Raw genomic sequence first — 72,089 nt, forward strand, 5'->3', positions numbered from 1 at the left:
GAAATGCAAATCAAAACCACAGTGAGATAACATCTCACACCAGTCAGAATGACTACTATCAAAAAGTCAAAAAATAACAGATGCTGGTGAGATTGCAGAGAAAAAGGAACACTTATACACTGTTGGTGAGTGTATGAATTCGTTCAGTCATTGTAGAAAGCAGTATAGTGATTCCTCAAAGAGCTAAAAACAGAACCACCATTCTACTCAGCAATCCCATTATGGTGTATATACCCAAAGCAACATAAATTGTTCCATCATAAAGACACATGCACACACATGTTTATTGCAGCACTATTCACAATAACAAAGACATGGAATCAACCTAAATGCCCATCAATGGCAGACTGGATAAAGAAAATGCGGTACATATACACCATGGAATACTATATAGCTATAAAAAGGAATGAAATCATGTCCTTTATAGCAACATGGATCAAGCTGGAGGTCATTATCCTTAGCAAGCTAATGCAGGAGCAGAAAACCAAATACCACATATCCTCACTTATAAGTGGGAGCTAAATGATGAGAACACATGAACACAAAGGGATAAACAAAACACACTTGGGCCTATCATAGGGTGAAGGTTAGGAGGAGGGAGAGGATCAGAAAAAAATAACTATGGGTTACTAGGTGACAAAATTATTTGTACACCAAACCCCCATGACACACAGTTTACCTATATAGCAAACCTGCATATATACCTCTGAATCTAAAGTAAAAGTTGGGGGAAAGAAAGAGCAGTTTTGCTACTGAAGTTTCTGGAATGTAACTGAAAATTCCTCTCTCAGATCCAGGTATTGGATAAGAAATTAAATTCNGAACTGGAAATTGTAGTTGGGTTTGCCTCTGGCTGTCACAATGGTCAAGGTCTGAGTTTTGTAGCATTTTCTCCCCAAATACTGCAAACATTTTATCTACTTTTCTAAAAAACTCATTTATTTAATTTTGATATGAAAATCCCTAGGATATTGTTTTTACCAGTATCATCCTATGTACAAGGCACTTTGATTTCTGTCTGGGGTACAAGCACTACCAAAACCAAAAATTCTGAGGCAAAGTCTTGCTCTTTTCCTTTGTGCCAACAAACTCAGGAGGGTTAAAAATCCTCAGCCTATTTGGAGCCTAATACTTCTTAGAGGCAGCATAGTACCCTGCTGGGAATGAGCCATCTGTAGTGTGTGCAGAGCAGCACTCCCCACAAACTGATTATATCATCTGTAACCACACACATTTATTAGAAACTTACAGGAGAATGCTAACGAACACACCCCTGCATAGTCTCCACACTCAAATAGGTTTCCATTGCCGGTTACTTCTTAGTAACCAGAGAGGGAAAAGGGAAAATAATTAAACTGTTACTACTTGCAAAGACTCTGGAAGAATTTGCAAAGACTTCAACAGGATGGGAAAACACTCACTCTGCCTCTTTTTCTTCTTTTTCTTCTCTCTCATTTACAGACACACACAACACAAAAACTCAACTCTGAATCCACAGTCACATGAAAACTTCCTTTAATAATATGCTTCTAGTAAAATACATACCTCTCCACCCAGTCACAAAATCTAGAGATATGGAACCACAAAAGTGAAGATCTAATCATCAGTAATTCCTTCTTACAGCTTACCTGCTTCAGATGTGCTGCAGTTTGAGTGCAATTTTTTTTTTATTATTATTTTGGCATGAGACAGCGTAGAAGCCACAGTTCTCTGAAACATTTATTTTACACTATGAGTGCAGAGAATTCCCCCTTAGCCAGGCAAGAAGAGGCTACGAATTGTGTTCTGGTTTGCAGATGTAACTCTGCAAAGTGCTGACTTTTGAGAAGCAATTGGTCTCATTGAACGTCTGCATGGAGACTCTCAAGTTCTTAGATGATCGAATAGGTAGGGCTGGCATGGAGGTAAAATGTACGTTCTGCCTTGCACCTCTCATCTACCTATTTATCACTCTACTTTTTCATCTTCTGCCATCCTCCCCATTCCAATTCTAGAGGGATAGTACTTTAAATTGTTCTCCAGATGCATAAAATCCCGTTATATTGCCTTTCACTTTCACAATATTCTCAAATAGTATCTCCTCCCTTCTAATATTGCTACCCCTACTTTCTCCTTACAGAGCAATTTCATGTGGATTTTAAGAGAACAACCTGTTGTCTGAACTAATTCACACTTGTAAGTATGAATAAGCCTGCTTATTCCTCCCAGAATGTCTGCATTATTACCCAAAAAAATCAATAGTTGGAGACATTTCAGAAACCATGAAGTAAATTAAACCAGGCCATGTGTAGAAGATTTCCTGGGGAGGTAAAGGCAGTGAGGAATTGTTTTATTTGGTCCCGAAACAAAGCAAGGTCTGTGTTACTGAACAAGACACCCTCTGAAGGCTGGCACTAGGAAGTCTCCCAGCAGGAGAAGTCCTATATGACAGCAGGAAAGGAGAGTATCCTTTGGGAAGTGAACAACAAAATGGGTTAGATATAAAAAAAGTTAGACATTTTCTAGGCCAATTTTCTTATTGTATTAGTGTGTACAATATCAATTAAGGATCACTACTGCCTTAAGGACACTTACATCATTCCATTGTCCATCAGAGAAGGAGAACTTGAAATCTGTAATTACAATTTACTTCTAATGAAGAAGTGATTTTACTTTTGTGTCAACTGCTCCATTGAATCTTTCAAGGATTTTACAGAGAGAAGAGCAACTAATGATAAAAATGTTTATAATAAAACTCACACAATTCATTTAAAATACTGGTACATCATACTCTTAAAAAGTAACAACTCTTCTCTCTCTCTTTTAAACCAGTTATTATTAAACAGAAAATATGATCCCATATATAATGACAATAAACCTTAAAAAATTAATAAGACTTTTATAGAGAAATATTTTAACATACCATTGGAGAACACACAAAGAGATCTAAATGAATGAAAAGATATACCACATCTCTGAATGAAAAATTAACATTGGAAAGATAATATTTATTCCCATTCTAATCTGTAAATTTAATGCAGTTCAAATAAAAAATTAGAAAAGAGGAGAACAGATGAGAGACTAAGCCTTAAGATACTAGGTTTACGAACACTGCATGTTCTCACTCATAAGTGGGAGCTGAACAACAAGAACTCATGGACATAGGGAAGGGAACATCACACACCAGGGCCTGTCGGGGGGTGGGGGTTGAGGGGAGGGGATAGCATTAGGAGAAATCCTAATATAGATGACAAGGTGATGGATGCAGCCAACCACTATGGCATGTGTATACCTATGTAACAAACCTGCATGTTTTGCACATGTACCCCAGAACTTAAAGCATAATGATAAAAAGAAGATATCAAGGTTTACAGCAAATATGTGACAATTCAATTACTCTAACACTGGCACAAGAAGAGACAAATAGACTACTAGAGTAGAATAGAGGTTCCAAAACCATACCTATGTGCAGATGCAAAATTGATAAGGATAGCTTAGTTTCTTAAATCATTAATAAAACAATGGATTATTTAAAAAGTAATGTTGACATATAAAATAATAATGACAACTAACACTGAACACTCATTGTGTACTAGCACTGTTTCAACTGCTGAAATATATATAGACTTGATCTCATAAGAACCATATGAATCTTTATAGCATCATTTTACAGCTGAAAAAACTAAAGCACAGGTACAGAGAGATTGAATTCCCAAGTGCGGATTCCAACCCAGACAGTTTGGCTTCGGTGTTCATATGTATAACAACTATTCTACACATCTATCTCAGAGCTATATTGGCTTATTGTAAGTGGAAAAATAAATTCTTACTTTAAACAACACACACACACACACACCTCCGGGTAAATCATCGTCTTCCCTTTCCTCTCTTTTTTTGAAGCCCTTACATAAGCCAGTATTTCCAATTCCTGGTACCTGTTGAAATTCACTCACTGTAAAATATGAATCTGGTCGGACGCCATGGCTCACGCCTGTAATCTCAACACTTTGGGAGGCTGAGGTGGGTGGATCACGAGGTCAAGAGATCGAGACCATCCTGGCCAACATGGTAAAACCCTGTCTCTACTAAAAAATACAAAAATTAGCTGGGCGTGGTGGCATGTGCCTGTAGTCCCAGCTACTTGGGGGGCTGAGGCAGAATTGCTTGAACCCAGTAGGCGGCGGAAGTTGCAGTGAGCAGAGATCACGCCACTGCACTCCAGCTTGGTGCCTGGCAACAGAGCAAGACTTTGTCTCCAAATATACATATATATATATATGAATCTAAAAACTCTAATTTCTTGGAATTTGCCATTGATATCTGTGTTCATTTTTAATTTTAGTTTTTCAATTTCCTTTGCTCAACACCTTATAGAAGAAACAAATTTTCGTTACCAAAAATTAACTATTGCATTATAAGGAGAAAGTAAAGAAGTGATGAACCATGCTGGATTTCCATCAGAATAGAACCTAACACTGGGAAGCACTGTATACTTCCAGATAAGTAAGACTTATTTGGCAGATAAGTGAGACTATTTAAAAAGGGAATTTTTGACACTTATTGAGCTGAACACCCATGGAATGTCTTGAGGTCATGTTAGCTAAATGTCAGAATGTTTTCTGAATATCAGTTATGGCAGGAAACAAAATAGTATTTCATCTCTAATTACAGAGTCCAAAAATGAACTTGTGTACCTAGAGATTCAAAAATTCATCTATACCTCTTAACCAGTTGGAATAAAATATCTAAATACTCCCGTGGATTCAAGATGCCAACATAGAGATGGATAAGGTTTCAGTGAATAAAAATATCTAAAAAGTTTACTTTTCTCTACAGTATATTAAATTATAAGTGAAAATATCTCTCTGACACAACTAAACTCTTTGGGGCTTTAGCATTCTCTTATATTTTCCAATTCACCATTCATTGACTTTCATCCAGTATCTTTTATATAACCTTTTCCTCCACCCAAGGACAAGGAGTTAAATAAGCCGAGTTTGGACAGGGAACTTAGCCATTAATTGCATCTCTCAAAAACATTAGTGAGAGTCCAAGAACATAAACTACCATAATTAGTAATCACTAAAAATTGCTTTTCCTCCCTAACATTTGTTATTCCCAAACTCCTGGGAGTGTTGTCCTCATTGGTCACAAACATCTCTTGTCCACACCATTCTGTCCTGAACAATAAGAAGTCATGCACATTTTACTCCTAACACATTATATCTCCTCTCCCATGAAACAACAGAGACAAAGAATGGGACATTTCTTCCATAATGAATGAATTTCTCAATCCATTCATACATCCCCTTTCTTAGATGGTGTTGGAGAAGTGGGGAGAGAAGGAATTAAGTAGGCAAAGCAGGTTTTCAGGGGGTAGGGGCTGTGTATGTTAGTTACCTAGGCACATATATGCTCATGTTTTGTACTCAGCCCACCAGATAATTAACATTTCTGCTACCTTCTTTCATAGATAAAAATTGGCAAAGAAGAAGTAGGGTGTAGAAACACACCTGACATTCCTTAAAAGGAAACTATGTTTTTGACTTGCCATTTGTAAAAGTGTTCATTCATTTTCTTAAAAATTGTGTTACACCAGTAACACAACCCTGCATCACAGTCAATTTTAAGATTATATCGCCTTTCTGATTTCTATGTCCTATTTAAAAACTGTTCTGGGAATAAGAGACTGGAAACTCAACTAGTTAGAAGAAAATGTCTGTCCACAAGCTCTACTCACCTCGTGTTTTTATTTGTGAAGGATTTCCATATTTCTTAAATTTAATGAATTTTAATAGAACTGCAGAAAAATAGTGGATTTTTAAAATTGAAATCAAATTTTATGATAGATATGCTTGATTATAAGAAGTTAGTTTCAAATGCTATTTAATTACCCGATTTCAAATCTTCTGTCTTTACTTTGGGCCTGTAAAAAGGAAGAATGTTTGTGAATTTCAATCTGCCATTACAATTATTTGCTTAAAATTGGTATCACATCTTTGATGAACAGAATTTAAGTTCCACTGTGGTGATATTAGTAACCTAAAAGTGATACAAATAACAGTTATCAAATACCCCAAATCATAGGTGACCAAGAGAGTAAGCAGCCTGTGGTTTTGAGGAGTCAAGGAATAGTGGTGTGATAATCGTACTAGACCACTCAAGCTGAGATTATGAGTCTGAATGTGGTCTTATGATTTAGAGGGACTCTGAACTATTATCTTGCTATAACATACATAGTAAATGCCTTTTGTAAATCCACCAAACTCCATCTACTAAATTCCTCAACAAAACCAAACGTTTATGCCTGTCATCTCTGAAAATCTCAGGGAACCACAGAAACATCACTGGGGTTATTCCACTCATGTTTTCTGTCAATTATATTGAAATATCAGTGCTAACAGCATTTTTCATTTAAGGTTTTGAAAAATAAAGAATACCATAATGAACCATTTTGGGAATTTGAATTCTAGAAACACTATTCTTAAAACTCTGAGTTTTTCTAGATAATTGATCTGATTTTTCACTTAGGTAGGCAATTCACCGGGTAGATTTAGCACTCTGTAATTGATGTGTGTCCACTCTCCTCATCCCTGTACAGCTTGAAGAAAAAGATAATTTCCAGATTTCCAGGGCCTACCGGAACTATGGAGTGAGTCTAGTACAGTACACCATTCAGGATGTGTCCAAGGGACATTTAATTGTATTATAAAAGCAGAGGAAGCGTGATCCAGTCTAATTTCCTCTTCCCTGTCCTAACTGTGGGGAAGGGAGGTGGGGATGAGTGAAACCAGTCTTGGTGAGCTGGCAAAAATTCTTGCCTTTAAGTAGCAGCCAGACATTACCGTTCATAGTCATTGGCAGCACAATGCCACACAACTTGAAACTGAACTAAGATGTCGGGTAGGTCCAGAATTTGTACAAGACGTTGAATATATCTCATCTCATCTATCACACCAATGGGTATGAAAACAATATCCTTTTGTTTTATCTTTACTTTTTCTGTTTTTCATCTCTCTGTTTCCTTTTCACTGCCTTCCTGTGAGTTACTCAAACAACTTTTAGGATTCCATTTTGATGTATCACTAGTGTTTTTAGGTATCTTTGTATTTCTTTTTCTAGTGGTTGTTCTAGGTATTACATTATATTTACCTAAGTTAACACAGTTAGTAGTGTAATTATTAGATCAGTTAGAGTGAAGTATAGAAAGCTTCCTTCCCTTTATGTTCATTTACTCTCCTCCATTTAGAATATTTTAAATATTTCCTCTACATACATTTAGAATCTCTTCATACAATATTATATTTTTTGCTTCAACTGTTGAACATAATTTAGAAAACTCAAGAAGAAAGAAAAAGCCTATTGTATTTATCCATATTTTTTTCTACCATATTCTTTCTTTTTTGATGTTCCAAATTTCCTTTTTTTAAAAAAAAATTCTTTTAGCCATTTGTGTAAGGTAAGTCCCCTGGTGAAAAATTCCTTTGGATTTCTTTCATCTGAGAATGTCTGATTTTTCCTTTATTCCTGAAGGACATTTTGACTGGATATAGGATTCTGGGTTGACAGGTATTTTTCTTTACTTGAAAAATATTGTTCCACTTATTTCTGGTGCTTATGGTTTTTGATGAGAAATCTGCTATTATTTAAATTATTTTCTTACACAGTCGCTTCTTGACTTATGGTGAGGCTACATCCTAATGAACCATTGTTAAGTCAAAAATGCATTTAATGCTGGCAACACAGCAGATGGTCCTGGACTTATGACTTACTTTTTTCAACTTTACAATGGTGTAAAACCAATACACATTCAGTAGAAATTGTAACCCTATTATAAGTCATAATAAGCTCTTCAATTTATGATGGAATTATGTCCCTATAAATCCAATTTAAAGAAAAAAATCATAAGTTGAAACATAAGTTATCATAAAGTATGGTTTCTCTAAACTGCTTTAAAAAAATTCTTGAAAAAGTTAGTTTACAGAAGTTTGATTATGTGTTCTGGTATAGGTTCTATGGATTTATCATATTTGAGATTCACTTAGCTTCTTGAATCTGTAGGTTTATGTACTCTGCCAAACTGGGAGTGTTTCTCAGCCATTATTTTTTTTGATCTCCCTTCCCTTCTTCCCTTTCCTTTCCTTCCTTTCCCTTCCCTTCCCTTCCCTTCCCTTCCCTTCCCTTCCCTTCCCTTCCCTTCCCTTCCCTTCCCTTCTTTTCTTCCCTTCTTCTTCCCTTCTTCTTCCCTTCTTCCCTTCCCTTCTCTTTTTTGAGACAAGGTCTCATCCTGTGGCCCAGGCTGGAGTGCAGTAGCATAATGATGATTCACTGCAGTTTTTGGGCTTCCTGGGCTTCAGTGATCCTCCTATCTCAGCCTCCCAGGTACCTGGGACTACAGGAACATACCACCACACTCAGCTAGTTTTTGTTTATTTTTTTTGTATAAAAGAGGTCTCCCTATATTTCCCAGGCTGTTCTCAAACTCCTGGCCTCAAGCAATCCTCCTGTCTTGGCCTCCCAAAGAGCTGGGATGACAGGCATGAGTCACCATGCCCAGCCTTTTGAGTGATTTTCTATTTTTGTCTTCTTTCTACTCTGATCTGCAGACTCCATGACATGAATGTTAGATATTTTTTGTTATAGTTTTGCATGTCCTTGAATATTTTTGTTTTCTGGTCTTTTTTTTTTTCTTTTTGTTGTTCAGATTTAGTAATTTTTATTGTCCTATCCTTCCAATTCACTGATTCTTTCCTCTGTCACTTCCATCCTACTACTGACAATATTCATTGATTTTTAAAAAAAAATTTAATTATTATGTTTTCAGTTCTAAAATTTCCTATTTGGCTGTTCTTTGTATCTCCATTTCTTTGCTCAGATTCTCCCTTTTTTAGTTATTTCCTAACACTGCAATTTATTTTTTAAAATTTGTTTTAAGCATGTTTGTAATTGCCTGTTGAAACATTGTTTTGATGGTTACTTTAATTTTTTTTTTCAGATAATTCTGACCTCTCTGTTATCTTAATGTTGGCATTACTTCATTGCCTTTTTCTTTCAGTATGAAATCTTTCTGGTTCTTGAATTTGAACCTGGACATTTTGAGTACTGTGTACTGAAAACCTAGATCTTATTTACACCTCATTTAGCTGGTTTCCTGTTGGCCTGTATTGTCACCTAAAGTGGACACTTCTTTTTACTTTCTTTTTAAACTTCTTTAAGACTTGCTCCCAATGAGGCATCCATTGATACCATGGCAGGGGCTTTACCTCATTATTGTTGGGCGGTGATGAAAATCTGGACTCACAGCTTTTCTCTGACACCACTCCATTAGGGAGACAGCAACGTACTTCATTAATGCTGGGTGGAGGTAGCAGTCCAGGGTCCCTGTGTGATTTTCACTGATACTGTGAGGAATGCAGAGCCTTGTTACCACCTAGTGGGGATAAAAGTCCAGCCCTCTACTCAGTTTTCCCTGCCACCACCCTGCTGGCCGGGTTAAGACTCCTCATTGCAACCACTGACGGGGGAAGTCTAGACTCTCCACTGGGCCTTTGCTCTCAGGAACGGGGTATAGGAGTGGGTTTCATAGTTTTTGTTTTGTGTTGTTTTGTTTCCTGTGGTGTTAACCTAGAGTAGCATAGCTATTTTTCAAAAGTTTTCTATCTTACTAAACTGCCATTTTCTTGTTCTCTGGCTAGAGACAGGAGACTGTTTTGTTTCATTGGTTTTTGTCCATGACCATTTTCTTTTGAGGTTGCCAGCATCTTCAGCTCAAAGTCTGGGATAAATGAGGCAAAATGAAAACCCAAGATAGTCACTACCATATTGCTGCTTGGGTCTTAATGCCCCTAGCTGACTTACCATCTTCTTTCCATCTTTCAGAGTCTTGTATGTTTGTTCTATATAATGTCAGAGGTTTTTCTTTGTATTTAGCAGGAAAAGTAAGGAAAAATCTGTTCCTTCTTGAAAATCCCACACTACTTAATCATTAAAGAACAATTCTGTTAGGAACTTCAGTAGTCCCTATAATGTTGAAGAAAATATTTTACCTCAATAAAATACTGTGGAAGGTCTCTTCACTAATATTGAGAGCATCAAGTCAGTTACTTTTTTTCCTTATCTTATTTCTATTTAAATTTTCTTATAAATATTGCATTGTTCTTTTCAGAGGCACATTGGTTTGAACTTCCGGAATCCTTCACTTCACTGTGGTGTTAACAAAACCACTGGACTTAAGATATTTCTAGACTTCATTGTAACTGGTGTAACCTGTGTATTGAGTGGGGTTTAAGCATGAAAATCTTTTATTTTTCCAATACATCTCCATCAGGGATTCCAATAAATTCTTACAATGTGAATTTGTGAGAAAAGGCCAAGTTCTTTTGTTTTGGAGAAATATATTATAGCACTCTATATAGTGGGGAAAAAGTTGAATTTCTGCTTTACATCCTATATAATCAATCCATAGGCTTATTTCTGGACTATTTATTTTGCCCCATTTGTTTTTCTTTTTGTCTGTTTCAAACCAGTTCCACTCTTTTATTGCTCTTTCTAATTTGTCTCGATACCTGATATTGAGTTAGAATTATTTGGATGTTTGATTCCTCCATATAAACTTTAAAATGTTTGCTTCCCTAAACATTTCTGCAGACTTTTAAAAACTTGATATTGCATTAAGTTTAAATGTGGTATGTTTATTCAGGTCTTCTTTTTGATAGATAAAAGTGCTTGAACAATTCCATATCACCAATACCTTGTCCACTTTTTATTCAATTACCCTCATTTTATAGTTATTTGAGTTCTGTAATGTGGTAGTATATTTATAGATTTGATTAACTCCTATGAGTTTCAATGGCTTGTTGTTTCAGTTTTTTTTTCGGTGCATTACTGTACAACTGGACATGTCTTACACCTTCCCTTGCAATCATCATAAGCTGTACTTCTCTTTCTTCCTGCATTAAGATGTGCATTATGAGAGATAATGGAAACTTTTATTTTGTTCTAGCAAGGATAATGTAGTTAACCTTGAGTTTTTAGTAGATAGCATTATCAAGTCAAGGAAATTCCTTTCATTCAGTTTTCTGAGAATGTATTCACGAATATGTATTGACTTTTATCAAATATTATTTTTCTTTGTCTATTGAGATGACTTTATGATGTTTCCTTTAAGTTTATTAATACTATGAATTTCATTAATACGTTTTCTAATATTGAATGATCTCAGATTGTTTGAATATACCATACTGAATCATGATATATTAACTTTTTTACAACTAGATACAGTCATCTGATAACTTATTTACAGATGTAAATTACAGATGTTTAAAATATTCATAATTTTCTGTTCTATTGTTCATCTATTTTTGAATTTCAGATTACACTAGCTTTATAAAATAAATTGAGCTGCTTACCCTTTACTTCTATTATTCTGGAACAACTTATATGTGAAAAGGGATTATCTGTTCTTTAAAGTTTGGTAGCACTCAACTAAAACACTATGTGGGACCAAGGTTTGGTCATTTTTTGGAGGAGGTGTCCTTGATTCACATATCCAGTTCTTTAATGGTGATTCATCTAGTCAAGTATTATATTTCTTCTTGGATTTATTTTGGTATATTATGTATTCTCCAGAAATATATCCATTTAAGCTAGGTTTTCAAATGTCTTGGAATATAGTTTTAATAACATTTTATTATTTGAAAATCTCTATTACATCTATAGCTTATTGCTAGTGATTTTTTCCACATTTTTAAAAACAGTATTACCAGGGCCTTTGGTTTTATTAATCTATTCAAGGAATTACCAGTTAGTTTTGTCAACTATCTTTACTTAAAACAAGCTTTATGTAGTTGTTTTCTGGCTCTTTGACTCAGTTACTTTATAGCTTTCTTATTTTTAAATAGATTTAAAACTCTAAAAATTATTTTAACATAAGCTCTTATGCAACTTTTGGTCCTTAGTGTTTTCATTGTCATTTGATTTGAGGTATATTATAATTTCTACATTATTTCTTCTTGGTCCCAAGATTACTGAGTTGTATATTCATATTTCATATATATTTGATTTTTAAAGCTATTTGATTATAATAAAATTTTAATTTTATAACATTATTGTTAGAGAAGATACTTGCATGCTATGAATAACTTGGCATTTGTTGTGGCTTCTTTTGTGTCATAATTGTCCTGGTACTGTTGGTTTTTATGAATGTATCATATGTGCTAAATACACATTCTCTCTTTTTTTTTGTTGTTTGGTGTAATGTCTACGATTAGTTCAAAATAATCGATTATGTTATTCAAATTTTTTATGTTTTGTTTATTTTTGGTTGCTTTAAACAATTAGTTTCTGAGACAACTGGATTGAAATCTCCAGCTACAAATGTCTCCATATTTGGAGACTCAAATAACTAGTTTCAAAATTATTATTTTGTATATTTTGAGACTATATTGTTAGGTGCATATATATTCATGATCTTTACATTTTCTTAATCTCTGATTCTTTTTCCTAGGACATAATATTCTGCTCTGCATGTGTCTGAGGGTTGGAAGGCATTTTTGTTATGATGAAAGATATAGAAATTTACAGATTCAGTTACACAAAGTAGGAAACCATACATCATATCATTTCATAGAATGAAAATTTTGCTGAGCATATCAACTTTGGCATTTTTCTTCTTTTATAATTTTTTAAAATCTACTTACCTGACCACTAGTGCATTATTCTGCCAACATATCTCTTCACAACAGGTTCCAAGTAACTAGTACAAACAGCGTTAACACTTCTCTTTTGAGCATTTATTCTGAGACTGGGCAAATTAAAGATTAATTTCCTGGATACAGACATTTCCCACCAGAACATCTTCGGGGTTCTTGAAGTTTAATCCATCTGCTGACTTAAGATTATATATTTCTGCAGTAATTAAGTAATAGACTTAACTTACAAAAATACTTATTTAAACTTATTAGGGCAGTGGAGAAATATACTATATCTAAACTGTTAAAAAAAGAAAACCTAAACTGTGAGAAATCATATACCAATTACCAATTGATATTGTTAGTAATGAATTTATTTTTTAGAGCACATTTTTTTTCAACATTTTTAATGAATTTTCTTTTGTAGAGCTAATTGGTTTCACTTGTATGCTCATTTCTGAGTCTTCAGGTTACTTAATCTATCAAAAGCATTTGTCAAATGTGCTTCATTCTTCTTGGAACACTTTCTCCAGTTGTCTTCTAAGAGAAAATTTTCTAATTTTTCTCCTACATTACTTCTTCTTAGTTCCCTTTTTCTCCTTCCTTTTCATCTTCCTGATTGGTAAAGGTTGAAGTGTCCCAGGGCTCAGTTTTTGTATCTCTTCCCCATTTAGTCCCAGATGGTACACAATCTGATTAAGTGCTATGCTTTTAAATAACATCTGTATGCTTATTACTCTTTAATTTAGTTTTATTTGGTTTAACCATATAAAACTTATGGCAACCATTTTTTATATACAAACAGGGTAATTTTATATGAGTAAATGTAAAAAACTGTATATATGTGTGTGTGTGTGTGTAGATATATGCACTCTATATACATATTGATTTGAATGTCTAAAACTTAGGATGTACAATTAGCTGACTCCTAATTCTTGTCCTCTAGTCTCCTCATAGAAATCTGCTCATCTGATAGTACTTCCTGCATTCTATAAATTTTTAATCTATCATCAAATTCTGTCAATTCTATCTGCAAAATATATCCCAAATCCAATAAATCCTAACCAGCCTTACTACTCCAATTTAGCTTTAACCTGTCGTGATACATGAATATAGAGTGTGGAATTATGGACAGTGGACACTCAGAAGGGTGAAGAGGTGGAACAGATGATAAAACAATTACTTAATAGGTACAGTTTATGTTATTTGGGTGATGTGTACTCTAAAAGCTCTTATTTGCTGGTATACAATCTGCACATGTAACAAAATCACACTTGTACTCCATAAATTTATAAGTAAAGTGTTGTGATAGCCTGTATTAGTCACGGTTCCTCCAGAGTAACAGATCCAATAGGATGTGTGTGTGTGTGTGTGTGTGTGTGTGTGTGTGTGTATGATATATATATATCATATATATGATGTAGATATATGTATCGTATATATCCCATAATACAAATACATTTTTATTATGGGAATTGGCTCATGCAATCATAGAAACCCAAAAGTCTAATGATATGATGTCTGCAAGCTGGGGAACCGGGAAAGCTCGTGGTATAATTTATTCTGAACCCAAAGTCCTGAGAGCTCAGTGTTGAGGAGTGGTATAAGTCCTGAAATCTGAAGACTTGAGAATCAGTATCTCCAGTGTCTAAGGAAGGGGGATGAATACTCCAGCTTAAGAAGAAAGAGAGAATTCACCTTTTCTCCACCTTTTTGTTCTACCTAGGCTGTTAAAGAATTGGATGATGCCTGCTCACATTATTGAAGGCAGATCTTCTTTACTTAGTCTAGTGATTCATGCTAATCTCTTCCAGAAACCTCTTTCAACACACGCAGAAGTAACGTTTCACCAGCTATCTAAAAAATCAATACAGGAGCTTCCCTTCATTGGTCTTTTATCTGTATAACATGTTACTTGAAGAATGAGTAGACTCACTTGAGAAATGTTAGAAACCATGCCTCGCTATTGGTGGTGATGGTGGGGTGAGTGGAAGCAGTAAGGCAAAAATTACTCATTTTTTCCCTCAGAATATAACTTATTTGCTAGAGTCACAGTGTGTTCTGAGTGGACCATGGCACTTCCAGTAATGTGCTTTTCCATTTAATAAATGTTGTAATTGCTGTATCCTCTCCTCCTTCCCTGGTCCACATTCTTTGTGCAGCTTGGACTTACAATTTTAATGATACCACATTATACCATATTCAAACCATTTACCTTTATAAATAAATACTTAGCTAATGGACCAAGATAATGTCTTTTGTTTTTAGAGTCTAACTCTGTTGCCCAGGTTGGAGTGCAGTGGTGCAATCTCAGCTCACTGTAACCTCCACCTCAAGGGTTCAAGCAATTCTCCCTCAGCCTCTTGAGTAGCTGAGACAGGAATGCGTCACTATGCCCAGCTTATTTAATTATTTATTTTTTGTATTTTTAGTAGAGATGAGGTTTTACCATGTTGGCCAGGCTGGTCTTGAACTCCTGACATCAAGTGATCCACCCACCTTGGCCTCCCAAAATACTGGGATTACAGGCATGAGCCACCATGCCCGGCCCAAGATATTGTGTTGACTCTTCTTCCCTTCAAATAAGTTTATTTTCAAACAGCATAATGCCTGAAAAGCTAAGCAGAAGTCATTATTCCCAGATTTATGGGGCCACTCCTTAGTCCCAAGAGGCCCAGTCATGTTTATTTTATCTTCAGTCCCCTAAAGTTCTCATGAAAATAAAACAGTAGGTCTACCTTCCTCCCCTGCCTGATAAGACATGCCTGGAATACTCTTCACATATTACTAGAAATCACTTAAAAAATTGAGATGATACACAAATTTTTACTTTAGAAAAAATGAATAAAGATAAGTTGCTGTTACATGTGGAAGAAAAAATGGGCAACATTATTGTGTAAGTTTATTGAAGGCTGTGTATCGTTTCCAAATCCAGGAAGTCATAGTTTTCTATTGACTAAAAAGCAGTAGCTGAATGGATTGGTAGAGCTAATTAGGTCATTTAAAATTATTGGTTCCACTTCTTTCCATAAAGGGTATATTTATTTTCTTTGTAATATTTAAACACAACAGTTATAGTTTAAATAAACAAGTAGAAGAATGTACAGATTCATTCAAAAAACAAGCTCATTGTTTTATATTTTAAAAATTTGTAGCTGCATTCAGTGAATTCCAGTGGGATTTGATGAGTTTATCTTCTTTTTGGTTTTAATTAGAAAATGCTACTGCAATTGTAGGTAGCTATGCTAGAGAAATAGTTATATTTTTACTTGATTATATTTAATGTTAGTGATTTTTTATTTAATGAAATTTTAGTGATGCTATGTTGTCAGCTGGATTTTGTTTTTAAAGAGCTGAGCAGGCTGCTGCCACCAGCGCAGGGGTGCTGGAGCCTGGAGGAGCCCCCGGCCACTGCCCTGCCTCCCCTGTGTCTCCCTGCCAGTCACCTCTGTCCTTGGACCTGTTCCAACAATCTGTTAAAACATGGCGGGTTACTACGAAGTTCTAGGCATGTAGAAACATGCCTCAACTGCGGATATTAAAAAGGCATATCAAAAACTGGCACTGAAGTCATACCCAGATAAAAATCCTGAGAATAAAGAAGAAGCAGAGAGAAAATTCAAACAAGTAGCCTAGGCCTATGAGGTGCTGTCAGACGCTTAAAAGCAGAGTATCTATGACAAATATGGCAAAAAAGGATTAATTGTTGGAGAAGAGGTGGAAATCATTTTGACAGTCCCTGTGAGTTTGGCTTCACATCCTGTAACCCAGATGATGTCTTCAGGGAAAGTTTTTGGTAGAAGGGACACATTTCCATTTGATTTCTTTGGAGTTATTTCATTCAGGTCACTAAGTCACGGGGTCTCACTTCATTCTCTTCCATCTCATTTGGTGGTACTGGGATGAGCAACTTCAAATTGCTATCAGTTTCTACTAAAATGGTTGGCAGAAAACTTACTACAAAGAGGATTATTGAGAATGGTCAAGAAGGAATTGATGTTGAAAAAGACAGCCAGTTAAAGTCCTAAACAATAAATGGTAAGAAACAGCTGCTAGCTTGGGTAATACATATTCAATGCATGCATTTAACAGAAATGTTAAACAATAACAAGTGCCATTTGAGGATTAACAGGAACTTTTTTTTTAAGATTTCAAATAAACTCAACTTTCCGTATAACTGTACTTAATCCAAAGTATTTATAAACAGCTCACCAGAGCCCCTATTTGTCATAAACTTTTGAGTTTATTGTTGGAACCTATTTTTTGTCTTTAAATTGTTGAAATCTCTGTGTGTACTTTGCCTTTTTATTAAACATATTCCAAGGTGAGACTTTATCCTTTTGTAGTAGGATGAAATTGCACAATAACACCAGCATGGATCTGCTTTATCGTTGTGTCTGAAATGTGAGTCTTGTAGTATCGTCCTGCTGTGAGGCTAATATTGACAGGATTAATCTTCTACAGCTACAGTCTTCAACCATTTTGGCACCAGGGGCCAGTTTCATGGAAGACAATTTCTCCACAATGGGGTGGGGGTGGGGTGATTCTGGGATGATTCAGGAACATTACATTTATTACATTTATTGGTTCTGGGATGATTCAGGAACATTACATTTATTGTGCGCTTTAGTATTACACTGTAATATGTAATGAAATAATTATACAACTCATCTTAATGTGGAATCAGGGAGAGCCCTGAGCTTGTGTTCCTCAAGTCCCATCTGGGAGTAATGGGTGACAGTGACAGATCATCAGGCATTAGATTCTTGTAAGGAGCATGCAGCCTATATCCATCACATGTGCAGTTCACAGTAGGGTCCACGTTGCTATGAGAATCTAATGCTGTGCTGATCTTACAGGATATGGAACTCAGGAGATATTGCCAGCAATGGGGAATGGCTGTAAATACAGATGAAGCTTTCCTGGCTTACCCACTGCTCACCTCCTGCTATGAGATGCAGTTCCTAACAGGCCACAGACTGCTACAGGTCAGTGGCCCAAGGGTTGGGCACCCCTGTTCTACAGAAATAACTTTAATTTTTTTTCAGTATTTAGTAGGAAAATATATTAATGCAATAATGTTAATATATTTCTGGTTTAATATAAATTAAGATTGTTTTCTAATTATGAATGAAAGCTGGCAGCTTGTTAAGTTTGGACAGTTGTTTAAATTGTAAAATTAAGCTTAGGTTTAAAAAAGTATAGCTGTGGGCAGGCGTGGTGGCTCACGCCTATAATCCCAGCACTTTGGGAGGCTGAGGCAGGTGGATCACCTGAGTTCAGGAATTCGAGATCAGCTGGCGAACGTGGTGAAACCCCGTCTTTACTAAAAATTAAAAAAAAAATCAGCCAGGTATCGTGGTGTGTGCCAGTAATCCCAGTTACTCAGGAGGCTGAGGCAGGGGAATCGCTTGAACCCAGGAGGTGAAGGTTGCAGTGAGTCGAGACCACACCACTGCCCTCTGAGCGACAGAGCAGGACTCTGTCTCAAAAAAAGAAAAAAAAAAAAAAAAAAAAAAAAGACAGGGTATTTTTTATTTGTTTTAAAAAAAAAAAAAAAAGAAACAGAAAATTAACATGAATGTGTTTGGTGCATTCTTTCCTGAGTGGAAGAAAAAAAAGAATGGAGCAAATGAAACCAAATATTTACTTAAAGTCATTTTGAATATTGTGCAAGTATGTGCTTATTGAGAAAGTTGAATTTTCTCTAAGAAAAATCCCCTCTAATGTCTACATTTTAACTGCATATTAGTTTCAGATTTGGGCCTTGTGAAACAAAATAAGGATTCAGAAAAACACCCTTTTATTTGTGGTGGTGAGCACAGGCAAGACAGAGGGGAAAGGCCTTGCAGTAGCTGAACCATCCTCTGAGATTTTCTAGAAAGGGCCACTAAGAATTTTCTTTCGAGTTTTCAAATGTAAGATGTATCCGGGTGACTTCATCAGCTCATTATTATTGTAGATATAATGTTAAGAACTCAAGCTATATCTTTTTTTTTTTTTTTGAGACTGAGTCTTACTCTGTCACCCAGTATCACCCAGGCTGGAGTACAGTGACACCGGGTCAGCTCACTGCAACCTCTAACTTCTGGGTTCAAGCAGTTCTCCTTCCTCAGCCTCCTCAGTAGATTGGATTACAGGCACTCACCACCACACCTGGCTAATTTTTTGAATATTTTTAGTAGATATGGGGTTTCACCATGTGGACCAGGATAGTCTTGAACTCCTGACCTCAGGTGATCCACCCACCTCAGCCTCCCAAAGTGCTGGGATTATAGGCATGAGCCACAGCACCTGGTCCCAAGCTATATCTTTAAAGAGATTTTAGTTCAAACCCCCTGGCTCTATTACTTACTAGTTTTGTGATCTTAGAAAGGGTGATTAATTAATGGCTGTGAAATTTGGTTTCTGCTCCTATAAGATGATAATACTAATTTATGCTTTTAGGATATTAGTGAGAATTTTTAAAAAGAAGTAAATCTTTGGTCTAGAGTTTCTAGGAGAAATTCACATCCAAGGGCAGTCATTCAGCTTCCTGGCAGAATTCAGTCCTTGTGGTTGTAGGACCGAGATCCTTGTTTCCTTACTGGCTGTCAGCAAGGGGTTTTTCTCAACACCTGAGAGGCTTCCCACATTTCTTTATACATGGCCCCATCCATCTTCAAGCCAGATTTATTTATATGTGTGTGTGCATATATATATATATATATATATATATATATATATATATATATCATATATTATATCATATTTATTATATGTATATGTGTGTATGTGTCATTAAGTGACAATGTCACACACACACATATATATATAAAATATATATATGATGCACACACACGTTATATGTTACTTAACAATGAGGATACATGCAAACAAATGTGTTGTTAGGTGATTTCATCACCATGCAAACACCATGGAGTGTACTCACACAAACATAGATGGTATAGCTTACTACATATCTAGGCTATATGATATAGCCTGCTGCCTCTAGGCTACATGTACTGCCTCTATTCTGTATAGCTTGTTACTGTACTGAATACTGTAGGCAATTATAACACAGTGGTAAGTATTTGTGTATCTAAACATAGAACTGGTAAGGTAAAAATATTACATAAAAAATAAAAAATGATATGCCTATGTGAAACACTTACTGTGAGTGGAGTTTGCAGGACTAGAAGTTGCTCTGGCTGAGTCAGCGAGTGAGTTGGGGGTCTACACAGTTGTTGACTTTATAAACGCTGCAGATTTAGGCTATATTAAATTTATAAAAACATTTCTTTTTTTTTTCAATAATAAATTAGCTTACCATAACTTTTTTACTATAAACTTTTGCATTTTTTAACTTTTTGACTTGTGATAGCTTAAAACACAAACATGTTGCAGTTATAGTTATAAAGAATATTTTCTTTCTTTATATCTGTAGCCTATAAACTTTTTCCTATTTTGAAAATTTTTTATTTTCATTTTTACTTTTTAAACTTTTTTATTAAAAGCTAAGACACAAACACACATGTTAGCCTAGACCCACATAGGGTCAGGATCATCAATATCACTGTCTCCCATTTCCATGTCTTGCACCACTGGAATGTCTTTAGGGACAATAACATACATGGAGCTGTTGTTTTCTGTGATAACAGTACCTTCTTCTCCAATACCTCTGAGGACCTGCCTGAAGTTGTTTTATAGTTAACTCTTTTTTTTTAATAAGTAGAAGGAGCACACTCTAAAATAGCAATAAAAAGAATATTATACTAAATACACAAACCAGTAATATAATGGTTTATATCATTATCAAGTATTATGTATTATACATAATTGTATGTGCTAGACTTTTATATGACTGGCAGCACAGTACATTTGTTTATACCAGTAAACCACAGATACCTGAGTAATATGTTGTGCTCTGATGTTACAATTGCTATGACATCACTAGGTGATAAGAATTTTTCAGCTCCGTTATAATCTTATCAGGCTACCATATATATAAAGCCCATCATTGACTGAAAGGCCATTATGTGGCATATGACTGTACATAGATAGATACGCACACACATGTAGATGTATATATACACATATATAACAATATATGTACACATACACATGTATATAAAGAGATTTATTATATGAAATTGACTCACACAATTATGGAGGTGAGCAAGTCCCAGAATCTGCAGAGTAAGTTGGCAAGCAAGAGATTCATGACAGTGGATAGTTTAGTTCAGTCCAAGGCTAGAGCCTGAGAACCAGGAGAGCAAATGGTGTAGTTCCTGGCTAAAGGCTGGCAGGCTTGACACCAGAAAAGTCAATGTTTCCATTTGAAGGCTGTTAGACAGGAAGAATTCTCTCTTACTCAGGAAAGGATGATTCTATTTGTTCTGCTCAAGGCCTTAATTGATGGGATGAGACTCACCCATATCAGGGAGCACAATCTGCTTTATTCAGTCTACTGATTTAAATGATAATCTCATCCAAAACATCCTCACAAAAATATCCAGAATAATGTTTGACCAAACTTTTTGGCCCTTGTGGCATGAACAAATCACATTTCATGTACTGAACATTTAGTCTATGTCAGCTTACTACTCTAATTTGTTTAATCTTTACAAGTGACCTTATGGGCGGGTCCTACTCCCAGCGTGGTTTTCTATGTGAAGATGTGAAGAAGAGAGAGAGAGACATTAAGAAAAATTCCCAATGACTTACAAACAGTAAATAGCAGATCCAGGCCTTTAATCTAACTAGTCTGGCTGTAGATGCCATACTCTCAATGTCTGCTCCTATTGCTCAGTCATCTGCCCAAAGAAGATGGGCATCCAGCCACATGGAAATCCAGCAGGTTTGATCCAAAGGAAACAAGTCTTTGGTAGACCAATCCACTTGTGTTTCACTGATATATCTGTAAATGAGCAGATGGCTCCCTGGAGGAATGGAGGAGGAATTTTCTAGCAATGTAAAATAATTAATCATGTTCATATCTTTAGCAGACTTATATGGATTAGAAAGATGAATTAACATCATATTACTTATTGAAACAGTAATAAATAATCTATTATTCTACCCACTGTATTGGCCCCCCAGATACCTCTACCTGTGGGGCCAATACAGTGGGTAGAATATAGAGGTATCTGTGCGGCCAATACAGTGAGTAGGAATAAATCCCCAAGAACAGCAAATATAGATTCAATTACATCACATTTTTACCTGTCTTTTGCTAACATGATTAAGTAAGTGCTTCCAGAATAGTTGACAGTTTGGTCATGACGAGTCCCACTAATTATAGGGTACTAGAGAAATTTAGATGCCAGAAAAAAAGAGAGAAAAAGAGAGAATTGTATGATCTAATGAAGTTTTCCCATCTCCAATATCTGTGAAACATATTATTTGGTAATATTTCAGAGATGTGTATGTAATTTGAAGTAAATTAATATTGTAACCAGAAGTATCTATTTTGGGACCCACATAACAATTGCAGTTGGTATGACGTGTTTGTCCTTGTGTGCCTGCCTGGTTACCAGGAGAAATCTGTCCTGGACTCAGCATTAGGCAGGAGACACCACTTTGCCTGAGCCTGCTGAAGGCTTGCGTTACTGAGGGGCTGAGAGACCTTCAGTGGGTTGTAACGCCTCTCAGATACATGTCTTTGAAAAGATCGCGAACTAGGGTACTAAGCTTTTATAAAAATCATCAATATTTTACAATGATAGGGAAATCAACATAGAATGGAGATCTCACTAAAAGGGAAGAGCTTTGTTTATTGCCCATGATACAGCTGCCTGTTACAGGGTTCAGATTTGCAAGTCTTAGAAGACTGGCAAAGGCTAGGTTGTGGAACTTTACACTGATTCATGAGAATAAAAATCTTTCTTAGGATAAGGCAACTTTTTGCCTTCAACACTATAGGAATATTGCCTAGGGACCATGAGCTTCTCAGGGTCCCGTAAAAATACTGAGGCTTAAAAAAATTATTGGCTCCAAATATGAAAAGCTAACAGCTAAGTTGAAGTTAATAAATGTTTAATGTGTGCAAGGTATAACATCATGTTACTCCATTACCTGTTAAATTTCTTGTTAATTAAATATTGATTATTTTTGAAAGCAATTTGTAGATTGGATATTTTTAACTTGCCAAAGTTCTCAAGAATAAATTATGACTACAGAGAATTTGAGGCTAATTTTAAATTAAATGAATTATGTGTTTAATTTCTACAATAAATTATGAAGATATTCAAAAAATTTTAAATCAAAATAGTATATTAATTATCTTTAACAAGTGACATAGAGCTTTTAAAAGTATATGAAATACAAGCTGCATGGTGCTTCTAGCAGTAAGGTTGTCCAAATCTAGACTAGGTTTCAAGTGAGTCAGAGTATGATAAGCAACAGAAAGATGTATATGCAAACAGCATCAGATAAGTCAAGAAAAAGCATCTGAAAAGATAGGCAGAGTCTAGAGGTAGAGACTATGAAATATGGGCCATTAGGGAAGGCTGTCAGCAGGTAGCCATATAATACTTACCTTCACCAAGAGAGGACTGGCAATAACAGCAAGTCATGGTCTCAGCTCTAGACCACCAAACTGGGGTTCAGAGTTAGGGATTTTTCTTCTGAGGAATAAGTCAGATGTTGCACTACTACAAGCTGGCACAAGTAAAGTTGACATTGGTAGCAAATTTGACTTGCTTATGATTTCCATGAGTTTTAAGCTAGAATTCAGTGTTCCCCTGACCACGAACAGGTTCCAGAGCCTGGGTAAAGATTAATATGTGAGAATCAAGAAAGTCAGAAAATAATTATTAAGCATTTACTCTGTGCCAAGGCTGTGCTAAGTTTTAGGAATATGGTAGAGAACAAGCCAGATGTTAACTACTACACCATACTGTTTAATGTCTAATGAGAAAGAGACATTAGACCAATAACAATTGGGATAAGTGCTACTGAAGAGAAGCATGAGATGCTAAGAAAGTAGGGCAAAGACTATGGGAGCAAGAAACCCAGACAGATCATTACAGAAAAATGAAAACTAGACCAAGCATGCCTAGAACTGGAAACTTTATTGACAGGAGAATCTCCTTCAGGTAGAGGACATCACAGTAGAAGTTGCTGGAGGGCCGGAGAGGAGCTTGGCATGAAAGCATTTCTAGGGATCTTGTGGGACAGTTATATCGATCAGGGCTGAAGAGCTCTTGGTTAGCCCTGAGCACACAGGATTTTCCCTAGGGCAACATGTGACATTGAGAAATGCTCTCTTGAAATATATTTAAGGGGCTCTGGATTACCGTGCTTTTTCTCATAAATGAGCGATCATTTAAAGATTGTACTAACACTGTCTCTCAGACACTTTGGCTATTACACTTGCCAATGACCAGTTAGTGTTACCTTATTGAATTAGCCAGTTGAGAAATCTATCCGTTTTATTTACTTATTTATTTTTTTTGAGATGGAGTTTCACTTTTGTTGCCCAGGCTGTAGTGCAGTGGCACAATCTCGGCTCACTGCGGCCTCTGCCTCCTGGGTTCAAGCAATTCTTCAGCCTCAGCCTACCAAGTAGCTGGGATTACAGGCACCCACCACCATGCTCAGCTAATTTTTGTACTTTTAGTAAAGATAGGGTTTCACCATGTTGGCCAGGCTAGTCTCGAACTCCCGACTTCAAGTTATCTGCCTGTCTCGGCCTCCCAAAGTGCTGGGATTACAGGCGTGAGCCACTGCGCCCAGCCCCTTTTAATCTTTAACATGCAACTTAGGCCCTTGAAACCTCAGACATCCCTAACACATGTATAATTCTTTAGAATAATAAATAAGTTGTATTCAACACCAATTAACATCAACATCAAAAATATTGTGCATGGCACACATCTCATGCAAGCAGCAAGCACTGACTGTATAAAGCACTCTCGACTGGAACTCTCCCAGCCCAAATGACTTCATGCAGAGAAAATAAATAACAGTGAGCAAGCAGCATGATTTGGATAGAGTAGACTTATTTTGTGTTTTGTTTTGTTTTCTTTTTCAATCTCCAGCAGCCCTTAGCACATGTCTCACTCATTAAATATTTGTTAAAATGAGAAGTGTATAGAACTTAGTGTGTTTTTCCAGTGCCACATCTGATTCTGAAAGTAGACGAATCCAAGTCGAATCACCTAGCATTTTTATTTTAGAGATAGCACTCCTCTCCCTTTGCCTTCCCCTGAAGCAGAGAGACGAAACATGATAATGCAATCATTTGCACTGAGCATGTTCTGCCTGAAAGGACTTTTGTAGGTTCTTTTAGTCTCAGAGAAAGGTATTCATTGTTAGTTTTTAGTATTTGAAGATGACCTCACTGATAGGATTTTATCCCTAAGTTGCTGAAAGAGCTGTCGTCTAGAAGGTGTGTAGGAAGGCTTTTCTTTGGTTTGTGGTCAGAGCCTGTTTCCGGGGCCTGGTATTTGTAGTGCCACCTTTCTTCAGGCTGCTTGTCAACATAAGTTGGCTCATGTCTGTAAGTTGTTCACCAGGTTCCTCTGTTGGCAGGTGTTCTATTCCAGAATTCCATAGTTATCAAGAAATGGACTATGTCAACACAAGCTTTTATTGCGTTTTGAGACACTTTTGGAGCCTCAGACAGCTGCTCTCATTTTGCAGAGCAGACTGCAGCTGAAGGTTTGGTAAAGGTTAATTTTTAAATGGATTCCATGATGCTATATGTGGCATCTCCCTTGGTATATGAATCATTCAGCACATAACCCTGTCGTTAGATCATTTTTTGTGTGAAATTTTTGTTGGTCACCTTGAAAACTGCATCAATCACTTGGTAATGGAAAAAAAAGTCAATGTAATGATCTGCTTTGAAAATAAACAGTCTAACTTGACTTTGGCATTCAGAGCCTATTATCATGTGGTAACATCATTCTATTCCAATGACATTATCTGCTAAGGATATTATCATGGTGGAAAATATTTCAATTTGGTTATCGGAACAATGAAGCTGTGATATTTAATTATGAAGAAGTATGTTTAATTTGGGGAATCTGCCATGTTGACCGTCACAGTTTGCTTGTCAGAAGCCTGGGCAAGGTAATGAAATTTGAACAGAATATTATTTAGTGACCCACCAAAATTGTGGATTCAACAGTTTTTCTTGCTTTCTCAAGTTTTCTTTGTAATACTAGTTCATCCATTAAGTCTGTTAATTAACAAATTAACAAATTAATGAATCCAGTTAATACACTAGCTAGTAGAAAAGGGCTAGGGTATGAAGAATAGCATCTCTGGCCAGTTTTTACTTTTGGAAGTTGAGATTTGTTTAAATGACACAGCAAGAAAAGCACTTCCAAGTTGAAATGCCAACAGTGTAAGGAGAGTTTCTTCTCCCTTCCCCCACACAGGTTGAAATTTGAAAATAAAACAAAGCAATTAGCCATGTGGATTACACTGATAAGCATATAATGTGATGAATTAAGGCTGATCACAAAGTGGTAGAGTCAGTGCCACTGAAATCAGGTTTGAAATGCAGTACAGGGTACGTCCTGTTCTATAGTAACTCCTCTGCTGAAAATCAGCTATGCCATCCTCCCTTGTTAAATGGCCTTCAGTTACAGCTGTTGGCTAGCCAATAAATAGCTGGTCCCCCTTTCCTGAGTACTTATTATGTGTCAGACATTATACTTGATCTCAGGGCATAGATATGTGGACAGTGCAGATGTTGTCCTCAAAGTGTTTTCCATCTCGTAGGAGACAGGCAGAATAAATGACGGGGTTTGCTGTTTACAGTGTACAATAATGTAATATATGAGCAAGAACCAGTTAATCAGAAACTCAGAGAACCCTGCAATACCTGAGCTGGAGGAAACAGAAAGCATAGAGTCCATTCTTGTTTGACAGTGAAACTTCTGAACATCTGAGAATGGCAGTGGCTTTCCCAAGGTCATGGAGCAGGTTGGTGGCAGAACTAGGACCAGCACCTGGTTTGCTGGTCTGTGTTCTTTCTGCTGCATTACACTCCTTCCAGAGCTGTATTCCCAGACTAGTGTCAAGGGGATTGGAATTCTGCTGCAGAAGGAGTTGCAGAGGGAGACTTTGCTTCACAATTTCCCTTGGTCACAAGCTCTAATATGAAACCTTTATATTTCCTTTCGTTTATCTGGGGGTGAAGGATAGATTCCAGGAGAACCTAGCTAATGGCAGACTGTTTCTGCAGCTGGGCCAAAGATGCTCAGTGCCCTGGTTTTGGATGCTGAAATATTCTGAGTCATTCACTTGGAGTGTCCCCAGATTCACAAAAGTGCCACAAGGACCACAAAGCAGAAGCTCTGTATATGTGGAAGGCTGGGAAGAATGAAGGGGATTGTACTCAGGGCAACCACCACATTCACATGGGAGGTTGTTCTCAAACACAGTATAAGAACACAAAAATGCTGTTTTTTTCCAGACAGGGGGCCACAATCAGAAGGTCAGTGACATCAAACTGTGAAGAAAAGTAGCCCAGCCTGCTTGTGAACGAATGTTGAATGATTTAGGTAATTGACAGAAATATATTCTTTCTGGCTTGCTTTTGTTTGTTGTAAATCATTTACTGTTTCTAAAAACTGTATGTATTTATGGTATAAAACATGATTTTTTTTTAAAATGGGGATTTATATATTTATCATGAATCCCACAAGGTAGATGCTATTGCCATCCCCTTTTTGTATAGAAAGTGAAGCACAGAAAGGTGAAGGTGCCCAAGGTTAGGTAACTGGTGGGAATCCAAGCTGCCATTCAAACTCGGCAGCCTCCTTCCACAGTCCATCCTCTTCCTCATATGGCCTCTGGCATTTTCTCTGGAGCAATTTCACACTTTCTCCTTTCCAAGGGATCTTGAAACATCATGATGTTTTGATATACATATACACTGTGGAATGGCTAAATCAAGCTAACTAGCATATGCATTATCCACAAGCATCACTTTTTTGCTGGTGAAAACATTTAAAAGTTACTCAAATGGATTCTCTTAGCAATTCCTTTTCTGGCTTGTACTTCTTTGCTTCAGCTTAGTGCTCTTTGTTGGTTCTCTTAGTATATACAAGCCAAAATCTTCTTAGTCTGTAGACTCTATAGGTAGAATGTATATCAGAAAGAAATCATAGAAGAACTGGTTTTAAATAACCCAAAACTTTGAAGGCTAATTCAGAAGTGAGTGCTGTGTAAATTTGGCATTGTTACATTTTACAGAGAAGTCTTACTTTGTTCTGCCGAACTATTAAAAAACAAAAACAATATATCCACAGACAGAATTTTCTCTGCCACTTAAGGAGCCTCGCATACCAAACCGAAACTACTGAAGCTGATCACAAAGGAATACACATCACTGGTAACTCTGTAAGAAACAAAAGGAAAAATGAATATGTCCAGTTACCACGAGCCCATGTAATAATGCATGGTTGTGTGACACAGAAAATAGTATATAGGTCAAAAATGCCTTGGAAAAATAAAATTTTTTAAAATATGGTGTATGTAGATCTTAATCCACTCAGCCATACTTTTATATTAATGCATGTATTATATTTGTATTTAGATAGGAGACAGCATGTTAGAGAGGGAAGTGAGTGAGTGAGTCAGACTGTGAAAGTTAGGATCCCTATTCAGGCCCTGGGAAAGTTACTTAATCCTTTTAAGTCTCAGTATTTCATTGGAAAAATGAGAAATTTATTCATGTAAAAGTCTTGGCACAGCATTTGCTGCATTATGGGCATTCAGTAAATGTTAGTCAAAGTTTCCTTCCTAATTCCTGTAAAAAAAACAAAAAACAAAAAACACCAGTGAGAACGACTTGGGAAACTCTTGTGAAAAATCCTTTCTTTTCATGCTTAACAATAGCACTCTTATAATTGGATATCTTGGTGGGTATATCTGGTTTATTATACAATTCTAATAGAGAAAAGCTCTAAGAAGACCAACTTGGAAGGAATGCCCCAAGAGAGGCTGTAGGTCCTGTTTGATATGTAAAGGAAAATCAATCAAGAGCAAAGTTTCAGAGAGAGAGAGAGAGAAAGGAGGAAACCAAAACACACGTCTTTCTCCTTTGTGGTACCAGTCAGTGTTCCAAAGACACGGCCATCCCATTATTTATTGTCCAAACTTGGACGCTTTTGAAAATGAAGGAAGACAGGGAAAATTTTCAAATATGGCAGGATGCAAGGAGAACAGAGATACATCTTGGACTGTCCAGAGCAAACCAGGACATACAGTTACAACATCTACAGGAGTTAATTGGACCTCATGCAATGTGTGGCCACAGAGACTTTGACCAAAATCCCCAATGGGCTCCTAATGGTTAGACACACTATAGTCAGTTATGCAGCCTTCCTGAGACTCACTTGTGCAAGGGGGTTAATGAGAGCTGTGCTTCAGGGCCGTTCTCAGGTTCAAAACATCTATAGCACTTCAGACAAGATGGTATATAACAAATGGAGAATATTTTAGGTGCATAAGGCATACAGAAAGCCTGCATGAGAGGTGTTTGAGAATAAGGAGACAAGTGAATCTCTCAAAAGGCAAGAATCTCCCCATACCTGTCTTCAGCTTCACAAAACTTAGAACATCAGGGCAATGGGGGAGAGAAATGAAATGTACAACCATCGTGGGCTAGTTGCTGTTAATTTTGAATTTGGTTAGCTAGTTTTTGCAAGTATTTTTGCCAGATATAATATCTATCTATTTCTATCTATCTATATATATAGATAGATATATAGATATTTTATCTAGTCAATTACATGATAATCTAAAAAACTGAGTGGATCAGAAATCAAGAAGGAGGACATGTATTTGGGGAAATGACTATTGCTGAATGTGTGCATGCTGGCAGTGAATTCAGATTAGGAGAGTTCAGCTGTAAAAATGTGGGACTAATTGCTTCCTCTTCCCTAAAATGTGTAAATGGCCATGGAGATGATGAAGCCTCCTACCAAGAGGGGAGCAGTAATCCCCTCTTTTGCCCATCTCTCCTACTCATAGAAAGATAGATTTCCAGCTACAAATAAATTCATGCCTGTTGTGTGTGCTTATATCACACTGTAGGTATGAACTCACCACTAGTTAGGTGACATTTTGAATTCTCATATTTTCCTCAATCCACCTGTTATTCTTTATATACATGAATATCTACTTCCATTTATTCCAAACCACCCAGGCAAGGCAACACTTTAAAAAACATACCACTGCTAAGCCTTGGATAGGTATCCAAATACCTGATCAGTATAAATGCCATATCTACAGACATCATCATCCTCAAATCGATTAGCTGTTAAAATAACAGGGGATATCTGAATATTCTGTCATGCATGATTATTTATTTATTAGCCTGTTTACTTTTTTTGTATCTGTATCAGCAAAACAGAGGAGGAAGTTGAGATCTGGAATGTAATAGTAGACAAAAACTGGACTATTAATGATTATTGAAATTAGATTAAAATACATTTATGAGAAAGAACCACATTGGTGGGATGAGGTGGTTCACTCATTGAACTACTCCTGATGCCACTGCATTTTCATTGACGTTTCTTCTTAAAGCCAAGCCAATTAAAAAAGCCCTGCTTTTGTGAGGGTGGATGTTTTCCACCTGCCTCTTAAGAAAGAGTCCTGGGGAGGACAATATGGCCAAATAGGAACAGCTCCAGTCTACAGCTCTGAGAAAGACCATTGTAGAAGGTACAGGATTTCTGCATTTCCAACTGAGGTATCCAGTTCATCTTACTGGGACTGGTTAGGCAGTAGGTGCAGTCCACAGAGGGTGAACAGAAGCAGGGTGGGTGTCGCCTCTCCTAGGAAGTGCAAGAAGCCAGAGATCTCCCTCCCTCAGCCAAGGGAAGCCATGAGAGACGGTGCTATCCAGCCCAGATACTATGCTTTATCCATGGTTTTTGCAATCTGCAGACCAGGAGATTCCCTTGCATGCCTACACCACCAGAGCCCTGAGTTTCAAGCACAAAACTGGATAGCTGTTTGGGCTACACTGAGCTAGCTGCAGGAGTTTTTGGCTTTGTTTTTTTTTTTTTTTGTACCCCTGTGGCACCTGGAACCCAAGTGAGACAGAACCATTCATTCCCCGAAAAGGGGGCTGAAGCCAGGGAGCCAAGTGGTCTAGCTCAGTGGATCCCACTCCCACAGAGCCCAGTAAGCTAAGAACCACTGACTTGAAATTCTTGCTGCCAGAACAGCAGTCTAAAGTCAACCTGGGATGATCAAGCTTTGTAGGGGGAGGGGCATCCACCATTACTGAGGCTTGGGTAGGCATTTTTCCCTGACAGTGCTAAGGAGGCCAGGAAGTTCAAACTGAGCAGAATTCACCACAGCCTGTCAAAGTGGCTGTGGTCTGACTGCCTCTCTAGATTCTTCCTCACTGGGCAGAGAATTTCTGAAAGAAAGGCAGCAGCCCCAGTCAGGGCTTATAGATAAAACTACTATCCCCCTGGGACAGAGGACCTGGGAGAAGAGGCAGCTGTGGGTGCAGCATCAGTGGACTTAAACATTCCTGTCTGCCTGCTTTGAAGAGAACAGTGGATTTTGACAAAGAGGATTCTTCCAGCACAGTACTTGAGCTCTGCTAAGATACAGATTGCCTCCTCAGGTGGGTCCCTACCACTGTGCCTCCTGACTGGGAGAGACCTACAAGCAGGGCTCTACAGACACCTCATACAGAATGCTTCAGCTGGCATCAGGCCAGTGCCCTCTGGACGAAGCTTCCAGAGGAAGAAGGAGGCAGCAATCTTTCCTGCTCTGCAGCCTCTGCTGGTGATAACCCAGGTAAACAGGGTCTGAAGTGTACCTCCAGCAAACTTCAGCAGACCTGCAGAAGAGAGGCCTGACTGTTAGAAGAAAAACTAACAAACAGAAAGCAATAACATCAACATCAACTAAAAGGAGCCCCACACAAAAACCCCATCCAAAGGTCATCAGCCTCAAAGATCAAAGGCAGATAAATCCATGAGGATGAGGAAAAATCGAGTAAAAGGGCTGAAAATTCCAAAAACCACAACACCTCTTCTCTTCCAAATGATCACAACTCTTCTCTAGCAGGGGCACAAAACTGGATGGAGAATGAATTTGATGAATTGACAGAAGAAGGCTTCAGAAGGTGGTAATAACAAACTCCTCTGAGCTAGAGGAGCATATTCTAACCCAATGCAAGGAAGCTAAGAACCTTGATAAAACATTCCAGAAACTGCTAACTAGAATAAAGAGTTTAGAGAAGAACATTAATTACCTGATGGAGCTAAAAAATACAACATAAGAACTTCATGAAGCATACACAGGTATCAATAGCCAAATCAATCAAGTGGAAGAAAGGATATTAGAAATTGAAGATCAACTTACCGAAATAATGTGTGAAGACAAGATTAGAGAAAAAAGAATGAAAAGGAATGAACAAAGCCTCCAAAAAATGGGACTATGTGGAAAGATCAAACCTATGATTGATTCATGTGAACCTGAAAGTGTTAGGGAGAACAGAACCAAGTTAGAAAACACACTTCAGGATATTATTTGGGAGAACTTCCCCAACCTAGCAAGAGAGGCCAACATTCAAATTCAGGAAATACAGAGAACATCATTAAGATACTCCTTGAGAAGAACAATCTCAAGACACATAATCGTCAGATTCTCCAAGGTTGAAATGAAGGAAAAATGTTAAGAGCAGCCAGAAAGAAAGCCCAGGTTACCTACAAAGGGAAACCCATCAGACTAACAGTGGATCTCTCTGCAGAAACCCTACAAGCCAGAAGAGAGTGGGGGCCAGTATTCAACATTCTTAAAGAAACAAATTTTCAACCCAGAATTTCATATCTAGCCAAATTGAGCTTCATAAGCAAAGGAGAAATAAAATCCTTTCCAGACAAGAAAATGCTGAGGGATTTTGTTCCACCAGCCCTCTCTTACAAGAGCTCCTGAAGGAAGTGCTAAACATAGAAAGGAAAAACTGGTACCAGCTACCACAAAAACATACCAAAATATGAAAACCAACAACACTGTGAAGAAACTGCATCAACAAATGTGCAAAATAACTAGTGAGCATCATGATGACAGGATCAAATTCACACATAACAATATTAACCTAAAATGTAAATGGACTAAATGCCGCAATTAAAAGACACAGACTGGCAAATTGGATAAAGAGTCAAGACCTTTTGGTGTGCTGCATTCAGGAGACCCATCTCATGTGCAAAGACACACGTAGGCTCAAAATAAAGGGATGGAGGAATATTTACCAAGCAAATAGAAAGCAAAAAAAAGCAGAGGTTGCAATCCTAGTCTCTGAGGAAACAGACTTTAAACCAACACAGTTAAAAAAAGACAAGGGCATTACATAAAGGTAAAGTGATCAATGCAACATGAAGAGCTAACTATTTAAAATATATATATACACCCAATACAGGAGCAACCAGATTCATAAAACAAGTTTTTAGAGACCTACAAAGAGACTTAGATGCCCACACAATATTAGTAGAACAATTTAACACCCACTGTCAATATTAAACAAATCAATGAGAAAGAAAATTAACAAGGATATTCAGGACTTGAACTCAGCTCTGGACCAAGTGGACCTAATAGACATCTACAGAACTCTCCACCCCAAATCAACAGAATATACATTCTTCTTAGCACCACCTAGCACTTATTCTAAAATTGACCACATAATTGGAAGTAAAACACTCCTCAGCAAATTCAAAAGAATGGCAATTATAACAAACAGCCTCTCACACTACAGCGCAATCAAATTAGAACTCAGGATTAGAAACTCACTCAAAACCACACAACTACATGGAAACTGAAAGTCCTGCTCCTGAATGACTACTAGCTAAATAATGAAATTAAGGCAGAAATGAAGAGGTTCTTTGAAACCAATGAGAACAAAGAGACAATGTACCAGGATCTCTGGGACACAGCTAAAGCAGTGCTAAGAGAGAAATTTATAGTACTAAATGCCCATATCAGAAAGAGTGAAAGATCAAAAATTGACACCCTAACATCAAAATGAAAGGAACTAGAGAAGCAAGAGCAAACAAATTCAAAAACTAGCAGCATACAAGAAGTAACTAAGAGCAGAGCAGAACTGAAGGAGATAGAGACATGAAAAACCCTTCAAAAAAATCAATGAATGCAGGAGCTGGTTTTTTGAAAAGATTAACAAAATAGATAGACTGCTAGCCAGACTAACAAAGAGAAAAGAGAGAATAATCAAAGAGACACAATAAGAAATGAAAAAGAGGATATTACCACTGACCACAGAAATTCAAACTACCATCAGGGAATACTTTAAACATCTCTATGCAAATAAACTGGAAAATGCGGAAGAAATGGATAAATTCCTGGGTACATACACCCTCCCAAAATTAAACCAGGAAGAAATCGAATCCCTGAACAGACCAATAACAAGTACTGAAATTGAGGCAGTAATTAACAGCCTACCAACCAAAAAAAACCCAGGTCGAGACGATTAACAGCCACATTCTAACAGAGGTACAAAGAGGAGCTGGTATCATTCCTTCTGAAACTATTCCAAACAATAGAAAAAGAGGGTCTCCTCCCTAACTCATTTTATGAGACCGTCATCATCCTGATACTGAAGCCTGGCAGAGACACAACAACAACAAAAAAAATTCAGGCCTACATCCCTGGTGAACATCAATGCAAAAATCCTCAATAAAATACTGGCAAACTGAATCCAGCAGTACATCAAAAAGTTTATCCACCACAATCAAGTCTGCTTTATCCCTAGGATGCAGGTCTGGTTCAACATATGAAAACAAATAAACGTAATCCATCACATAAACAGAACCAAGGACAAAAACCACATGATCATCTCAACAGATGCAGAAAAGGTCTTTGACAAAATTCAGCACACTTTCATGCTAAAAAACTCTCAATAAGCTGGCCATGGTAGCTCATGCCTATAATCCCAGCACTTTGAGAGGCTGAGGCAGGTGGATCACGAGGTCAGGATATCAAGACCATCCTGGCCAACATGGTGAAACCTTGTCTCTACTAAAAATACAAAAAATTAACTGGATGTGGTGGCATGTGCCTGTAGTCCCAGCTACTTGGAGGCTGAGATAGGAGAATCACTTGAACCTGGGAGGTGGAGGTTGCAGTGAGCCAAGATCGGGCCATTGCACTCCAGCCTGGGCAACAGAGCAAGACTCCATCTCACACAACCAACCAACCAAACAACAACAAAAAAACCCCTCAATAAACTAGGCATTGATGGAACATATCTCAAAATAATAAGAGCTATTTAGACAAACCCATAGCCAATATCATACTGAATGGGCACAAGCTGAAAGCATTCCCTTTGAAAACCAGGAAAAAACAAGGATGCCATCTCTCACCACTCTTATTCAACATAGTATTGGCACTTCTGGTCAAGGCAATCAGGCAAGAGAAATAAAGAAAGGGTATTCAAATAGGAAGAGAGGAAGTCAAATTGTCTCTGTTTGCAGATGACAGGATACAAAATCAATGTACAAAAATCACAAGCATTCCCATACACCAATAATAGACAAGCAGAGAGTCAAATCATAAATGAACTCCCATTCACAATTACTACAAAGAGAAAAAATACCTAGTAATACAACTTACAAGGGATGTGAAGGACCTCTTCAAGGAGAACTACAAACTACTGCTCAAGGAAATAAGAGAGGACACAAACAAATGAAAAAACATTTCATGCTTATGAATAGGAAGATGAATAGGAAGAATCAATATTGTGAAAGTGGCCATACTGCCCAAAGTAATTTACAGATTCAATGCTGTTCCCATCAAGCTACCATTGACTTTCTTCACAGAACTAGAAAACACTACTTTTAATTTTATATGGAACCAAAAAAGAGCCTGTATAACCAAGACACACCTCAGCAAAAAGTACAAAGCTGGAGGTATCATGCTATCTGACTTCAAACTATGCTACAAGACTACAGTAACCAAGAAAGTATGACACTGGTACCAAAACAGGGATATAGACCAACGGAGCAGAACAGAGGCCTCAAAAATAACACTGCACATATACAACCATCTACTCTTCAACAAACCTGACAAAAACAAGCAATGGGGAAAAGAAGATTTCCTATTTAATAAATGGTACTGGGAAAACTGGCTAGCCATACGCAGAAAACAGAAACTGGACCCCTTCCTTGACTGCCTTATGCAAAAGTTAACTCAAGATAGATTAAAGACTTAAACATAAGACCTAAAACCATAAAATCTCTAGATGAAAACTTAGGTAATACCATTTAGGACATAGGCATGGGCAAAGACTTCATGAATAAAACACCAAAAGCAATTGCAGCAAAAGCCAAAATGACAAATGGGATCTAATTTAACTGAGGCACTTCTGCTCATCAAAAGAAACTATCATCAGAGTGAACAGGCAGCCTACAGAATGGGAGAACATTTTTGCAATCTACCCATCTGGCAAAGATCTAATACCCAGAATCTACAAGGAACTTACACAAATCTACAAGAAATAAACAACTCTATCAAAAAGTGGGCAAAGGATATGAACAGACACTTTTCAAAAGAAGACATTTATGCAGTCAACAAACATATTAAAAAAAAAGCTTATCATCACTGGTCATTAGAGAAATGCAACTCAAAACCACAGTGAGATATCATTTCACACCAGTTAGAATGGCAATCATTAAAAAGGCAGGAAACAACAGATACTGGAGAGGATGTGGAGAAATTGGAATGCTTTTATACTGTTGGTGGGAGTGTAAATTAGTTCAACCATTGTGGAAGACAGTGTGGCAATTCCTCAAGGATCTAGAACCAGAAAGACCATTTGACCCAGCAATGCCATTACTGGGTATATACCCAAAGGATTACAAATTATTCTACTAAAAAGACACATGCACATGTATGTTTATTGCAGCACTATTTACAATAGCAAGGACTTGGAACTAATTCAAATGCCCGTCAATGATCGACTGGATAAAGAAAATGTGGCACATATACACCATGGAGTACTATGCAGCCATAAAAAGAATAAGTTCATGTCCTTATCAGGGACATGGATGAAGCTGAAAACCATCATTCTCAGCAAGCTAACAGAGGAACAGAAAACCAAACACTGCATGTTCCCATTCATAAGTGGGAGTTGAACAGTGAGAACACATGGACACAGGGAGGGGAACATCACACACCAGGGCCTGTCAGGGGGTGAGAGGCAAGAGGAGGAAGAGCATTAGGACAAATATCTAACGCATCTGGGGCTGAAAGCCTAGATGATGGGTTTATAGGTGCAGCAAATCACCATGGCACATGTATACTTAAGTAACAAATCTGCATGTTCTGCACATGTATCCCAGAACTTAAAGTAAAATTACAAAAAAAAAACAAACCCAAAAAACAAATATTCCTGATTTTTTTAATATTTATTTTTTCTGAGAAACAACATACATTTTTTTAGATTTATTGAGTGTTCTTATTTTAAAAACAAATTAATATATACATATGTATTTATAGTTTCATTGAGACCTTGTTTATTATTCCCATAAATAAATTATATACAAGTATATTTTTACCAACCCCTATGTATGATCAATGAATGGGTTTCTCTGAGTTTTTTATTGTATTACCAATTCTGCCATTCATGTGATCAACATGTACTTAAAAAGATGCTCAGTTTTACAGTCTAAAATTTTAAGGTTAACTTTGAAATCAGAATTGAACAAGTGAAAATTGAGATCTTTATTTTCCAATAGAAATAACATTCAGTTTGATGCATTTAAATCAGCAGTAGGTAAGTGCCCATTCCCTTAGTATGAAAGGATACATCCAAATGCCATATAAATGTTATCTTATAATTGACGGGGTTTGGTTTGGCAATGAAGCTTCCCAAGAATAACAGAGTCTGGCTTCCCTAAGCCTTTCTTTTTTCTTTCTTTCTTTTTCTTTTTTTTTTTTTTTTTTTGTAGTTTTTTTTTTTTTTTTTTTTTTTTTTTTTTTTTTGTAATTCTTGGAGAACACCTTCAGTAATGTGCTTGTGTGATTAAGAGACACATCTCGCCTAGACAATTTAATGCACGTCTGGTATGACAATTCAGCCTGACTAGAAGTTCTTGGCAAGCTATTGTCTATTACCAGAAAATCAAAGGAGTGAACAAGAAATTTCCCAACAACTTTCCCTTTCCCCTTTATATTATTTTTTGAACTAGAGTAAATTGAGTAAATATGTGTACACGCATACGCAAAAATGGACCTTTCTGTGTATATGTGTACCGTCGTATGCCTTTTATTTCATCCTACCTTATTGCGCCAGCTTGGACTTAACAGTGTGATGTTGAACAGGGGTGATGAGAGTGAATATCCTTGACTTGTTACCAATCTCATGGGGAAATATTCTCTATCCTGAGTGTTAGGGGACCCCCTTCCTGCTGCTGGAGCCAGAACTGTAGGGCTGCTCCTCTAGCTCTTGCTTTGCATGCATATGCTACTTCCGGATTTTTGACTGCTTTGTGTTCCAACTGGATGATAGCAGAGGAAAAGAAAGTTGCAAAATCACCACTAGTTAGATGACACTGGTGTCTTTCCCCGATCGACTTGCTGCTCTGTACTTTTCAGTTCTCAAACAGCTACTCCCTATGTCCTGTCCCAGTTGTTTAGCTGCTTTCAATGGGAAAGTCAGGATAGAATATATATTTGCTTTTGTTGCTACTGCTTCTGGCATCTTCGTCCTGAAATATTTGCCTGTTTCTATGTCCAGAATGGTATTGCCTAGGTTGTCTTCAAGGGTTTTTACAGTTTGGGGCTTTACATTTAAGCCTTTAATCCATCTTGAGTTGATTTCTGTATATGGTATAAGGAAGGTATCTAATTTAATTTCAAGCTTCCGCATGTGGCTAGCCAACTGGGGAAAGGAGTCCTTTCCCCTACAATGTGATTTTTGATATATGTATGTAATGTCGAAAGATTAACTCAAGTTTAGTCAAAATGGAAAGAAGAAGAATCTCTTTTAAATCCCTATTTATAATTTACATTTATAAATTGTTCTTTTGATTTTTATATAACTGACCACTATGTGTCAGCTGGAAGAAGATAAATCATTTATCAAACATAGCTGGTGACTTAGCAGAGAAACAGATGAGTTATAGATGTATAACAAGATACTTGTTAAATTCTTTACCCTGTGTTTTCATTCTGATGGTCTCAGTATTCAGGGCTTTCTATATGCATTGTCCTCAGAATATTGATCACTTCTGCAGAAATGAGCAGAGAAGGAAAGAAATCATTGTTCTTTCTTTCAAAAGCCTAGAGGTGTCAGGCTTTTATATAATTTACCAAAAAGTGAATGAATGCCTGTTGATTTAAAAATGATTTTACCACCATACAGAGAGGCTGAGGACAGATACTTCATAAGAAAGGGAGATGAAAATAGAAAGTTGAGCAGAGGGTTAGGGATCTTCATGTTTCCCTTGATCCAAGTATACATTGGCATAGAAACTCTAGATATGTGTCTGGGGCCTATGGAACAAAGATTTGTGTCTTACTTTGTAGGATCACCACAGGAAATGCTGCCCAAATTTTAGAGATACCATATCCAGGATAGACAGAGGTTGGAATAGCAAAGCAAAAAGTCAGGGAATAATGGAGAGATGACGTGAGACAAGCCCCCAAACTCTCATCACTTGGGAGAACATTCGACATTTTCCCAAAACCATGAGAAAAAAAAAAGGAGAGAGAAAAATGTCCCAGAAGAGGTCTTGTGGAACACAAACTGTGTGGCCCTGACTACTGAATGTCATACAGCACCCCAAATCTCATCAGCTTTCAGAAACAGTGAGTTCAGTGGCCAATGGCCAAGAACAGGCAAGACACATTAAACCTCAGCAGTGCTCAGGAAGGCCAGGTGATTACTATGGATTGGAAATGTGCCCACTCCTCCCACCTCCAGCTTCCTGAATACCATAGTCTGTGAGCCTCCTCCAACACCAGAAACCACCCAAGCAGAAGGGAAGGACAAGTGGGGAGTGAAACCCCTGAATTAATTGACATGTGAACAACAAAAAAACTAAGTTTTCAAACTGGAGGTGTCTGAAACAGGCTAGATCCACTGCTAACCTGGAAATGCCAGTTTTGCATAAGTGAGTCTATGACTGTGAAATTAATATCAATTGTTTATTTGGTATACTTGCCCTCTAAATTGTGAGCAAATTGAGGGCAGAGTCCAATTTTCATGGATTATTTTAACCTTATGACCAAATAAAATGCCTGAAATAAGGTAAAAAAAAGAGGCAATAGATATTATATGAAATTAATATGAAATAAATAAAACTTGCAATTTGTTAATTAGTTAGTTGTCTCCTGTCCTGGTAAATAAGACTGCTACCACTTAAATGAAATCTATAGCCTCAGTTTTCATGATAGCAAGTGAACTTCTGCGATAATTTCTCTGATACTTATTTTTCCCCTCTATCTTTGCCAGTCTGTTGTTTGCAGATGAGAGTCACCTATGTGATTCATTCTTCACTCTCACAGTATAAAAACCTAGTGTAAACATGTAAAGCTGGAGAAAGGAGTTAAAAAAGAAAACCAAACATGAGTAAAAGAGCTCTGACGAAAGACAAACGCAGTAATTCTTTACTGTAAAGGCACTCATAAAAATGTGTTGGTATTGTAACATGATCCTTTCACTACCATTAGGAAGCAGCTTTCACATCGAGAGAAATGGACCTATTCTAAATGTCTCTGAACAGTCAGCAAAACTCTTCTCTGCATGTCACAAAATCATTTTCAGTGCCATTTCTCAGTGATTCCTCTTCCATCTCAGCTGTTATCTCTTTTATGATAGAATGAATGGAAACAACTGGGCAGGTGACAGAATTCCCCACCAACCTTGATAAGATACCTTGTTAAGTATTAATTTCCTACTTAAAGTGTTTCAATTCTAAGTGTAATTTTTAGAAAACACCAAGACTTCACTGACAGCAAGAGTTAATAACAGTTGTGACATTGATAATGTCATATGACAATGACAGTCAATGACAGTTAATTCAAGGACAGTTTTTTTACCTAAATGTGAGAAGGACCTTCAAAGTCCCAAAGCACCGAATATTTTCAAAGTGTCGCATGGGCTTACTGAAAACTTTCTCGCAGAATTCATTTTTAAAGTCTAGCTTGTATATTTTTTAACATAAAATTTGATTAAACATTAATCACCTGTAGTATCTGCACTCAGAAACAATTTGACAGAGCTATGAAAGAATGCTTTGGTATGCAGGATTTTGCCTATGAGAAAAAAGAGTAAACACGTTGGTCCCCAATTAGAAAGTTATGATTCTTTATTAAAAAAAAAAAAAAAAAGGAGGAGGAGGAGAAAAAGGAGGAGGAGGAGGAGAAAAAGGAGGAGGAGGAGGATAAAAAGGAGGAGGAGAAGGAGAAAAGGGAGAAGGAGGAGAAGAGGAGGAGGAGAAGGAGGAGGAAGGAGAAAGTGGCCAATCACAAGGATAGACTTTAGGTTTTAGAAAACAGAAGGATAGACTACAAAAAAGGCAGAAATAATTGCAGTCTTTAGTGACGAGTTTTTTTTTGTTTTGTTTTGTTTTGTTTTTTACTTTCTATGCATTTCAAATTGTATGTTAGTGATATGATTTGGCTTAAATGAGATAGCAAGATGTTTCCTTGTAAAGAGACTGGAAAGAGAATTCTTCTGTGTACTGGCAAGTATAAAATGATAATGAAAATGTAAACTGTAGGATCAGACTGCCGTGTTTATAATCTCATTTTCTCTGCTTTCTAGTTATGTAATCTTAAGCAAATGAAATAATGTGCCAGTATCTGAGTTTCCTTAAGTGAGAATCCTAATGTATTTACCTCAAAGAGTTGTAAAGATTGAATGAGTTAATATGTGCAAAGCGATTAGAAAAGAGCATGTCACGTTGTATACATTCAACTATGCCAATTATTTTGAGTAATTACTGAGGATTGGATTTTATTATCACACTCTAGAAATAATTCCCATACTTAACTAGTCTTGCTATATGTGATGGCCAGAAAGGAGAGTTTAAGATCAACACACTGATATTTAACTCATTTATCTTGCAAGATGTCAAATGATATTTACTTGGTTTCTATCCAATAGTTTAGTACAAAACAAGACATTTACCCCAGGATACTCAAATCAGAAAGCACATGCATACACTATGCGTTTTAGACATCATCCTTATAATGAATTATTTTAGTTGGCTTTATATTATTCTGAGAGATTACTGGCAATTCACAGCTGAAATTCTTATGGCATGCCATATAGGATCTTGAAATTTGAAGCTTTGATTGGCCATTTATCCATCTGTGGCTTAAAACCAGGCCTGTTGCAAAAGGAAAATATTGGCACTGCATGTAACTTCTTGGCCATTCAAGTGAGGTGGCCCTTTATTCAGATATGTGTCTTGATTAGATTCTTCATGAGAAAATTGTTAACCTTATTTTCTGCATAGCTGGTTTTTAAATATGTAACACAGAATATTTGTACTGAATTCATTCCCTGGGGAATGTTCTTTGAACTCTTTAATGACTAATTGCTATTCTCAAAAGAAAAATTATTTGTGATAATATTTATGGAAAAATATCTAAAGGACTTTTTTTTTTTTTTTTGAGACAGAGTTTCGCTCTTGTTGCCCAGGCTGGAGTGCAGTGGGGCAATCTCGGCTCACTGCAACCTCTGCCTCCCAAATTCAAGCAATTCTCCTGCCTCAGCCTCCTGGGTAACTGGCATTACAGGCATGCACCACCACACCTGGTTAATTTTGTATTTTTAGTAGAGATGAGGTTTCTCCATATTGGTCAGGCTGATCTTGAACTCCCGACCTCAGGTGATCCACCTGCCTCTGCCTTCCGAAGTGCTAGGATTACAGGTGTGAGCCACCACACCCAGCCTAAAGGACTTTTAAAATATTTCAATATTTCTTTTTAAAGAACACTACCAAAGGTGAGGCAGTAATGCTATATTGTTGTAAGTCATTATAAAATGAATTTTAGTAAACAGCATTTCAGCATTGTGCCTCAACCTATATTGAAAGACCCCATAGAAATATTTATTCAAAATTAAGCATTGTTCTACTGTTGGTGCATTGTTAGGACATTATTTGCTACAGAAAAGTGAGCCATGGAGAAGTAATTTTAGTTTCCTCAGAGGAAAGTTTGACCCCTTTATGGTAACAACTCTTTTTTTACAAAAGAAATCTTATGTGGCTCCTTTCTTGCTTTGGCTACTGAGAATATTGTTGTTTCTAGCAACTTTTTAGATTCTTCCTTCTTCCCCTCCCTCCCTCCTTCCCACCTTTTTCTTTTCTCTTTTCTTTTCTTTCTTTCTCTTTCTTTCTCCTTCCTTCCTTCTCTTTTACTATAGAGTATCCTTTTTCCTTTTTTTCCAGCCAGATTTATTGAGGTATAATTAACATGAGAAAATTATATATATATTTAAGGTATACAAAGTGATTATTTGATATACATATACATTGTGTAATGATTACTACAATCAAATTCATCAGCACACCATCACCATACAGTTACCCTTTGTGAATACGTTTGTGTGGGGGATAGAAGGGAGGGCAGAGTGAAGACATTTATAATCTACTTTCTTAGCCAATTTCAAGTAAAAAATACAGTTTTATTGACTATAGTCACCATGCTGTACATTAGATCTCAAGAACTAATATATCTTAAAACAGAAAGTTTATTAAGGTACTACCTTTCTAAACTTTTATTAAGTCGGAAACAAAAGAAAATGCTTGTACTTGCATAGTAGGCTTAGTTCCTTTGTGCTGCTACAACAAAATGTACCTGAGCCTAGGTAATTTGTAAAGAACAGAAATTTATTTTCTCATTGTTATGGAGGTGGGGACATTCAAAATCAAGGTGCTGGCAGGAGCATATTTGGTGTCTGGTGAGGGCTTCTCTCTGCTTCCAAGTTGGTGCATTGTCACTGAATCCTCCAGGGGGAAGAATATTGTGTCCTCACATGGTAGAGAGCAGAAGGGCAACAGTAGCTTAATTCTACCTGAAGCCTCTTTTCTAAGGGCCTTAATTTCATTTGTGAAGGAGGAGCCCTAGTGACTCAATCATCTCTTAAAAGTCCCACCTCTTAATACTACCACATTGACCATTAAGTGTCAACGCATGAATTTTGGAGGAGATACATTGAAACCATAGCATACGCTGAGGAAAACAGAACAGACAACTTATGACTGGAGGGAGCCAGCCCAGAGTTGGGTCACCCAACTACTTCTTTGAAAACCAAGAGGTCAGTATGTTTGTGTACCAGAAAACCATTCATGGTATACCATTGAAAGCTCTGCTCTATGGCATATATTTATGATAGCCTTTCAAATTGGACACATGATTGAAACCATCTTTAAAATCTTTGTGGAAGGAGGCAGGAAACAATCAATCAAACAAACAACAATAAAAACAAAAAACCCCAAATAATCAAATAATTGGTCAAAAGCAGAGAAAAACAAAAAAACTTAGAGTACTAAGATTATAGAAACACAGAACAGAGTTTTAGTAGCAATCAGGTCATCATCATTTTGCAGAGGTCTCTAAAGGAAAAGAAAACTCTTCAGCAAAACTGTGACTTGCTATGTAAGAATAAATTTGCGTTCAATGCCCAGACAGAAACTCGGAAATCTCTGAATTGTAAGGGGCCTGATAAGTCTAGGGCAATTCCCAGTGCATATTAGTAGGGAAAAGAAGATTGGAGATACAAAGAAGTAGATTACCAGAAACTCAAAAACATACAAAGAAATATGGTTATTGCCTGCTTTTTAAGGCAAACTGGATAAAAGTTTGTACAAGCTTTGTAAGGAGGAACTAGAAACAGACATAAGAAATACACTGTAATTTGAAATCAATTTTGAAATATATGCCTGAATCAACATTTTAGTAAAATGTGTATAGAATTCAGTATATAATGTGCTTTTAGCCATTTAAATTTATTTACTTTTTGTTGTTATCTTCAAGTCTAAAAATGAAGGATCTTTGCAGTTATTACAGTTGGATAACTGATAGAGTATCCTTCATTCTTTCAAGCAAGATTTTTTATTTCAGAATGGAACAAAATCAGGTGATTTTACCCCTTAAAAATGTTATTTTTAACAAGATTTATCTATCCCTCTGGATGTGCTACCCAATGCAGTTGCAGCAACCAAGTAAACTGTACTATCTTTATGCTAACAATTCCCATATTAAGGTCTTCAGCCAGTCAAAACCCTAGACTAGAATATTCAGTTTCCCACTCAACATCTCTGCTAGGCTATCTTGTAGATATTCTAATTTTAATGCCTATAAATGATCTCCAGTCATTATTCCCATACCTCTTCCACCCAGAAAGTTTCTCATCTCAGTTTATGATAATTGCATCTTTCTAGTTGCTCAGGTCCCTAATTTTGGCATCCCTTTGACCCCTCTCTTTACTCCCCGTGTTATAATTCATCAGAAAATGTTGCTGACTTTACAGTAAAAATACATCCAGAATTTAACTACTTTCCCTCACTTCCTCCATTTTCACTCTAGTCTAGCCCACATTCACCTGCTCCTGGATAATTGCAATAGCCTCTAACTTGTTTTCCTCTTTTAACCCTTTAAAATCAATTTTCAACACAGCAGCCAGAGTAATCGTTTAACAGAAAGTCAGATCATATTATTTTGTTTTATTATTGTTTGTTATGTATATGTAAGCTCTGTAAGAGCATTGATTACAGTTTTATTCACTTATGTATCATAAGTTTCTAGAACAATGTCTGGCCTGTGACTGAACAAATGAATATCAATTTTTCAAAGAGAACACTGATACTTAGAGAAAGAAAGAAACTTACTTCCTTCATATTTCATATCTCATAGAGATTAGAAGAATTGAACCCAGGTCTTTGGACTCCACTCTTGTGTTCTTTTTCACTATCTTATGCTTCTTCCTAGACATGTTGACAGAATCCTCAAGGTGAATATTAAGATTTTCTTGAGGAATTGTGTTAAACTTACTTGCAGAAGTATGTGTTTAAGTCATGATTCTGTCCCTCAACAGGCACAATCTAAGTAACACAATTTTTCACTTGCAAAAGTCAGTTGAACTAAGATGATGTCTAAGGTTCATTGTGCAGCCAAATATTAGTAAGTCCAGTGACACTACCCAGACGTTTCCCAATTCTTCAATAGTAGCATAAATAACTGTCATTTGGAGGCATCAGCAGGACAAGAAAGCCTACCAAATATGTTGATTGTTTCTTAGATTCCCATGTGTAGCCAGATCTAGGAACATTTTAAAGTGGGGCAAGGTTTCCCAAGGCTGACTGCTAACTGGTGACATTGGAACAGCTGGTGCCCTCACTGAAGATAAATGCAAATGTGGTTGTTTGGGTAAAACAGTGTGACATCTAATTACTTATTTATTTTATGTCTTTGCTTTGTGGACTCAAACTCACATCCAAATTAGGGGTGTGATGCCTTAGGGTTTATAACAAGTCTTTGTGTGGTTTTTCTTGCCTCTTAGACTAGAGCTCACTGTGTATATATATTTGTGTAAATATTTGTGTTTATTCTTCTGCCTCAAATACAATGGGTCTTTGTCTAAAATACACGATTCCAATCCCAATTGGCTCTTTATTCCAGCCAAGCCAGTTTTATGATGGTTCCTCTTAATCTCACTTTTGTTTTTCTTGATCCTTTTTTCTTTCTGTATTTTATTTTTGCCTTCTTTTTTTTTCCTTTTTTTTATCTTTCACTCATACTATTTTCCTCAAGAAACGTCTACCCTCTTTCTGACAATCCTAACTCACCATTATTTAAAGATGCAATTTACCTATAGGAAACCTTATCTGGCAGTTGTACTCAAGTCAGAGCACTGATTTTCTCTTTCATTCCCAAAGTTTCTGGGGGTTCTGTTTATTACCATTACTATTTTATGGCTTGTTGTTCTTATTTGTTTCTTTGTTGATCGTCTCCCTGTAGTTTTATACACTGTGTCACTCACTAGATTGCAAACTTTAGTATGCTGACTTCTGTATCTCTTAAGTTTTCCTTTTCACATATGAATACAGGTTTGAATAGAGTGCAGAAAGCTCCCTAGAAGTCTGTGTTTTGGTCATATATTGCTTCATACCAAACCACCCCAAAACGTGATGCTTAAAACATCCATTTTATTTTATTCATGGTTTTAGAGGTGAGGAACTTCAGAAATAGCTTGACTGGGTGTTTTGTCTTTCATCCCGATGGTGTCAGCTGAGGCAGTGGGACTGGAGGAAATACTCCTAGATGACTTTTTCATTCACTGTCAGGTGCCTTGGTGTTTCTTGGCCTGCTTCTACCTGCATGGCAGCCCATCAGCCAGAGCCTTTCCACTTGGCTTGGGCTTCTCACAATGCAGACATGGGGTAATCACACTTCTTGCATGTGATCACACTTCAACACTATTGCTTTATTGGTCAAAACAATCACAGGGCCTCCAAGGCTTAAGGAAGTGAAGAAATAGACTCCAGCTCTTGATGTTCGAAAAGGGACAAGGTCACATGACAGGAGAGCCTGCAGAATGGGTATCATTGTTGAGGTCACCTTTGAAAAATATAACCTGACTAATCTGCAGAGAAAATTCAACAATTTTATTTAAAAGTGCATTGGAGTAAAATGCACAATATATACATTGTAGAATCAAACATTAGAATGTCTAAAATGAATAAACCAATCATTTTAGACCAACCAGCCCCAAAACAAACATATAGACCAACGATTTATTAAGAGAATTTGCACAATTAGATTCTGGTCTCTGGTTCACCTGATAACTATAAAATGATGGCCTGTTGGTGTTACGGTAAACTATTCTTTGATTAAATTGAATGTGATAATCATTAATTATATTGTAGAAGCTTTTGCTGTGTCCCATATAGTGATGACACCACCCACCATGGTATTCTGTCTGTAAATGGCCTAGAATTTAGTTTGAAGTCTTCTTAAGACACTTAGGACTTTTTCAGTTTGGCTTTTCACTTTCAAGTGGCATAAATCCCAGTATTACAGTATTCTTTTGAGTTCTGCAAATTAATCTATAAAACAAGCAAGAAAATAAATTGCATTATATTACTTTATTAACCTAACACATATTATGTTTAAAATGTTTTGTATGGTATATATGATGAAAAGATAGATTTTGGTTAAATTGAATAAAATAAGGTCCTAGTTCTGTGATCTAAGATTACAATCCTGTCTGTATCTGCATGTGTGTACATGTGTCTATGCATGTATTTTTGTGTATTAGGATTTGAGTGAGGTTGCTGATGCAGGCTATGTAGAGAACCAGACAGTCTGTCTTACAGGTTTAAGGTAGAACATTGGTATTGTCTCATTGTATTAGTAGTATTCCCACCTACTAAATTTGAAGTTCTTTGAGATCAGTATTCAGATCAGTATGAGAGAGTATTCATCTCTCATTTCCCCATGGACTATGGCAATAATACCTGGCACATTTTTACATATGCAATAAATATTGAATACTCAAACCTTTGGAGTAGAGTTTCTATGCAAATAGAATTACTCCTGCTGGTAAACTAATACTGGTTTAACCACAATGGAAATTTGAGGTCAAAATAGGCTACTTCAACTTCCCAGAACCTTAAGGAAACTTGCCCCTTATGGCTGTTTGGCTCATTGCGTGCCTTGTGTGTCAATCTTGCCGTGCCTGATCTCCCACCTTGAGCAAGCCTATTATTTACACTCACTTACCTGTCATCTTAGAAACTGCAGATTAAAAAAAGTCTTTTCCAGAGGTCTTGGAATCAAACATCCCTCACTGACACATTACTGGATATGGAATGAATCAGAAACATGTGGATTAAATTTCCCTAAAAATTTCTTTGGTTATAAAAATTAAGGAAGAAAGTGTTTAGCCAGATGCCTCATGGGTAATGCCAAACTCAAATTGTTTGAAAAATATGTGTGCTGGTTAGGTAAACAAACAAATAAAAAAATAAATTTTACTTCCCTCTTACCTTGTAAAACCTCACATTCACTGTAAAAACCTCAAGTCAGTTTGAAGCTAGGTTTTATAAGAGGTTTTGAAAAGTCTATGGTTCTCCTCTTTGATCATTGGAGACAAGAGTTATATGGATAAATACTTCTGAGAATGCACATAATCAAGGCTGATGTTTTTCAATAGATTTCAAAGCATTGAATGAGGTAAGATGTATTGGTAAGATTTATTTGATTTCTGAATATTAACTGGAAATTTCATCTAAAATAGGTTATTTCAGGAGAAAAGCAGGTGAACCTGGGTCCCATAGTTTAACTTGTTTAACATGTTAAACTATTCTTAAAATATTGGGGCTGGGTGTGGTGGCTCACACCTGTAATCCCAGCACTTTGGAGGCCCAGACAGGTGGATCACTTGAGGTCAGGAGTTGAAGACCAGCCTGGGCAACATGGTGAAGGCCTGTCTCTACTAAAAATACAAAAATTAGCTGAGTGTGGTGGTGGGTACCTGTAATCTCAGCTGCTGGGGAGGCTGAGGCAGCAAATTGCTTGAACACAGGGGTGGAAGTTGGAGCGAACCAAGATTATGCCACTGCACTCCAGTTTGGGTGACAGAGCAAGACATACACACACACAAAAAACATTCAGAAGTTTGGACATGATAGATGTTTATGAAAAGTAGGAGAAAATGCCTTTATCATTGAAACAACAGACTTGAAAGTAATTTAGTTCCCAAACTTTAGTAAAAACGAAGAATGCAAGGGTCAAAATAAACCTCACTGCAATGATTATTATCATTCCGCTTATCCCTTCCATCAAAACCCCTCAAACAATTGCTTAAGCATGTATGTCCTTGTACCCAGCATAATTTAAGGAGAACTGTGTGGATATGGTTCCTAATACATAGACTGACATTGGCTGTATATACCCGAACACAGAACTCAGAACAGGAGAAGAAACACAGTAAGAAAATTAATGGGCCAAAAAATATTTCTGTCAGTGGCTATTGCACTTTAGCGTGTGTATCACCTGAAAAGATCATTAAAAATATAAGTTGCAAATGTCCCCTACCCTGCCCAGAGATTTTGACCTGAATTAGGACCTAGGAATCTCCATTTTCAACAAAGACTCAAGTTGATTCTGATGAACATTATTCAAGGAGCACATTATGTGGATTTAGAAGGTAAAAGAGAAAACTTATTGAAGCTGATATTGAGAAGGTCTGAGATAATCCTTCCCTGAGTTGTGGAGAGACAAGGACATGGACTCTACCTATTTAGTGCCAGTTTGTGTAAATGCTCTTTTTTAAAAATTATAATTATGGACCTCCAGAAATGCATCTGTTCATTCAATAAATATTTATTAAATGCTAAGTATGTTGTGAACAAAATACAAACATGAATCTGTGCCCTTATGAATTTTACATTCTAGTTGGAGGGTACAGTCAATAGTAAAATAATAAATAAAATAGCTTATATAATATATCAAGTAGTGATTAAGTATCAAAAAGATAATGTGGGAAAATGGGTAAAATGCTAGAAAAAGTGGAGAGAAGAGGCCTAGTTGAGAATGTGACATTTGGGTAGAACTTAAAGGAGTCCAGCCAACAGAACAGCCAAAGGAATGCCTTAGAAAGCAAGGGGCCAGGCTGGGGAACCAGCAGTTGGAAAGGACATGGAGTGGAAGTGTATCTGGGATAGCTGCAGTGGAGTAGCCATGAAAAGAGCAGAGGACAGCAGGTAGGGGAATAAGGCTAAACAGAAGGGGGTGTAGAGGATCACAGGCTTTGGCTTCTCCTCTAAGTAAGTGACATGAGAGGCCACTAGAGGGTTTTGAGCAAAGACAAAACTCACACGAATGTTTCCACCATATATGAAGTGGAAATTAAAATACCAATTTAGTTATTCACTCTGCCTCATTTACAGAGCTCAAGGTATGCAATATTTTTGTTGGGGAAATTTTGGATGAATAGTGCTCAGAGAGTGGAAAGGACTGGATAAAATATGAAAAACCTGACCCTGTCCTCAAAATATATGACAATCTATGTGGGGATTATATGAATCATTTAGTCTCTGAACAATTGTTATCCAGAGAAGCCAATATTTGCCTCAATTTCTGGATTTTTAAAGCATGTAAATATGGAGTATTTTCATTTAAGCATGAAGAAAATGAGAATTCAGTCATGTTAGAAACATATCCGAGATCCATGGGTTAAAGTATAAGGTGTACATCTGCAGTAGGTGAAATTTCCCATTTCCATTTCCAAAGATTTAGGAGTTTAAATAAACTTGGATAAAGACTTTGTAGGTGACATTAAGAGCAATAAACTTGAATCACTAACTTTCCTAAGCTAGGGTACAAGAAGATACAAACAAATCATGTAAAATATCTTAAAGTGTTTCTGACTTCTCCAACATACTAATTATTTGTCACAAGTAAATTATGGTTGATATTTCATATTATAGAGCCATGGGATGTTTTTCAGTTTTCTAGAATACAGTTGTGCTCATAGAAAACATGATGGTGTTTCAAATTAATAGATAGTGCTCTTACTGGAACGAGATTCAATACACAAATAAGAGCTGGTGACAGAGTTTGGCTAAGAGAAGACTTTTATATGTTTTGTTGCCTGATTTTTAATTCTTCCTCAGCAACATCATTGGTTTAGTTTCCTTTCTAATTACTTAACAATGCCAGGTAAACAGTGTGAATAAATTTTTCTGTCAATTAACTGATACGTCATCTATCTCCAGAAGGTATATCTTTAAATACTTGTTCATGACTTATATGTATGTTTTAAGGCACTGTATTAGTCTGTTCTCACACTGCTATGAATAAATACTGGGTAATTTATAAAGAAAAGATGTTGAATTGACTCACAGTTCTGCATGGCTGGGAAGGCCTCAGGAAACTTACAATCACAGCTGAAGGGGAAGCAAACACATCCTTCTTCATGTGGCAATAGGAGAGAAAATTGCCGAGCAAAAGGAGGAGAGCCCCTTATAAAACCATCAGATCTCGTGAGAACTCAATCAATAACATGAGAACAGCATGGAGGTAACCACCCCCATGATTCAATTGCCTCCTACCAGGTCCCTTCCATGACATTTGGGGATTGCTACTAGAAAACTGACTTAGAAAGTAATCTGAAGACTGAACTTTTTATTATTTATTATTTATAATCCCACCAGGTCCCTTCCATGACATTTGGGAACTACAATTCAAGATGAGATTTGGATGAGGACATAGCCAAACCATATCAGGTACTGATTCTTGGATTCTTTAATCCTACATTATTTCTATGTTAAAGAAAATGATATTAAGGATGCTGCCTATATTTCATAGGTTCCTTGATGTTAAAGACATTAAAACCTACTTAATATTATTCTACCTCAAGAAATATTAAAATAATTAAAATAATATTTAACATAATTTTATAAAGAGTCATAAGAATAATAAATGATTATTTGAGAACCAGATATTAGAAGTAAAAGGATTAGTCTTATTTTCCAGATGAAGAAATAAAACTAATTGCATGCCAATTGCATGTAGTTAACCAATGTTAGATCTGGGTCAAGTCTAGTTTATCTCACTTTCAGCATTGGGCTCTGGAATGTTCTACAAGATCAGAGCTTTAACGAGAGTCATCTAAGGAATGGGGGACTCTATGATGCATTACCAAAAGCCTTTAGACTAAAGTTAAGTGACTTATCCAGCTCCACACATGCATTTAGTATACAATAGGGTCATGGAATATTAGAATGGGAAGGAGCTGTGGAGAAGGTGGTTCAGCTCTCTCGTTTTTAAGATAAGAAATGTTTTGTGTTTTGTGAGGTTTTTATGCTCCAGCTGCATCCTGGCTCGAGTTTCTTCTTCAGGTTGAAGAACTATTCTCTAACTCAGTGTTCTGTAAGTCATTAAAGCCTAAATTTGGTTGGCATGATTATTTGAATTATGCCTCATTGGCATTAAAATAATAAAAAGTTCAGTCTTCAGACTACTTTCTAAGTCAGGTTTTCTAGTAGCAATCTCAAAATCTTGCCACTTCTGCCACTTTTCTACCCAGCCATTGAAAACAAACTTCTGAATTATAAAAATAAAGAATTTAAAGGAAAAAAAAGCAATATTTGATTGAGTTGGCTGGGCTTTCTTTACTTTTTTTTGTATTCAAGTGGACAATTTGTACAATTTCCCTTCCTTTGATCCTAGCTGCCCACACTACCAAGTTGCAGGCATGAATTACTTGCCCATTTCTTCATCCATTGACTTTGAAGGACTGGGAAAAAAATTCACCCATTGTGAAATTTCCAGACCGAAAGTGCCTACTTTCAGTTGGTGCTGCTGAATTGGACCATATGAGAGGAGGCAGCTCCAGCCAGGGCTGCCCCCAAGCCACTCACCCTGCCAAACCTCTGGGTCCCGCCGACATCATTTCCTCAACGATGAAGTTCCCTATGTGTGCCCACTGGCATGTGCTTAGAAGACCAGGAATACCCAATCAGGAATGAATTAGTGGGGGAGAAGTATACAACACAGAGCTTTCTATTTAACTTGGAACTATGATAACTGTGAAATGGCTCTGGGTATTTTGTGAATCAGATTGCTGTCAAATCCATGTATTTTTTTTATTTGGATACACTTCAGTGATTGTACTGTTCTTTGGTAAAAACTGCTTGATGTTCAAAAACCTTGAAGCCATTTAGACCACGTTCTTTCCCTCTTTTCAAATAGAAGTTTGCATTTTGTCCACCACAAAGAGAATGCAAATGCCAAGAGGTCTGAATTCACTTTCGAAGTCCAAACCCAGAAACTCTGATTTTCTTTTCATCTTGGCTAGACACATTCCCCAGGGCTCTAGACCTTACATCAAATGGGACAGTATCATGTCCTAATGAGGAGTGAAACTGCAAGGTAGATTACCTGAATTCAAATCCTTTGACTGAAACTTTGAGCAAATTGCTCCATTTTTTTTAGTCTTGGTTTACTTCATCTTCTATTGGGATAACAGTAAAAATTTCCTTGTGGTGTTGTATGTGGAGCATTTAGGAACCTGACACACAATATTTAATTTCTGAGAATATTGGGAGAAGTACCATTTTGGTAAGGCTTCTTTGCATGGGGTATTTTTTTAAAAATATAAATGAATTGAAATAATATTTAATAAAGCAGTTTTTAATAAAAAAGACCAAAGCAGTTATTCAATGTTCCACAATGTCAGTTTAAAAGTTATTTAAAATATTGTGAATATTATTTATGCAACAATTTCTGTCCAACATATTGCAGTAGTAATACCCTTTCTTTACCTTTTCTTCTTTTTTATGCTTTAGCCCAAACTAAAGTCATTCCCATTTTTATTAATCTTAAATCAATGTCTTCTCCTAATTTCCCTTGGTTTCCATACCCCTGAGTGCCTATTAAGGGCATTTAGATATTTTTTAGCTTAATTTTAAGAATAATTTTCTCAAGGAAATGTTCTAATAGAGGCGAGAGGCTAAAAGAGTGTAGAAACAAGACTCACAAAGATAAGAAAGCAAGAGGAAAGAGGGAGGAATAGACTTACAGATACCAGAAAGATGAGCTAGAAAATTCCTGTAAGTAAGAGGGAGGAGAAATCAAACTTATGTAACATGTGAGTGCTAGTAAACCATCTGCAATGTTTTAGTAGAATTCGTATAGATCCTGATAATAGATGAGTTATGTAACTATGGAGAGTTTTGTGAGAAACTCAAAGTTAGGACAAAAAATTTAAATTGATTTTAGCAGGAGCACTGCATTGGGATGAGGGGCCAGCAGGACATTGGGTGTTACATTTACTTCACAGGAATATTAAAGTATGTGATTCATAGAAGATCTTGAATAAATATATGTCAAGCAAAATGAATAAATGAATGATTAAATCAAAAGCAAACAAAATGCAATAACCAAATATGCGTTAGCAGTATAATTAAATTTATATTTGTATTTCAAGTATAGACTTGTATGAATTGAATGTTCTGAGATCTGCACCATTCTAATAAAAACTGCATATTAAAATAATATGAAACCAAAGCATACTATATTGAAAGGTCAAAATTCTGGACTTTCTTGAATGAGAGGGGAAATAAACTAAATGTGCCTTTCTTTTCGCTTCTCAGTTTGCAAGGGGAGATAAGTAGAAAAGTAAACTGGCCCAATAAATCATCAAAACCTATCCTACCTATCCCAGGAGATGGTGAACAGCCCAGAGGGACTGAAGCTACAGAAAGGGCAAAGACCAATTCCAAGGATGGCTTGGAGGGTCAGCCATGAGCTCAAAGGCCTAGAGGCCACATATCTCATGGTAGCAAAGCCTTCATCTAAGGAATGGTTAGCACTCAGATTGTTATTAAACAAGATACATTTGTATACTAGAAAGTGGCCTCCGAAGAAATTTCCCTCATAGAAATTCACTCACCTCAACCTTCCAGCCACACAAGCCAAAAAGCCCTTGGATGGGAAGAAGCAGCTGAGGTTCCCTTTAATGGGCCCTTAATTTTCAGCCACTTCTCTATTGACAACTTCTCCACTGTAATTGTTGAAAGCTTTTACTTCCAGGCTATTGTAGGTGGCATTCCCCAGAAGGAAATTTTGAGGTGGAGATTAATGTGCAATACATTTATTAGGAAGCACCCTAGAGATCAATACCATTGGAAGGAAGAATTAAAAAACAGAATTGTGCAGAGAGAGGTTGAGATGTGATTTTCATACCAACATAGGAAGATATATCATGCTAAAGACCTCAGCATGTCCCTTGGGGAGCTCTGGAGCTGAGATGACACTTTAGAGTTGGGGCAATGTGGCTGGGCTTTTATATCCCTTCAATGATTGGGATTGGATAGGACCTTATTTTTAAAGTAGACATGATTTTAGGCAAAGCATGTTTCTTTAGTTGAGACAATCTTCCAAGAGTGCTCATGGCAAAGGGCCATGCTCTGGCAATAACTGCCAGCAGCTGGGGAAATAAATCCCTCATTCCTGAAGAGGAATCTGGGCAGCACAGTATAGCATTTCACAGGTACTTCCTATGTATTTGTTGTAGTTTCCTTTTGGTGTCAAAGTAAACAAAAAAAACAGTAAAATAACTTTATTCCATAAGATGACATTAAATCGAGTGGAATATGATGTTTAGCTGAAATCTGCATTGCAGAATTCCTATTGAACATTTAACTGACATCATGTACTCATTTTATTTTATTAGATGATTTTTGTCCAAAGTTTTTATAAGTATTTAATGAAAAGGTTGGGAAAAAATTTTTAAATAGGCAATTCTGATATATAAAATAGGGCAAGAATTATTTTATTATTTGATCTGGCATTATGGCAGATAGATGTTCTTGGAAAACACTTCCATTTCTGTTTTCACTTAACAAGATCTTTATAGTACAATGTTTTTCATACCAACATAGGGAGACACATCAACATATACCACCTTAGAAGTGAACTAGCTTCCAAGTTTGTTGCTAAGCTGATGCTTGGAACTTTAAGTTGTTATGTAGATTTGTGCTTAAATTGATTTAAGTTTCACACAGTTGTTGCTCTATGATGTAGCACTATTGTTGCCAACAACAGATGGTATTGTTCTTGGAAAATGCTGAGTGAATGCTCCCCGTTAGATGATGATTATAAATAAAGATACCTGGAGTTGGTTAATGTCATCTGACTATACATATTTATATATAGTGGTAGAGCAGAGAAATTTAGAGGGGGAAGAGGAGATGATCTATTCTGGGCACCTTGGAACTCTTCCATGATGTCACATGTCACCTGAGCACTGAAAGATGAGTGGGGGTTAACGAGGCGAAAGTAGGAACTGAGGAGTATCCTTGGGAAAAGAATTTCATGCAAATGCAAGCAGGTGCAAAGGCCCCAAAGTAGGAAGCGAAATACTGTAACTTGGCTGTAATAAATACGTTTTAAACAATCATGCTAACTCCATTTTGCCCACCCTGAGCTATGTAGGGCATTCTGTTCTAAAAGCTTGTGGTCTGAGACACCTGGCATCTTTGTAACCAATTTTCTGAGAAACAGGGCCCACTGGCCTGTACATCCTGTACTTGTAACCGTGCAACTGCTACCCCACATCCTGAGTAAAAAACAACTTTAAGTAGAAATTTTTTGTTAGGCACCCCCCTGCTTCCCCCTAAGCTGCTCCTTCTGCTTCTGTAATAATCTGCTTACCACTCCCGACCCTAAACTGTGTATAAAAATGTTAACTGCCCTTTGTTCATGGCCGAGAGGTTTGAGCTCTAGCTGACTCTAGGATGCTGGCCAATTAAAGGTGGACTCTCAGCAAACTCAGTGCGTGGCACTTCTGTTTAAACTCGCTCGGGTATAACAGCAGGGGTCAATGAGGGTGAGGTTTACTCTCTTCCTTAACTTGGTCCTTTGGTCTCATGAAGCTTAATTAATTTGGTGCATAAGTGGTACCTTGGCCTACGGGTTGCTCTTCAGGATCTCCTTTAGTTTTGATGAAGTCAGTGCTAATGCTACTGATGACCTTTTTGTTTTAAAGTAAACCTTACAATTTGGACCCTAACACAGAAATAGCTACTACTACACATGATTTTGGTTCAGGGTGGGGGGTATAGGAAATCCCACTACCCCACACTGTCTAAAGGGGACCTCCTATCCATTTATCAGACTAAGATTCCTCCATTCAAACCTCATTTGGTTGGCTTTTGAAGGCTTCTTGATTTTATAGGGAGTCATTTAAAAAGAAGATACAGCTGAGAGGTATCATAATTGAGCAGAAATTTAATCTTCCTACAGCTGAAAGAACCCAGATCCCCTGAAAATGGAATGAATGGAATATAAAGAGCCCTATGGGACGTGGGGGGAGAAAGTAGGGGAACCAAGTCCTCAGAGAAGGTCTTGGAAAAAGGATGGAAAGATAGAAAAATATTACCTACTTGAGAATTCAGCCTTGGGAGTCTCCTAATTGCAAGAAAAGTTTACCAGTGTTGAACCCTGCTGTGTCTCAAGTAGTTTTCCTGAGATCTTTTTTCTCCCCACTCCTATTCTGCCAGCTTGTGTCCTAGGAGTACTAGCATGGGTCGTGATGCTAAGATTTGTAGTGCAGGTAAAGGAATGAATGATTCATCCCTATCTTTACGGCCTTGAAGAAGGATAAGGAGGAAACTGCATCCCACAACAAGCTTTTGTCCTCTATATTTTAGAATTGACAGAAGTAGCTGATTCAGGCACCGCATTCTCCTTGACTGCCTCTCTCATAGCAACTTAAAGCCTTTTATGCCTATTGCCTTTGAAATATTCCATGATTCTTCTATCAATTCTAGAGGATACATTTTGAAAGTAAGCCCTACATTTTAAACAATATATGGAATAAATTCTAGTGCTGATATTTTGGAGCAGTAGCAATGGGGAAAAGGGTTTTGTTGGTGGGTATCCTGGCCAGCCCCTAGATTGTGTATATTTTGATGCGTATAATTTCCTTTTTAGGTCTTTGCTTGAGGTTAGTTTGGAACTCAATCTTCACTGTAAATGAACCGAAAATCAGTTTTGCTACAATCTTGTTTCTATGGTCCTCAGTTTCATCATTTGTGACCTAAGAAACCACATTATACACAATGACAAATGTTCTTCTGTTCCAGCTTGAATATATTGGTTTGTGTATTATACAAAGGTAGTTCTGAGGCTGGTTATCAGTACTTATTGAATTACTTCCATAAAGGTTTGATTCTGTGCTGTTGGAAGTTGCTTGATAAATCTTTCCTACCACTGTGCAGTGTAGGGACTGATGCACTGAAATTGCTACATATTAGTTGAAGAAGATGACTCAGAAATTATTGAGGTAATTGAAATGTCATTTACCTTCTCAGCTCTGAGAGAAGTTACTTATGTTTAGTATTCTTTTTTAATTAAACTAGAGAAGGATGATTCAGTGACCTTGTGTACTGCTTTGATTTTTAAATGGCTTAATGGGACAGAACAGACACAATGTAGAAGTTGTAGTAACCACTCAAACCATTTCACCCAGTCAGCAAAATGTGGCCCATAAGAATGAACCATCATTGTCAGCACCACTGCCCAGTATTTGTTAGGGTGATAATGCATGAGAGACCCCAGGCCCCATCCAAGAACCTGGTAAACTGTGGTCTCCTCTCTAAAAGTATTGATCTCTAAGAAGGAAAATTATTATTCCATATTTGTATGAGACATAACAGTTTATAGCACAGTTATTTAATCTTGAGAAAAATTTTATTGTATAAATATCATCAAGCCTACAGGTGAGGAAATTGAGACACAGAGAGCTTATATAGTTATTAAGTGGTAGGGTAAGTATTCAAATTCAGATATTTATGTTTTTGCATCCAAATGGCAAAATAAGTATTTGAAAATAAAATGCTGCTTTCCAGGAGTAGAAACTAGAAACAGCAACTAGGAGTTCTGAGTAATAATTTTTAAAAGTCCAAGAATAAGCAGAGTAAGAAGTTCAGTTACTGAAAGTTGGAATGTATGAAAATGTCCTGCAGAAGGTTCTGAATCTTTTGTGGATCCCACATGCAAATGCATGTGTTGCGTCAGTTGTGCGACTCTGTGAGAGGGCTGAGGCCATTCCACTCTCCATAATTTCCAGTCACCAAATAAGTGCATGGGCCACTGTGACATATGTGACAGGCTGTGGGGCAAGCCAGGTGTCGGGAGACCCTAGGCCACAGCTCCTTGTGCTTTTCTCTGTCTCTGTGGGATGGAAGTAACTGTGAGAGAGGCAGTGGTGGAACAAATAAGACATTTCTCATCCTATCTCCAGCTTTCCAGTGGGATCTTAAGCATAGCTCCTGCTCTGAAAGAGTTGAAGCCTAGAGTAAGGAGGCCTCAGAGTCCAGCCCTCATGTCCTAGGAGAGCAATTATTTACATATATGTATGCTTCTGTAATTTGAAGCTAGACCATCTTGCTAAGTTGTTCAAAATGTAAAAAACCATTTATATATAGGATCTTCAGCTGAATCTTCTAAATGTCTGTGTATTTAGAAGATTGATATCATGGCTGTGTGCAGTGGCTCACACCTGCAATCCCAGCACTTTGGGAGGCCGAGGCTGGTGAATCATCTGAAGTCAGGGGTTTGAGACCAGCCTGACCAACATGAAGAAACCCTGACTCTACTAAAATCCAAAATTAGCTGGGTGTGGAGGCACATGCCTGTAATCCCAGCTACTCAGGAGGCTGAGGCAGGAGAATTGCTTGAACCCGGGAGGTGGACGTTGCGATGAGCCAACATTGAGCCATTGCACTCCAGCCTGGGCTACAAGAGCACAACTCCAACTAAAAAAAAAAAAAAAGAAAGAAAAGAAAAGAAGAAGATTCATATACTGTATATAATGTATGAACCACATAACTCTTTGCGGAAGAGATGTAAAGGAAGGAGAGTCTATGTTGGAATGAGAGACAAAAGATGACCAATGCTTTTTGCTGCTGCTGCCACCTCTTCTTTTTCTACTTCTTTTCCACCTCCTCTCCCACTTCTTCCTCCTCCTTCTCTTGCATTAGTTTGTTGAAAATCAGTCTATTTCTCAAAGAGGCAGGGATGATTATTTATTTGCTTTTATTATAAGTACCTTGCTATTATCATTGGTAAATAACACCTATCACTGTCTTCAATCGACTTTCCATATATCTGGCTATGTTAATGGATGTATGTTATACAAGTGTTTCAAAATCTGATGTTTATTTTCATCTACATTTTCTCTGAGTTCTTTAGTTTACCTTAGTTAACTTGTAGAATCTGGCACATAATGGACAAAAAAGAAATGATCATTGAGTAAAAATTTTTGACCATAAATACGTAGAATTTCCAGGAGGTTAGTACAACAGATCATCAGATATCCCTGCATGTGTAAGACTGAGTATAGTTAGGAAAATTGGCCATGGCTATTTCTCTGTCGGGCGGAGAGTTGCAATGGGATATGTATAGAGATGGAAAGATATTTATTAAACACCTGCCAGCAACTTTCAGATGCATTATCTCATTTAAGCTTTCAACAATTTTGGAAGGCAGATAGTCCCACATTATTATACATGTATGAAAAATCAGGCTTCCAGAAGTTAATTTGCTCCAGGTCATATCCTTTGTGGTGAAGCTGGCATTTAAACTAAGGTCTGTATGTTTCCAGGTTTGTGCATATTCTTTCTAGTGAATCACAGTCTCAGAAAGATATCACTTAGTAAGGACATTTGGCTTCCTAATGACACAGCACATTCATGATATGATAATTAACCCTTTTTCAATTTTTGGAACCCTCATCTGAGGGGATAATGTTTACTTCTCTTCTCACCCCCTCCACACCCCTACTTTGCCTCCTTGATAGATCCTTAATAAGAGTAGAGAGAAAGAACTTGCATCATGACACATTGAAGTGATATTATGAGAATGGTCAATGTCAATAAGAGGAAGTATTTTTCTTTCAGTTTGAGGAATCCAGAGGATCTAAAGTCTCCTAAGCCTCTTGTCATGCCACTCCTGATGCTCCCATGATGCCTGGTCCTTGGTGATCAGATAGGTAGAGCTGGGGTCAAGGGAAACTATGAGATTTGAGAGAGCAGGAAATTTCCAGATGCCCAGCTGAATTTGTTTTGATTTGAGTTGCCTCAAAGTAGACCCCAAGACTAAGCCTTGGATACAGATAGTCCATTTAAGAGGAGATCCCAGAAAACACAGTGAGGAACTTGGTAAGTGAGATAGGGAAGTGTGAAGAGCCAATACAAGGTGCATAAATGAACAAATTATTACTGTGGGCTAACTAGACTCAATTCCACCGAGGACTGTCTAAGAAAGTGAATGGGATGGGGAGGCGAGCATTTGTTTATCAATTCCTGTTTTGTATTAATTAAAGTTTGCCCTGAGAGCCTTTTAAGTCTCCTGCAATTCTAGGTTGTGCCTGTCTTGGTTAGGTCCTGCTTCCAGGTCCCGCTCCCTGAAACGCCTTCAGGCAAGGTCTAGAGAGGCCCAGGTGAGAAGTTGCCCGTTTTTGTGTGTGTGTGAATTTTACTGTAGCTATAAATAAACTGGACAGCTGGGGAATATGAAGCAGGGTGTCAGCTGCATCTGTTGTAGAGGGTTTTATGAACTGATGGGAGACTTGATGGGAGAAGTACAGAAGTGCTTTGCTGTATCCATGTTTATGTGTGGTTGATTAGCAACACAACATCTCTGGTGAGAGGTGTAGCTTATACCATAGTTAAAAGCATGGATTCTGGAGACAGCTCTGCATTCAAATCATGTGTGTTACTAGCTGGGTGAATTTGGTCGAATTATTTAATTTATTAGTGCTTGTCACCCCATCTGTGTAAAATAAGGATGGTAATAATAAAACCTACCTCAAGTGTGTTGATGTCAATTTTGAAAGTGAATATGCACAGAGCATTTACAACAGAGCCAGGCACAAAATAAGCACTCAAGCACTCCTTATTTCTGGTCATGAAAGAGATACATATTGCCTTTTAAATTTTAATTATGTAGAAAAGTCTTCCTAATGAATCTTTTCACTAGAATGCTTTCTCTTGCCTTCCACAATCAAATTCTGCTTTCCCATATATATGAGGACTTCACATATGTCTTAACATGTAATCTATTCAAATTTTGAATTCCACTTTTAAGGGGTAAAATTTTATAAAAGGGCACAGTGAGAACATATTTTCAAAACCTGGAAGTGCTCCATAAACAGTCTAGGTGCCCTCAGAACTCCACATACAGCACCCATAGATTCTATCACGTTGGCAATGATGCATGACAATGACCATTACTGATGGGACATGGGTAAAATGCCCTATATATTGTCTTAACGTTTATGTGAAGCCTACGGGGTGGATGTTGTCAGCTCAGTTCCTCAGATGAAGAGACAGATTCAAAGAGTTGAAATAACTTGCTCAAGATCCTACAACTGGTAGTTTGTGGGATTGGGAGGCTGACACCAATGCATGTTTTCAAACCACTATAGGCAATTAAAACACTGCAACAAACTAAATGTTATCCTCTACTTACATCACTTGAGATACTGTATACTTGGGGTAGCTTTAGAATTGAAGCTTGTGTTGAGTTCCTGCTCCCACTATTTGTGGCTTTTGGCATCACTTAACCTTTCTGAACTCATTATGTTATATGCTTTCTGTAAAAGAGGAATAATGGCCTCTACCCCTTAGAGTTATTTTGGGGATTCTGTGAAGTTATCTTAGTATTTTATAGTTTGGTATAGTGTAAATTTGATCATCTTTAAGGATAAAATTTTGCAATGAGAGGAAGGGAATCTATTTTAATAAAAACAGTAACAAAAGACATATTTCTTTCATAATCAACTTTATGCTACATATTTCAGAGTGTCTAATTAAAATTCTTTTCCCTTTTCTTTCATCTTATTGATTCACTTCACAAACATATATTAAATACTTACTGTACACCAGGCATGTTTTATGGGCTAAGTGTACAAAGATTAAAGTAATATGGCATGTACATTTAAATTGCTTAAAAGCTTAGAATCAGAAATCAGAAATTTTCTCAAAATAGTGGCAGAAAAACTATGATGATGTGGTTTTGCTTTACCAGCCTCTCCTTTCACAAATATTTTGCTTTCTACTTTCACAGAGAAAAAAAAAAACGAACCAACTCACAACTTTATTGGTCCTCTACTCATTGTTTAGAAATAGCTAAGTGTAAATGCTTTCAAATTAGTTTTGACTGCGTGTCAAATTCCTGTAAGGATATGTGTTCATTTATAGATAGACACCTCTGTCTACAAATTAGGTCCTTCCTAAATGCTGTGAAACATTTAGGTCTTCAAAACTATTAAGATTGTTATCTTTGGCTGAAGATAAGTAGAATAAACAAACAGTTTTCCAAGTGGGCACTAGTTTTGCTGGCTTTTGTTGGCTTTTGAAGCTCAAGGAATCTAGCAGCCTTAAAAACATCTTCTTTCAGAAACAGAACTTTCTGAAGGGCTTCCTTGCTTTGTCTCTTGTATTTCTCCTAGGTGTAGATAACAATGTTTCTATGTTGGCTGTGAATAGCCTTTAATGGATGCCCGATTTGTGTTAATCTTTACACTTGTGCATAATTAATTGTGTACCTACCCATCTTAGCCCAACTCTAGCCTTAATATATTAATACATATGATAACTATTTTTTCACTCCTAAGTAATTGATCATTATGCAAATACAAATAGAGTTTGAAAATGTATTTCTAATTTTCAGGGTTTTTCCCCTGATGGACTTTCCTGTTAATTTGCTAGTTTTGATGCTTTCCTCTAATCCAGTGGTTCTCAAAGATCCAAAATGTTCCCTGGATTTTCCCCCAGGGGACATTTGACCACGTCTGGGAACATTATTGGTTATTACAACTGCTAATGCTGTCCAGTAGGTAGAGGCCAGGAATACTGCTCAATACCCTACACAGGGCAACCCCCCTACAAGAAAGAATTATCAGATTCAAAATATATATAGTGCTGACTTTGAGAAACTGTGTCTAATCTTATTCTTATCTGAAAACTTTGGGAGAATAATAACAGTCTTCAAAGTTAATTTTTTCTAGCCATAGTCAGATTTCCCAATGCCAGGATATGCATAGTCTTGCAAATTTACTTTAGTTCATCAGCAAAGTAGGAGAACCAAAAGCACCCCATCCAATTAATTTTATTATTCCAAAATTTAAAAAAAATCAGAATTTTGACCTCCTTTTATAGATTCCCTTGCCTTCATTTTAAACATTGTCTGTATATGGATGGAAACAACATCACAATCTATTCATTAAGATCTTTAAAGTGTTAACATGGCCTTGGCCAGTGAGATAGAAAGGTAGCAGAATAATGAATGCAAAAACTTCCTATTAAAGAATTTGGGTGATCCTTGTGAACTATTCACATTTTTCCCAGAAGCTTTTGAAGGTTTTCTCACGTTAACACCTTTGCTCATACTATTCCACTCTTCCTTAACCATAAAAATTTTATCTGTAACTTAAGGCCCAGTTGTCTGTAGATCACCTCAAGAAAAAGTGATCACTTCTTCTTTAAATAAAATTTGTGGATTCCAGGACTCTGTCCTGTGTCATGTCAAAAGAGATACGTATTCCTCAGTATACATATCTTGTTTAAGATATAAATAATCTCTTTAACTAAATTTTAAACATTTCAATGGTAAGACACTCTATTTTATATCTTTCATTTTTCTCCCAACACCTATCTACTGAACATGTCATTAATAGGAATTGAGTATATTTGGGCTGGTTAGTGGATATCTGCATGTTTTCCTTTCCTATGGAGTTAAAGACCATAGTAAAGATAAAAGTATGTAAACCTTTATTATGCTTTAACCGTATAGAATCTCTGAGCTTATAACATGCTGAATGAAATTATTAATTGTTCCTTCTTATTTTACTATCCCTCAAATGCCCTCTTTTAGGTTATTTTATTATATTTTAAAGTACCAGAAAAAGATAGAGATAGTGTATTAGCTAAATGTAGGAAGACAGAGAGAGGGCCATACTTACTTAAATTAACCTATTTAGTATATTTTAAAGCATTTAGATTTTCTACATAGCTTTCCCACAGAATGTTCTGTCTTGTTAATGGAAACTCTGGAGGGAGAGAGGTGGAGGGTGAGAGGTGAGTAAAGATAAGAATTTGAATGTGTGTTTCTCACAGGGCAGCAATTGGTGGGAGACTTTGACCTAGACCTCTAAAGCTTATCTCGCATATTTGTTAATCATGTGGAAGAGGGAACACACAGATTTTAAACTGTTAACCACAACACAAACCACACATGTGAAAGGGTAGGAATGGAATATGAAAGCAAGGCTCCAAGATTTTCAATTCTGCATTTGTTTTTTCAAAACTTTTCCTATGTTCATACCATAAAGCACAAATCAAAATATGATGAGGTAAACATTTTATATGGTCATGCAATGAGATCACAGTTAAATACTAACATATTTCTTTCCAGCTTTCCCTGGAAAGTGTTTGGATCTATTGCTTTCCAGTTCACAAGTAGCTTTGCTGTTCCCTCCTTGGTACTAAAAATTATCTTGGACCATTCTAGATTTTCTTTTCCAAACAAAACACAAAATTATGTATTGCAGATGTGAATTCTTTAGATTAAACATAGGATCATAGTTTAAGGTTTAAAGATAAGGTATAGCAGTCAAAATGTTTGCAGAGAATGCTTTATCAAATACATATCATTTAATATCCTCAATGGGCCTACACTGTTGCCCACTATGCAAAATAATTCTTCTTCTTGTCTTGCTCTTGAGTAAATCTATTTATTTTTAAGACTCTTTATCCAGCATTAACCTGCAAGCAAGCTTAACATTGCTATAGGGACAGAGTCTGATATGCCAAAAAAATATATGTTTGGAAAATACCAATTATCTCCTTTCTCAAACAAATACATTCCTTAAATACAGGAACCGTATGTAAGGGTTACATAGTAGGTCAAATATATTTCATATAACCTTTATGTATACTCTAAATATATAATCAGTGTATAATTGAATCACTCAATAATGTAGCCAACTGACTTGACCTTAGATATTAAGACCTGGTTTACTAAGAGCCAGAATTCAGATTATTTCTATTAGACAACGATTCAACATCTCATTCAGGCTTCTTAATTAGATTCACTGATGACACAAGACAACTTTCTTTTAAAATGGTAACTCATCCACTATTCTATTGCTTGTATTACAACAATTTTTACATTATTTACATTATTACATTATTTCTAATACATTTATTTTCTATGAAACTTGATTCTGTTTGTCTCTATATTGGAAGAAATCCAGAATGCTATTGTGTGATTCACAATAGAATCCTAAAATTCTGCTCTGAGTTTCCCTCTTGTAATTCAAAATTTTATGATATTATGTACCTCTTATTTTCATTAGATTTAATATCATTTTGTTGGTTTACACATGTAGCAAAACCCTAGAGAGATACCTGACTCCTAGATGGGCTGGTTTTAATGTATAATGTTTGCCATGAACAATTGTGTTTGAATTAGCCGTTTGCATTGTGTAAGAGCAAGTCATTTATTGGTGCCTTATCAAATGTGCATTATTTTCCCACTGCTTTTCATAAGATTTCAGCAGCTGAGGGTGTGAGTGGCTATAGAGGTGGTCTGGGCCAGTGACCTGAGGACTGGGAAATCACTGACAATCTGATATGGAAGATGGCTATTCACAATGTTATCATTCTTCCTGGCTCCTAAGTAAAGATAAGAGACTATGTCAGTGAGATTTCCATTTGTCGGAATGTATGCTATAAAAATTCAATGTTTTTTTGCTAGACCTATCTATCTATCTATATATACAACCTGCCCATTAGTCACCTCATACATTTTATCAGCACTTCATACTTCATTTTCTTCCTTTGACCTCGGGAAGATTCCCAAGTCATTCTAAAGCCATTAGTATCTCTGAACACTCACAAGAAATCCATAAATGATTTCTTAATGGTTATTAGTAATCAAGATTAGCTAATTTTGGACTGGCTGGAATTCATCGTGTGGAGACTTAAAAAAATCTTTAATATACAAATTCTCTTGTTCTCTTTCGTTAATACTATCATTTTCCCTTGAGTGTGTAAAAATAATTCGAAATGTTTACCACTCAGTAAGCCAGTATAATCAATGTGCAAATTCCATTTTCATTCTCCATTATTACTTGGGTTTTTAGAGAGGAGGAGGTTGCAAAACTACTATAGTTTACAACCAGGGTGAGGAATCTTTCAGATTGACCTCCCTCCTCCCACACTTCCAGATGATCCCTTGAATAAAGCAAGCTATAGACAAAGAAGTTTGTCATATGGTATCCAGCTCCTGTAGGCACCTGTGCCATCTGAGGAATGATCTATACTGATGTGGGAGATAGTATGACACTGAAACATGGGATTTGGAACAGTACAGATGAAATTCAAATTCTTGCTCCACCATATTTGAATTGTGTGCTGTAAGTCAGTCACCTGTAAAGCAGGGATAATGCTAATCATGGCCTCCTATGGTTGTTGTAAGGAAAAAAAAATGAGAGAACAAATTAAAATTCCTAGCACACTGCCTGTTAGTCAGTAAGCACTCAATAAAAGTTAATTGTTACTCTTATTTCTGCTTCTGTACTCAAGAAAGCACATTGAGAAGACTTCTCACACTCAAAGGTGTGGTCACTAGAGGAATACATCAAGAAGGTTGCAATACGGTCACTAGAGGAATACATCAAGATGATTAAGAAAAAAATACCCTAAATGAGAGACCAGAAGTTTTACTGGGACCCACAGTGGGGGGAATGATGCTGATTATTAGGGCTTATTAAGAGTCATATCGTCCAGGTGTGGTGGCTCACACCTGTTATCCCAACACTTTGGGAAGCTGAGGCAGGTGATTGGCTTGAGGTCAGGAGTTTGAAACCAGCCTGGGAAATATGATGAGACCTTGTCTCTAATAAAAATACAAAAAAAAAAAAATCTGGGTATGGTGGTACATGCCTGTAATCCCAGCACCTCAGGAGGCTGAGGCAGGAGAATCGCTTGAGTCTGGGTGGTGAAGGCTGCAATGAGCTGAGGTGGTGCCACTGCACTCCAGCGGGAGTGACAGACCGAAACCCTGTCTCAAAAATAAAATAGTCAAAAGCAACTTTACAATTAAAGACTCAGATTGGCTTGCAGTTTGACTTCCTGAGTTATGCTCAGCATCATCACTTAACTTGGTATATTAGTTGATAGTGTGGTCCATAGTGGAAGTTGACCTAAGTTGCAGTACTCCTGGTTAGAGGCTGTAGAGTTATCTCAAACCAGTTTATCATCTTTTTGAATGTATCTAAAAAAATTTGTCTGTATTCACGCTCAACCTAGAACACTTCAGGGACCAAATGTGTAGGTTCTTTTCCCGCAAAAATTCAGTTCTCTGCAGATGCCAACTAAGTGTCCTGTAATTGAATTCAATTCTGGAACTATCTACCTGGAGTTAGTGCAGATCCTACAGGTTAAGGGCTCAGTCCTCCAAGACTGTCTCTTACTTTCAGAAACAAATTGGAAACTGTGAGTATGCAGGTAACAAGCAACTTCTGTCCAACTTAGTTATAAATGAGAGGTTCCCGCAACTCCCTCTTTAGGTAGATCACTTACCAAAGCAGCTCACAGAACTCAGAGAAACATTTGTGTTCACCAGTTTAATATACAGTAAAGAATATGATAAAGGATATAGATGAACAACTAGATGAGGAGGTACAAAAGGGTGAGGAGCTTCTGTTCTCATGGGATTTCTGGTGAACCACTTTTGTATTCAACAACATGGAAGCTCTACAAACCTCAGAGTTTTAGGATTTTTATGAAGACATTATCACATGGTCCTGACCATTTATTAACTCCAATTTGAGCCCATCTTTTCCCTCCTTAGGGAATGGGGCTGAGAGTTTCAAACTTTTAATCATGGCTTAGTTTTTGCACTAAATTGCCCCTGTCTAGGAACCCACCAAGAGTCACCTCCTTAGAACAAGACATTCTTATCACTCAGAAATTCCAAGGCATTTAGAAGCTCTATGTTAGGAACTAGGGGCAGAGAATCAACATATATATTCATTATTTCACAAGAGTTATACAAACAGTAATTGGACCTTTTGAAGGCACCATCTATTTGCAATTCATAAGAGTTGAAAGTATTTCTCCTCCTAAGTATATTTGATCTCAACAAATGTGGAAAAGAGGGTTATCTAAATGTGTTCCACATTCACCATGGGAGGGAAGCATAGTGGGGATAATGGAATGTCTTTAGGAGAATTTGTGTAACATGAACCTTTTCACTTTCCCTAATTTGGGAACAGGCAAACAGATGTGCTCCTACTAACTAACCATCATATATTGTCCATTAAACAAGCTGTTCTTAGCCAAAACCATTAAAGAGGCTGGGCAAGAACTTTCCATGCCTGAAGAGAATGATGTCTGGGAAACAACTTAGCATTTCAGATCTCACCATTTTTGGCTTAAAGATTCCTTTTCTGAGTTAGTCAGCTACAACATCAAAGAAAAGAATCAGTAGCCCCACTAGTTAGGGAAATAGTATAGCCTGATGAGGTGGTCAAACATTCTCTACCTGAAGTCAGATGTCCTGCATTTCAAATCGAACTGTAGCCACTTTTAAGTCTCGGCTCACTATAGCCTCTCCCTCCCCGGTTCAAGATATTCTTGTGCCTCTGCTTCTTGAATAGGTGGGATTACAGATGTGTACCACCAGGCCCAGCTAATTTTTGTATTTTTAGTAGAGATGGAGTTTTGCCATGTTGGTCAGGCTGGTCTTGAACTCCTGGCCTCAAGTGATCTACCTGCCTTGGCCTCCAAATCTGCAGGTGTGAGACACTGCACCCAGTCTGTTAGTTTCTTAAGTCTAATTTCACCATCTCTAAAATAAGATACAAATGGAATATAACTCACAGGGTTTTTTGGTAGATATCCTATAATGAAAGAGCATTCAGCATGTTTATTGGCACATGTCCCTGCAAAGGACATAAACTCATTCTTTTTTATGGCTGCATGGTATTCCATGGTGTATATGTGCCACATTTTCTTTATCCAGTCTATAATTGTTGGGCATATGAGGTGGTTCCAAGTCTTTGCTATTGTAAATAGTGCTGCAATAAACACGTGTGTGCATGTGTCTTTAGAGGAGAATGATTTATAATCTTTTGGATATATACCCAGTAATGGAATTGCTGGGTCAAATGATATTTCTTGTTCTAGATCCTTGAGGAATTGCCACACTGTCTTCCACAATGGTTGAACTAATTTATACTTCCACTAAGAGTATAAAAATGTTCCCAGTTCTCCACATCCTCACCAGCATCTGTTGTTTCCTGACTTTTTAATGATTGCCATTCTAACTGGTGTGAGATGGTATCTCATTGTGGTTTTTATTTGCATTTCTATAATGACTAGTAATGATGAGCTTTTTTTTTTTCATGTATTTGTTGGCTGCATAAATGTCTTCTTTTGAGAAGTGTCTGTTAATATCCTTTGCCCACTTTTTGATGGGGTTATTTCTTGTAAATTTGTTTAAGTTCCTTGTAGATTCTGGATATTAGACCTTTGTCAGATGCATAGATTGCGAAATTTTTCTCCTATTCTGTGGGTTGTCTGTTTACTGTGATTTGCTAACTAGAATAACCAGTTTAGAGAATAACATAAATGACCCTATGGAGGTGAAAAACACAGCATGAGAACTTCCTGAAGCATACACAAGTATCGATAGCCAAATTGATCAAGCAGAAGAAAGGATATCAAAGATTGAAGATAAACTTACTGAAATAAGATGTGCAGACAAGACTAGAGAAAAAAGAATAAAAAGGAATGAACAAAGTCTCCAAGAAATATGGGACTATGTGAAAAGACCAAATCTACTATTGATTTGTGAACCTGAAAGTGATGAGGAGAATGGAACCAAGTTGGAAAACACACTTCAGGAAATTATCCAGGAGAACTTCCCCATCCTAGCAAGACAGGCCCACATGCAAATTCAAAAAACACAGAGAACACCACGAAGATACTCCACGAGAAGAGCGACCCCACGACACATAATCGTCAGATTCTCCAAGGCTGAAACAATGGAAAAAATATTAAGGGCAGCCAGCGAGAAAGGCCAGGTTACCTACAAATGGAAGCCCATGAGACTAACAGCAGATCTCTCTGCGGAAACCCTGCTAGCCAGAAGAGAGTGGGGGCCAATAATTAACATTTTTAAAGAAAAGAATTTTCAACCCAGAATTTTTTATCTACCAAAATTAAGCTTCATAAGCAAAAAATAAATAAAATCCTTTCCATACAAGCAAACGCTAAGAGATTTTTGTCACTACAGGCCTGCCTTACAAGAGCTCCTGGAAGAAGCACTAAATATGGAAAGGAAAAACTGGTACCAGCCAATTTAAAAACACACCAAAATATAAAGACCAATGACACTATGAAGAAACTTCTTCAACTAATGTGCAAAATAACCAATGAACATCATGATGACAGGAACAAATTTACATGTAACAATATTAACCTTAAATGTAAATGGGCTAAATGCCCCAATTAAAAGACATAGACAAGCAAATTGAATAGAGTCAAAACCTATCAGTGTACTGTATTCAGGAGACCCATCTCATGTGCAAAGACACACATAGGCTCAAAACAAAGGGATGGGGGAATATTTACCATGCTAATAGAAAGGAAAAAAAATAAGCAGGAATTGTAATCCTAGTCTCTAAGAAAACAGACTTTAAATCAACAAAGATCAAAAAGACAAAGAAGGGCATTATATGATGGTAAAGGGATCAATGCAACTAGAAGAGCTAATTATCCTAAATATATATACACACAATACAGGAACACCCAGATTCATAAAACAAGTTCTTAGAGACCTCAAAAAGACTTAGACTCCAATACAATAATAGTGGGAGACTTTAACACCCCA

At 37.0% G+C, this 72,089-nt stretch overlaps 1 pseudogene; it reads left to right on the forward strand.

The window, feature by feature from the left end:
• The first annotated feature begins 15,158 nt into the window (after positions 1-15,158).
• Positions 15,159-53,143, forward strand: LOC108304695 (annotated as a pseudogene).
• The last annotated feature ends 18,946 nt before the right edge of the window (positions 53,144-72,089 follow it).

The sequence above is a fragment of the Cebus imitator genome, unplaced genomic scaffold, assembly GCF_001604975.1.
Source record: "Cebus imitator isolate Cc_AM_T3 unplaced genomic scaffold, Cebus_imitator-1.0 Scaffold56, whole genome shotgun sequence".
Classification (NCBI taxonomy): domain Eukaryota; kingdom Metazoa; phylum Chordata; class Mammalia; order Primates; family Cebidae; genus Cebus; species Cebus imitator.